This window comes from Lactuca sativa, chromosome 4, assembly GCF_002870075.4.
Source record: "Lactuca sativa cultivar Salinas chromosome 4, Lsat_Salinas_v11, whole genome shotgun sequence".
Classification (NCBI taxonomy): Eukaryota; Viridiplantae; Streptophyta; class Magnoliopsida; order Asterales; family Asteraceae; genus Lactuca; species Lactuca sativa.
In genome coordinates, this window is record NC_056626.2 from 309,427,374 (window position 1) to 309,499,462 (window position 72,089).

The following is a 72,089-nucleotide window of genomic DNA, read 5'->3' on the forward strand; positions in this document are numbered from 1 at the left end:
GAAAGGAAAGTCTAATGATTCAAAGATTGAACAGGGGCAAAGTTGGAAAAGTAACAAGGTTATGGGAAAGAACAAGGATGGGGGTGATGTTTCGGAAGTCAAAGGGTTTGTGGGGAATAGTTCTATGAGTCGGCCTGACCAGGAAGCTAAAAAATCAGAAGCAGGGGTAAATTTTAATGGTAACAGGCAGGGCTATATTCCGAAATCTGGTGCTCGATTTCAAAATCAATATTATGGCTTGCTTTTAAAATCGATTTCATTAATTTTATATAAGAAGGGTACAGCTGACCTAATTTTATATAAGAACTCTAGAACTGATACGTACCTTTCTCTTTGATAATTTCTTTTAAGATGACTATTGTTTAGGGCTATCAACAACACCGTCATCTCCGCTACCATAGTGTAATAAACAAAGCACCATTGAAGGCCCTTCATCCTCTTGGTGATTTGCATCAGTTTACCGAACATTACATTGGGAAAAAAAGGCATTTTTTTCTTGAAATGAGGCTATTGCAATGCTGTCTTGAAAAAAAGGCATGTTTTCTTCTCCAATAGAAATTGATATCACATCAGCTCCATCAGCTACTGCAGCATCAAGCCCGGTTAAGATGTCACTCTCTGGCCAATCTAGACCAAAATATACTTTATAAACCGCCAGATGAGCATAAGGTGCCATCCCAACGGCTAATATTTCACTCTCTGGGCAATCTGGACAAAAAAGTAGACCATCAGTTGATTTTTTGTGATGGAAGTTTCGTTTGAGCAATTCAACGAACAGTTGGCATGCATTGTTCGAACAAAAAAATTCAAAAAACTATAACAGGTGATAGTTACACCAAATCATCCACCATGGTTGATTAATCGATAGACCGACTCTTTATCTCAATTTATTTGTAATTACAAGGAGAGTGAAATAAAAAGGAAAGGGGGGAAGTGGTAGCATAGGAAAGAAAAAAGTTCAGAACTTTAAAATCATGTCTACGTACCTTCAAAATTGAAGCCAAAAAACTCAAAACTGTTGATTCGTGGCTTGAATCGTTGTTGTGGTGCGATGTTAGAATGGTGGAGTCCAAGAGAAAACACAAATTATGATGGGTAGCTATCGTTATTGGTAATGCATGATTCATCAAAAGCCCTAGTTCTTCGGTCAATCGTCTATTTTGTGAAAGAAGATATTACCATTGCAAATGCGTTATATCTGATTAGGGTTTGCATAGAAAAGGAGTGAAAGTCGATCGTAGAGGAAGGGGTTTGTAGAGAGAAGGAAGGGAGAGAATGAAATCGATCTAGCGGGTGTAGAGAGTACAGAGGAAGAGGAAGGAGGATGTTCAAAATTTTGGGGGAAGGAGAGACGAGAAGGTTGAGGTTTCGATTAGGAGTTGTTCAACAGGTAGCTTCAATTGACGGTTGATGAGTCGTAGTTGTCGATCAGCGCTACAATCGAAAGGAGTTGCAGTCACTGAACCATTTAACGCGAGGATCGGGTTTGAGACTAGAAGAGGCAACGAGGATTGGAGGCAATGGATGTGGGTGAGGGTGGAGATGAGGGAGAAGAAGGCGGGGGTTTAAAAAATTTGGGGATTTCATTTTCCCTCTAAGCAGAAGTGAGAAGCGCGTTTCTTAAAAAAATATAAAACGACATTCATAGACGACGCACCTTTTAGCTAAAGTGCCCTCCGTGTTTTTTATTTTTTTACATTAGACACTAATTTAAGGGCACGCAATAATGCGCGACCTAAATCCTTAAATTTTTTGAAGAGATGACACTTATTTAACGTTACTCTCCTTTGCGTAACATCTATCTCCGAGTGTCATTGTTTGCGCGTCGTAAAAGGGTCTTTTTCTTGTAGTGCTTGTTTGCTATAACAAGTTTGAGGTATGTAACCATGATTTCTAAATTTTGAAATTGCTAGGGTTCATGTCATATTTTGTTATTCAAAGTATGTTGCCTTCAAAGTGTAAGACATATAACCTTTTAGGTTGCATCTACCCTTCTTAATTGTTAAGTATTTTTTTCCACATTGTGCATATTTTTGTAACCTAATAAGCCTATTAGTGGTATCAGAGATACTTGATGTGTCTAACACTGAAATTTTGAATCGAACGAATACTTTTCGCAAAAAATGTCTTCACGATGTGACAGTGCATCTGTCACGACGTGAACTAAGCTCAGATCCAGATTTTCAGGATTTTCTTCGTAATCTTATTTTTGTGGTCATTATTTCATAATTATTTGTTTTGATTTCAGCCAAAATTCGATTTTTTGCTTATCTTAGATGATTAAATAAAAACCTTAAATATTAAGAGATAATCTTAGACAAGATAACGATTAATTAATATTATCCTAATGGATCTAATAATTATTTTAATTATAAAACTAATTAGAAGATAATTATAAATCCATGATAGGTTTAAATTTATTGATTAATTAAATGTTTAATTCAGATAATTAGTATTTAAACCTAGTATTTTGAAAAGTTATAAAGTATATCTTATATATATTTATTAAAACTTAGTTATTATATGTATTATATAACGTCATTCGAATCACTAGTAAGCCTCATTCACGAAGTCATGCTATAAAGAGGGTATAAGGAAATGGCCTATACAATGACCATTGAATGTGTTCCCTTCTCACACACCGCTCTCCTATGTGGTTGAGGGTCATTAGTTGAACGGGTTTGATAGGACATAATCGAATTAAAGGTATAATATTTAATGTACTAGAAACATCTTTTAAAATCTCACTCTAGTTACTTTAGGAAAAATATGAAGTTGTATGTTAATCCATGAAAATGCACATCGTTTCTTTATGACTCGTTAGTGGAGTGTGCGTGTTAACCGGCACACTAATGTGAAACTATAAAGTTGAAATGATGGCACAACTCGAAAATTATTGATGTTAATGGGGTGTGTATGGTTAACGGACACATCAATGTGAGATAATAATGACCTCGAGGTTATCAAGCGATTTTGCATGGTTATTAACATCTCGTTTGTGATCATCGGTATCCCAGTCACAAAAATGAGAGCATAATCCGAGATTAAACATGCCATTGATAAGATTCAATGAATCTCAAAAGATCTAGGAGTTTTATAAGATTAAAATTGGTAAAAGCCTTACCTACTTAAAATAGATTCACAATTTGATTACGACATCCCTCTTCAAAGTTCGAATCAAAAATATAAATCCTAGCCTTAATTTAATTTATGGGTTAATAATTAAAGATTAAAATTAATTAACTTGAATTCCCTCTGCTCCCAATTTTAGATGTCAAATCAAGACAGTGATGATCTTCCTCGTTTTTATGGAAATGGTTTTCCTCAATCTTCTAGAGATGGTCTTCCACTTTCAACCCAAGGTGAAAATGTCTTCCCTTCCTTAAGAAATGGTGGAACTGAACATCGTCTCTCTTCAACTCTTCCACCACCCCCTTCTGTGACCCTCCCAACATCACGTTTTCGTCAAGTTGAAAGATATGAAACTACTGAAGCCATATTGACATGTAAACATGAATATGTAAAATTTGTGTGTGTGCACGTTCTGAATATAAAGTCATACATAATGTGATGATCACATTTTGATGGTATTGCAGGATCAGAAAGAAAGAAGGAAGCTTGAGCAAAGTGAGCTAAATCTGATCATTAGAAATGGACTTTTGTTGCATGGTTCGATGATCAAAATGTGGAGTTACTACTAAGGAGTTAGGATAATTTAATAGATTCATATTACTCTATGGAGATGTCTAGAAATATAGTTTTTCATTTCCGCCTAGTTCCCGAGTTTAAACAAAGAAAAGAAAAGAAGAGAAAATAAAGTACGAAGAGAAAATAATAGAAAGAAATGTAAAATTTTTTTTTTGTGTTCCCAAGTTGCAAAGAAGTGGAAGGAAAATTAATCATTTTGTTCTTTCTTACCAAATCCTTCCAAATCGAAAGGAAAGTTAGGAGGGAAAGTGATCCTTCTATTTCTTTCCTTTAATGAAACTTGGGAACACCATTTCTTTTACTTTCTTCTCATTTTCATCCATTTCCTTTCTTTTCTCTCATTAAGTTGAACTCGGGAACATGGTGTTCATGCATTGTAAGGACAAGCTCCAATTTTGATTTTATTTCAATAAAAGCAAAGTTTTAGTTTACGTAGTTGCCTTATCTTAATTCTTTATACTGGCATTAGTGAAAGTGTTGGTTATGTTTCTAATAATAACAATATTAATTATGGATTTGATTCTTATGATATCGCTTGTGGTATTGTCATAAGTGACCAAGTGAAAAGAAATCTCATCACCAACTGGACAGATACTTGGTGTTGTACAATTCGAATTATATAATATAAGATAATACTGTTCATTGGAAAATTATGACTTAAATCATTGTTCACATGGTTATGTGAGGCAGATAAATGACAAATGGATCTAGTACATGTTGATATGGACTCTTCAAATCCACCATAAGGGACAATAAGTTTATTCGTCATGATTTATTGATGCTTCAGTAAATATGATTGTGTTTATAAGATTAAACATAATTCTGATACTTTGAAAAGATTCAAAGAGTAGCAGAATGAATTGAAGAATCAATTAAGCAGAAAGAAAAACGATTTTCTAATCTAAAAGGAAAGGAGAGTACTTACTATCCTATTTTATGATCATCTTAGTGATTGGTGAATTGTATCACAATTGATCCTCAAAGAATATATTAGTGCAGTTGTATGACTAAGAAGAGGAATCGAACATTGTTGGAAATGGTTCGATCATTGATAGTTCATGATTCATTCCTAATCAAGTTTTATAGTCATGCTCTAGTAAAACATATCTTCAAAATTTATTTCAAACTAAGAAGGATGATAATACCTAGTAATATGTGGAGTAAGAATGCTTTATCTCTCAAGAACGTTAAGAATTGGAGTTATGATGTTTTTCGGCATTCAAGAAACAAAAGATGAACTGAATCCTATTCTGAAGATTGTTATCATGTCGGGAATCTACACAAACTTTTGCATATTTTTTTTTAGCTCGTCAATGAATGTTTCTTGAGAGAAAAAATTATATGTTAAGAAGTAAGTGAGAGTCGTATTGATCTTGAGATTTTCAGGAGTCAACCGAAAATGATCCTTTTAGTTATCACTAGCATGCAACCTAAGGTTGAAAACATGTTGTGTTTATTGACACGTTCTTATTTCGGTGCACTTCCAGTTGATTTGGCAATGATTATGATTTTTATGTTCTTCATTTAAGTTCAAAAAGCTAATCACGATGGTCAGTGAAAGTACACTGATCAATATGGGTGAGTTGATAACAATATGGAAGCACTTGTGGGCGCCTTAAGCTGGAAAAAAGGTAAGAAATTTAGATTAGCGAAATTCGGTCCATGAAGGAAAACTGAATTTGAATTTGGTTTGTAGTAAACCTTGTTTTATGAATTTATGTTGGAAATGATACATTCACATAGATAAGAACGTATTCACCTTGAAATCTAACTGACAAATGTTTCACTCTAATTCATGAAAATGATTATGAGGAAACACTTTTGTTGATAGATTTTAAGGATCTGATAAAGATCAATACAGATATTGGTTGTATTAATTGCATTCTCAAATTCACAATATGATTACGCGATCCATCTTCATATTTTGAATTGTGAGGAATGGAAAAGAATTTTTTAAACTTTTAGGAGATATATTTATCATTTCTTGAAAGGGTTTGAACACATATACTATCTAGATAAAGTGAATAAGCTTAAGAAAGCTATATATAGGTTTGACGAAGCATTGCAAAATAGGAATCCGCACTTCCATGAGAAAGTCAAAGGGTATTGATTTCTAGAAGTCCAGTTGATTTCTGAGTACATGTCAAAGCTAGTAGGAGCATAATTGTTATGTTGGTATTGCATGTTGATAATACTATTCATAAAGAACATTGTCTCTGGTTTTCAAGTTGCAAGAGTTGGGAATTGTTTTCCTATAGTGGACTTAAGGGAGAGGGTACTAATATATCATTATGAACCTAAATATTTAGATCTATAGTTTAATATAACTTAGTCAAAATCATAAATAAATAGTGTGTTAAAATGTTTCTACATAGAAGATTCTCTATGAGCGGTTTTCGGGTTTAAGGATGTCGGTCATTTGTAAAACTCACCAAGCCAAAAAGAAAAACTTTGGGAGAACATGGAATAGATTTCATATTCATTGGACATGATGAACATTCCTATGTATATAGGTTCTATGTAACAGAATCTAATGATGAGGTATTAACTAACACCGTTATCGAGTCACGTGATGCAATTTTTGATGATATTCATTTTTCATCGATTCAAAGGCTTAAGTATATAACTTTTGGCACTAATGAAGTGAAAAATGTAGAAAGTTAAGATGGTATTGTTGTACCATAAACACAAGAGCTTCATATAAGCAAAAGAGGCCAAATTGCAAAAGATTTTGGCTCTAACTTCCAATTGTTTTGGTTAAAGGATCAAGGGATGAGCTTGGTATTCAATACTCTTATTTCTATAGTATTAAGTATGATCCTAAGACATATTAAGAGGCTATGGAGTCTTGATATGTTGTCTTTTGGAAGGAAGCAATTGATGATGAAATGTCATCAATTCTTGAGAACAACACTTGGGTGTTGTCTGATTTGCCTCCAGGATCTAGACCACTTGATTGCAAATGGATATTCAAAAGTAAAAATGAATGTTAATGGGACTATTTATAAGTACAAATATCAGTTGGTCATTCAAGGTTTTAGGCAAAAAAAACTCGATGTTGACTATTTTGATATGTATGATCCGCTTGCATGTATTTCTACTATTAGATTGTTGATTGCCTTGGAAATTATCCACAGCCTGATTATCTATCAAATGGATGTTAAAAAATGCTTTTTAAATGGTGAAATTCATGAATAAGTTCACATGAAACAACCCAAAGGTTACGTTATTCCTGGTAAAGAGCATATGGTATGTAAACTAGTAAAATCTTTATATAGGTTGAAACAAGCACCCAAACAGTGCCATAAAAAATTTGATGAAGTTATTTTATCCTCTGGTTTCAAGTTAAACTAATGTGACAAATGTTTTTATAGTAGATTTAATGATGCTAATGGTGTAGGAGTGATCATTTTCTTATATGTAGATGACATGTTGATCTTTGGTACCAACCAAGATCAAATAGATGAAACAAAGCAATTGTTGTCATCTAAATTCTCAATTAAAGACTTGGTAGAGGATGATGTAATTCTTGGTATAAGTATTAAGAGAGTGGACATGGGCTTATTAATGACTCAAATTCATTATGTTAAGAAAATTCTCAAACGGTTCGATTTTAGTGATTTCTCTCTTGTGAGCACTCCTATGGATTCAAGTGTGAAATTAATGCCTAACACTGGTATTCCTATTTCATAATTAGAATAATCTAATTCTATTGGTAGCCTGATGTATGCAATGACAAGTACCAGACCTGAGATTGGTTTTTCTATAGGAAAGTTGAGCAGGTACACTAGTAATCCTAGTGCTCAACATTGTGAAGCGGTTCATAGAGTGTTTAAATATCTCAAGGGAACCATGGATTATGGATCGAGTTACTTGGGAAGTATTTCGGTCTTAGAAGGTCATCCAGATGCAATTTGGATAACCAATATGGAGGATCATTCCTCAACTACTGGTTGGGTGTTCTTATTTGTGGGAGGTGTCATTTCTTAGGCTTCCAAGAAGCAATCTTGAATTACACACTCAATAATGGAATTTGAGTTTGTTGCAGTAGCAGTTGCTGGTAAACAAGTAGAGTGGCTAAGGAATTTGGTCTATGAGATTCCTTTGTAGTTAAAGCTAATAACACCCGTCTCTATCCTTTTTTATAATGGAAATGCATTAGCTAAGGCTTACAGCCATGTTTGCCATGGAAAGTCTAGACACTTAGGTGTTAGACATAGTATGATTAAAGAACTAATCATGAATGGCGTGACTTTGGTAGAGTTTTTGAAATCACGACAAAATTTGGTAGATCACTTGATTAAAGGTATAACAAGACTTAGTGCACAAGTTTGTTATTGGGATGGGATTAAAGTCAATTTAATTCTATAATGATAAGATACCCAATTCCCTTCTAATACGGCATTAGGAGTTAAATTTATTGGATTAGTGTCTAAGGCTGTTACTATATTTGGTAAGTACTTGACCCGGTTGTGCATGGTCCTTTTGGGTTGCCTTCACCATAACAACTTGACAGGGTAATTTATGGAGAGAGAGAAGATATTATGATTTATTAATATATTATAAGAATAATATATGAAAATAGAAATCATATTATTTGATTAATATTGGTCATAAATTAATTAGGAATTAATTTGGTGACTAAAAGAGATTAATTAAATAAAGGGGCATAAACTGTCAAATGTGTGATAGTTGAGTTTTGGGCTGGGAAACCTAATGGACTAAGGGGGAACGAAATTATGATGAAGGATCACCATATTTTCGTCCAAGGCCCTATTCAAGAAGGTTCCATGGGCTGGTTGGTGATTAAGTTGTCCATTAGGGTTTTTGGCAGAAACCCTAGCAGCCTACAGTATAAATAGAGAGCTCCACTTGCAATTTTCGGCTACACTTGAGCTCAAGAGAAACCCTAGAGCCGATTTTAGCATTCCCTCCTCTCTCTCATAATTGCCTTCTTGCTATTTGGTGTTTGTAAGCCATTAGAGGAGTTACACTTGTGACTCTAAGCTCCAAGACAAGAAGAATCAAGAAGGAATCAAGCAATTAACAAAAGGTAATCATCTAGATCTGATTTGTTATGTTATATTTCGAATTCATGCTATTAGATCTTGGGTTTTCAAGTCTTGGATTCATTGCATGTACAATAGAGAAACCTAGATCCAAGCATTAGGGTTTACATGAGCACATAGGATGTTTATTTGTGTCAAAACCCATCAAAATTCAATGTGGAAAGCTCACACTTATAGAGTGGAACACATAAAGTATATATCCTTGGTATATATTCAGTTCTGCAGTTAACCAGGTTGAAGTTTAGCTTCTTAATAGTTCCTTTGATAAAATGTATGTGCAGATAAATGAAGTAAAGGAATTACCTATGTGATTGTGAAGAGTGGCCACATTTAAATTTGTTGGGGACTTGGCATTCATACAATCATGAGAGGATTAGGACATACGAATTTATAATAGTATCAAGTTGAATTTTGCTAGAAAGTTCAATAAACTAGTATGCATTTTACTTTCAGGGATTAAATTGGGTTTAAGGGTTCAATTATTATAACACCCTGGTTCTCGAGTATTTGAATCGTTTGATACTAAAATGGGAATTCAATCATTTCGACATTTTTATTTATGTACTGGTTTGGTTTGTTTAGATAATCTTATGTTAGTTCATGGGTTACACTAAAATGGGGGAGGATTGTTGGTGATATTAGTGTCACCATGTATTTTGAGTAATTGGAATTTGGAACTTACATATGGGCTAAGGGGCTTATTATTTGTACTTTATATTATATGTTTGATGAAAGCGGAGTGCATACATATATAAGATCATATTATAAGTCATTACGACAGAATGGCGAGGGTCAAGGAGAGCGCTCCCCTTTGCAAGGGACCTAGGGGCAGCGCCCCTAGCGGAGTCCAAAGGACAGAGCCCCTTCTGAGTTTGTTAACAAATCTAGTCAGTTTTGGAAACTATTAAGTAAGCCATTAAATTCAAGATTCTCCTAACTAATTTAGAAGATAAAAACCCTAATCTATCAAAGTATAAAAACGACTCTTTTTTTGAGTCGTTATGAGAACCTTTCTCGGCTCTTCTTCTTCTACAACAAACTCAAAATTCTATAGCGATTTGGATTACGTTCTTATTCCCAGATTTGTGAGTGTCATTTTGGATTATCCTAGACTGGATTTCCTATAACCCGGGCATATGGTGGAAATATCAAATCGGAAAGTGACCTTACATGATCCATTAGGAATCCATTTCTCCACCAGCACACTACTATTCTCCCAATATACCATAGGGAGTGGGAGATGCTAAGGGAGTTGTTAAGGGATACTAAGAGTGCTACACACCACCTCTTACCAAATGTTAAGCAATTCGCTAAGAAGGATGTGATAGGCTGGTAGCGAGAGGAGAGAGAAAGTGGAAATGAGTGTTGTGATTAGGTGTTGTAATTAATTATTTTTTCTTAATTTTTTCGCTAAAATCAAACCTATTAAATTGACATACTACCACTCCCTACTTGGATAAATATGGTAATTATAAATAAAATTGATATTAATAATCAAAAGATATCGTATCAATTTTCTATGCAAAAGGAGTGTGTACTGGCATACTATATTCCTTCTGAAAATGAAACATATGAAAACATATATCACTCCATAGTCTTTATCTAATAATCTCTTTCATATAGTCAAAAAAAGAAAGCAATAAGACTTTTTTCTTCTTCTCCATTCTCATTTCTCTAAGTCATACAAAAGCAAAAGAAGAACTGGTTTACAATGGTGGTCCATCATGAGTAGCAACGACGTAATGCCTACATATTTTAGGGTTTTGTTTGAGATGATTAAGTTATTAAGTGGTAAATGAGGTATTTAGATTAGTTTTTGGTTTCTTTATGGAATTAATTAGTTTCCTTAATGGAGTTTTGTTGTTTCAGTTTGTCAAGGGATTAGATCGAGTATTATACTAGTGTCTAGTACTAAGAAGCCAAGAAAGCAGAGGAGTCATGGCCCCTCCTGGCCCCTATTGAGTTTCCCCCCCCCCCCCTGCTTGGTGGTTTTGTTTTAAAATTATCTTAAAATAATAGTTATTTTAAAATTGCTACCGTTGCCGTTTTTAAGTAAAAAGTATTGTTTTTAGCTATCAAAACCCATCAGAATCTTATATCAACAATAAGCAACACCCGCATTTAAGTTAGACTATTCATTACAAAATCATACATACTCTAATTAGAAGAGATGTGTTACATGTACTCATAAACAAATCCAAATGTGTTACACATTGGGCACTCCCAAGTCTTGCTCTCCTCAATGTTGAAACTCTCGATAACATTTGATTCAACGCTACAAGGATATTTTCCACATATAACATAAAACCAGTGTTGCCCCTTTTGAATCATTGTGATGTTCCCGACCAGCACCAACTTGGTTTCCTAAGAATAGAAAAACACTTTAATAATGATAATCATATGTAAATAATATCATATAGTATAATTTCAAGACATCCTTTAAGTCCATAAGAGCAATTTAAAATATCTTTTGGCAAACCATGGTCACAATAGTCCAAGGTGAGATCAAATTTACAACTTCCATACTTACAAACTTCTCCGATTTAACAATCATTGAATGGATCTCAAATGCACTAGAAAATACTATTGCATAAAATAATGATTATAGTTTGATGGTGCAGAATAAGAAGGGTTTCATTTTGGTTTTAGTTGTAGAAATGGAAACAAACAAAAGATACAGAGAGAGAGAGAGAGAATGAAAATGATGGAAAGAGAGACGAGAGAAGAGAGACAAGATGGGAATAAAGAATAGAGAGATTAGTACCTGGCGAGAAGGTTTTCAGATAATGAGCTAATAGGGTGGAGGAGTGTACAACGGGAGTCAGTGGAGGGGAAGCGTGAAAAGCTTATTAGGATTAGGGCGTGTTCGGCAAAATTAGTGGGTAGCTTGTAGCTTGTAACGTTTTGTTAAATGCTACATGAAGTAGCATTTGGATTTGGAGTGTTGTGTTTAAACTAAACGCTAGAAGCTTGTAGTGCCGAACGATACTTTCTGTTCAAAACGGAGCGTTTTGTCTAACACTAAAAGCTAGAAGCTCTCAAACGCTCTGTGTCGAACACACCCTTAGTGTTACAGATTGTCTTCCAAGTTTAGAAACTATTTTTACATTTGTAAAAAAAAAGTCAAACAAACACTTGATTGTCTTTAGTTTTCTAAAAAACAAACAGTCTCTTCTTTTCTCTTCTCTTGTTGTAATGTCGGTCTGTCCGCACATATTAAAGGACTAAATTTATTTTCTAAAAAAACACACTACTTAATTACGCAAACTTTCAGATTTAAACAATTTCAAGTTTTACTTGAAATTTATGGCGTCCATAAAAATTTATGTATCAGTTGAAATATGTCCAAGACGTACATCTTGTTACTTGAACTCCACACTTGTAATTTCATCTCAAGTTTTCTTGGTTCCCAACTAATTAAGAATTCATTGTAGAAAGGTGTCAACCGATTAGTGAAAAAGGAGAAACCTGTTTGATATACCCGATTTTGCTTATGTAGCCATATATTTGTCACATGAATGTGACCTCAATAAAATTTGTTAACTAAACTTCTAAAACCTACTAACTAGTTTTATCAAGTCAAATTGTTTTTTTTTCTTAAAAAATTATTCATATAGTGGCTTTTCTAAAAGCGTTTATAAATATAAATGAGTTTTTCTATAAAAATAAGATAATAAGGAAATTGGTTATTACACAATAATTTTTCAATACATAACAATTTATATTTAAAATATTACACTAAAGAACTATATAAAATATAAATTATTATATATAATTTTTTTATATACAATTTTCTCAAGCCTCAATTTATTACATAACTCATTAATTCAGAAAAAAGAAAAAGTCAATTCCGTGGTTATTTGTAAACACAAATGAGAAAGTCGACATACCGTCATTTTCCTCTTCTCCCGGAAAATGTGGAAAATTATTTAAAAAAAAAAAAAAAAAAAAAAAAAAAAAAAACTGCTTTCTGCTTTCTGCTTTCGTGTTCATATTCATGAGTCATGACACAGACAGACGGCAGAAAAGACTCGCTACTTTTTTTCGCTTATACTCGTAGCAACTCTCTCTTTCTCTCTCCCTAAAACTATATACATACATGATTCATATACACATACAGATACTTACATGTCACCTTTAAAAGATATATTCTGTTTCTAGTTTTTCATACTTCGGTTAAAAGAGAATTTCCAATTTCCATCTGGGTGTTCTCTTTTTTCCTTTTCGTTTATGCGATTAACTCCCTCGAAATTCTCTTGATTATTTGAAATGGGTTTTGGGTCTAATTTGATTTTGGTATTCGTTGGATTGATTTTTGTGGGTTCAAGATTAATTCATGGTTTTGGGACCTTTGGATTCGATATACATCATAGATACTCTGATCCAGTGAAGGGTATTTTGGATATTGATGATCGTCACCTACCTCAGATGGGTTCAGTCGATTATTACTCAGCTATGGCCCACCGTGACCGTCTCTTCCATCGCCGCCGTCTCGCCGGCGCCGGCGACGCTACCGTCGAATCCTCTCTAGCGTTTGTTGACGGCAATGAAACTTATCAGCTTCCTTCTCTCGGATTGTATGGCTTCTCTTCTGTTTATCTTTACTTATTGACTTCATATTTCCCTTCGATTCTGTTTCCGTTTTCACCATAGATTGAAATTGAATACAATAATTGAATTCTTTCAATGTCGATGACAAATTATCCCTACTTTATTGACTTTAATTTGGGGAATTCCGTCATCGGAGATGTAATCAGATTAAATTCGAATTGGGTATTTGTTAAATTAGCGAACAAAATCCAAGAACAACCAAATTCTTGATTGTTTATACTTCATACACATAATTCTTGAAATCTTGTGGGAAATTTTGCAGCTTGCATTATGCAAACGTATCTGTTGGAACTCCAAGTTTATGGTTTCTTGTCGCACTCGACACAGGAAGCGACTTGTTTTGGATACCTTGTGATTGTCGAAGCTGTGTCAAAGGATTAGTCACAAGATCAGGAAGAGTACGTATTTCATCACCATTTTTATCGTATCAGTAACAATAAAAGTAAAAGTAAACAAAAGGTGATGATTGTGTATTCTCTTAGCAGCTTGATTTCAATATATACAGCCCAAATACGTCTTCAACAAGTACAAGAGTTCCTTGTGATAGTAGTTCGTGTAGATTAAGAAAACAATGTTCAGCAAGACCCGAAATTTGTCCATATCAAGTGAATTATCTTTCAAGTAACACCTCATCAACTGGAATCTTGATAGAAGACACTTTACATTTAACAACAGAAGACACTTCATTGAAAGCCGTTGATGCAAAGATCAAGTTTGGGTACATATCTATGTGCTTACTAGGACTATTCTTTATAATCAAGATGAGCATGAGGAGGGTATTTATGTCTTTTGCTATTTTAATTTGTAGGTGTGGAATGATCCAAACGGGGTCATTTTTAGATGGGGCAGCTCCAAATGGGCTATTTGGGCTTGGAATGGAGAACATGTCGGTTCCTAGTATTTTAGCAAGTAATGGTCTTACTGCTAATTCATTCTCTATGTGTTTTGGTTCTGATGGAGCTGGAAGAATCAATTTTGGAGATACAGGAAGTTTGGATCAAGGAGAAACACCATTGAATCTTGATACACCTCAGTAAGTTAGTTTACTTGTGTATTATTTACAACATTCTACTTTCAAGTTTTTTCTTATTAAGACATTTATTTTAAACCCTAATCCATGAAATTTTTATCCACTAGTCGAACGTATAACATTAGCATGACACAAACAGTTGTGGGAGACAATGTTACAAATGTTGATTTCAACGCGATATTCGACACTGGCACTTCATTCACTTATTTGAATGATCCCGCATACTCGATTATTAGTGAAAGCGTAAGTATCATTACTTTAAATTTCTTTCTATTATAGCATTGTACTTTAAAAAAAAAAAAAAATCCGACTTATTCGAATGATTTGTTTTATGTTTTTGCAGTTTGCTTCACAGACAGAAGAGACTCGGAGTCAACCAAGTGACCTTCCTTTCGAGTATTGCTACGGCATAAGGTCAGTACAGAAAGAACGACTTAATAGAGAAAGCCAGAAAGCTAGAGAAACGAGGCTTTCCCGATTAAGTCATGCCTAATTACAAATTTGCCATTGTTCATTATTTACTTTCATTTCCCGAAGTTTGTTGTTATTTTCTTAAATATCATTTATCCAGACAACACTTGTTTTGTGCAGTCCGGGGCAACAGACGTTTGAAGCGCCACCGTTGAATCTAACAATGAAAGGAGGAGACCAGTTTTCCATCACCAATCCATTTGTTAATGTTCCTCTTGAAGTAAGACCCAATTTTTTTTTTGAATATATTTTCTTTACTTGTATCTATTTTAACTGGTTTAAAATTTAAACTTATCGGGTTATTGTGGTTATTTAGGATGGTGGATCCGTGCTTTGTTTGGGTATCGTGAAAAGCGAGGACATAAATATCATTGGACGTAAGTAACCTAACCCTCGTGATCCACTTCCATTTATTTTAGTACAGTTGTAAGATTTACAACTGTACTAAACAATCATTCTGAGTGACAAATTCACACAGAATGATCGCTCCTATAGATATAATATAAAGATTACATTGTTTTTTTTTATTATTATTCAGAAAACTTTATGACGGGGTATCGAGTAGTATTCGATCGCGAGAAGAATATTTTGGGTTGGAAACCTTCTAATTGTGAGTAAATCTTAACCAACACTTATCATATGACTGTTTTACTTTTACCCATTATGTTAAATGATTAACCTCATGATGGTTTTTATCTTTAGGTTACAATGCTATAGAATCAAATACATTACCAATAAGTCCACGGGCCTCACCCAAGGGTTCACCGTCTATGTCTGTGGGACCCGAGGCCACGGCTAGGAACGGTTCACCGAGCTCGAGTCAGATGCAGCCAGGAAATGGTGCATATGGGTTGATGACATCATCATATACATATTTCATAGTTATTGTTGCCAATTTTTTCATGGTTTTGTTGTAATTTTTTTTTCCATTTGTAGAGTTACATTGGTATATCATGCTATGATACACGGTATAGAGTATAGAATCATATCACATACATATAGAGATACATTTCCATTCTTATTTAGTTTTGGTGTATATATATAGTTTTGATTGTTGAGATGGATTCTGGTTTACATCTACTAATAAAATATGATGTCTTTCTGCTATGGTTTCCAAGTTCATGCAATTGTAGCATCCTACTTTTATTTATGTACAATGACATCTTACTCTTTTCCATATTACCAACATTGTGCTTTTAGTTTATTTTTTTCATATCCCTTCTCTCCTACTTAAAACACTTTTAGATTTTTCAAAATATAATATTATAATCCACGACCACTAGTATTCAAATCATTTTACTCTAAAATTCTACCCGATATCACATTGTACTTTCAATTTGTTTTTTATCAACGCCTTGAAATAACTAAATGGATTTTTTAAAATATAATGTTGTAATAAGAAGAAACAAAAGTAGAATGCTATAATAAATATTATGTTTCTATCTTTTTTTGCAATTAACCTCTCTAAAAATGAATCCAAAACAAACAAATATGGTAAGGAATACAAAACTTTATAACCATAACATTAAAATTAAAGGATAAAAAAAACAAAATTGAACACCGATCTCACACGAACAATAATCCCATCAAAATTTATGCCTTTATTTCCCTTTCCTCTTGGATTTCTTAGCATCGGAAGAAGGTAACAACGGGAGTTGTTTTGATTTCATTTTAACAGACTTGAGAAGCATTGACATCTCATATTTATCTTTCTTTGAATCAATTTTATCATCCACTTTTGAAGCCTGAATTTGTTCATACGAGTCATTATTATGTTCTCTCTCCTCCTCCCTCTCCATATCCCCCTTATGTTGCTTGTGTGCAACCTGACGCACATAAGCCGCACTCCTGTAACACCAATAGCATAAGGGGCAATTTCGTAAAAAACCATAACTTTTTGAAATATATATTTTTTAAATAAAAATGTACCTTTTGAATTGAGGATCCATGGGGTCCAAAGCGTAATCGGGTCGGGTAAAAAGAGATGAAAACCGTGGATCGTCATAATCAATGGTGGGTATCTTCTCCTCATCCATACCTTCTTTTTTCCCTTTTTGCCCCTTACTCTTTTTCCGTTTCAAATTATACCCTTTAACATTCCCATCATCATCACCAAGTAGTAATTCAAGTTCTTCTTTACTCGCTTCACCTTCTTTATCCAAATTTTTACCTTTTTTATCCTTTTTATCATTTTTATTATCTGCATCTCCGGCGAAAAAGTCGCCGGATTCCTCCACGGGTTCCCGGTCGGAATCATAACTGTCATCGGAATCCATGGATTTGCTTTTTCGAGCTTTCTTTTTTTCTTGTTTCTTGCGGAGATGAGCCTCCCAAACGGTTTCGGATTTTCTGTCTTTTTTCTCGAGGATTTTTTTGCTCAGATCTTCTAATCCGGTGTTGAAGGTGACTTCCATTTCCATTCCAGTGTCGTCTTTGTCGGAGTCGGAATCAGAACCGGATTGGAGTAGAGCACGGTATTTGTCTGTTTTTTGTCTCTTTCCGGAGTTTTTATTGTTTTCATCTTCTTCGGATTCGGATTCACTTTCACTTGAAGCAATGAATTCCTTTAATTGTTCTTCATCCTTAAAATACTCCGATTCCTTCACAGTATTATGAATCATTAATTACATATCATTTTAAAAAAATGAATAGGGGAAATTACATTTTCACCCCTGCGGTTAGTTGATTTTTACAGATACCATCTTTTTCGTTCCTGAAAAGTATTTTTCTCATGCTTTTTCGTCCTTGAATGGTTGAACTTAACGGTTGGACTTTGTTAATGTAAAATGACGAATATGCCCTCGTCTTTCGTCCCCTTCATCTTTATGTTCCAACAAAACCAAACCAAAAACTATGGGCTCGCCTAATTTCTTTGTTTTGATTCGAGTTATGGCTATGATTTTGAATTTTGTTTTTTTAATGTAAAATGACGAATATGCCCTCATCTCTCAAGAAACCCTGGATTTTGAAATCAAATGTGAAGCTAAAACTTTTAACTTCACATTTGATTTCAAAATCCAGGGTTTCTTGAACATAACATAAAGATGAGGGCTGAGAGATGAAGAACATGAGGGCATATTCGTCATTTTACATGGACGTAACAATTAAGTTAAGCGGCTCATGGACAAAAAAACGTTACTTTTCAGGACAAAAGGTTAAAAATGAAAAAATGGACCATTTCTATAAATACCAACTAACTACAAGGGAAAAAAATGTAATATACCCAAAAAGAAAAGATAAAATTAAACAAATTTTACACACCTTATCAATATTAATTTTCCTTTTAAGCTTCTTGGTACGTTGGGGTTCATTTTCATCCCAAGTAAGATCAATTTTACTTTGTTGCAATGCTCGAGTTTGAAAATCTACACCTTCATAATTTGCTGGAGCCTGAAACAAAAATATTTGGGAATGAATTGGGAGCATTAAAAGATTATAAAATTTCATTTATTTGTGTATAATATATCATCTAACTTTCATCTCTTTCTATTACAACATTCTACTTTCAGTTTTTTTCTCATCTCCAATTGGAACTTTTTTATGACTTATTACTATTAACTTTTTTTTAATAAGCACTCAATCCCATTTAAGGGATCAATGTACTTTCATGTTTTTATATTTTACGCCTCATCTTCTAATCATACTTCATTTTACCCCTTAAATATATTTTAGCTTTGAATATTTTTTTATTTATTTACTAGTTAATTATTTCTATCAAATATTTAATGACATCTTATTTATGAGATATAAACTTATAACGGTTATATAATATTTTAAACTTTTTTTATAACAATAACATTCATTTTTTTGTATTTTACGTTTATAAAATAAAAACCAGGTGTAATTATTTCTATTTTCGTTTGGTTTTGGCATTCAATGTCTATAAAATATGTTGTGTGTTTAAAAAATGACTTAGGATTTAAATAGAGAAGGATTGTGCTATGAACTGACTTAGGATTTAGAAATCAAACAAACAAGAACCCAAAACTAGTCACTGTATTGATTTAAAAACACTAAACAATATCCAAATGATTACCAAAAAAAGATAGTTTGGCAAATTCAAGAAGCCACTCTCAGGGAATGAAATACCAGATTTCTCACAAAAGATGATGATCCACTCTCCTACCCCACTACCCTCTTATACTATCTGACACAACAAACTACATTAGTAAAAATACCTAATTTACCCCTCCACTAAAAGATGCTCTTTCTACTTGGATGTAACTCCTTTCTTGCTCCTATAGAATAAGTGAGAGTAAATAGAGGTGTAGCAGATTGATTAGTTATAACTAAAAAAAATAAATAAATAAAACTATTTGAAAAGGTTAACCATTTGAGAGGTCATTTAACTAGAGGTTAAAGTTAATAAAATGATGAGGTGACAATAATTTTAAGTCATAGTATAAATTTACATAGCTACAATTGAATAAAATTTTCAAAGTACAATGGTGTAATAGGAAGAAATGACAATACCTCGGTTGCAACATCACGTGGAGGATGTTTAAACTCCATAGAGTCTGGAATAAACCTCAAATCCAGCATATTTGATGACCTTTCAAACTCGATTCCATCACAGGTTCTATAAATGTAATCAGCTGTAGCAACTGAATCACATACCACCACTGCAAAATAGTACCTGACAAGAAAAAAAAAACAACAAAAAATAAGTTGAGAAAGTGTTCCTTCTTCAAATATAGCATCCTACTTTCATTTTTTCTACAAATTAGAAGTGAATAATGCTCTATGATTGAGTAGGATTTTATTAATGAAATGCTCTAATAAGAAGAAATTTATTAGAAGAAATGAAAGTATGAGGCTATGCTATTTCTTGCATTTAACCCTTTTATAAAGCTTTTATTTTAATAAACAAGATTCAATTACCTTAATCTACTTAGTTCATAAGCCCTCAACTTGTCATTGTCTATCTCATTGTCATCATCACTGTTGTCACTATCACTTTTCCCATCATCATCAAATAAACCAACTGGGCCCCGCACTGCCTCCTCTTCCATACGCTTGAGTCCAAAATCAGATGGGTATACAGAAACAGACAAAATCTGCCCTGTTTTTGGCAGAAATGAGCTTAACACAACGTACAAGTCAACTGCCTAAAGAAGAAGAAGAAAAAAAAAGTGCAATGTTTAGGGACTGCACAACAGATAAAGAAAGCAAAGGATAGCTTAATCATTAATAGAACAAGTAAGTCCAAAACAGAAATTATCAATAAGATTATCATTCTTTAACTTTAACCTCATGTAGTCATGTGTCCATGTCAAAATTATAAAGTGGAATGATTAATTGTATTCTACTTAAAGATTTTAGCCTTATCATTGTTATGAATTTTGAGATGGCCACAAAATCCTGCATCACCATGTATTCTTGGTCAATAATTGAAGGATAAAGAAGTAACACCCTGCTGCACCCTCAGAAAATCACATTTTCTTCCTAGTAGACCAATAATAAAGAAGCTATATCTTGTACCAAGGCTAAATTTGCATAAAACAAGCCAAAAAAAACATAGCAGTAAGAATATATGATAATAGTAGATTCAATCTTTTAGGAAATACATGCACAAAGTTGACCACATTGAAAGATTATATAGCTATAAAGGAAATGATCGAGACAACTAAACCATGTCTACATATATGAACAGAGAATACAGCTCCAAGAAAAGCCATAATCATTTACATGTTCATGACTTCATGTACTTCAAAAGTGTTCTGAATAGATAGAGTGAAACTATAATCCAAATTGACGTTTAGAAACCAATTATGTATAATTCCACTCTTTTACCAAAAAAGTTTTATCTTTACTCTCATCATTAGTATGTCAGATGTAGGCTAAAACTAATGTAGTTTGTCTTCAAAATTGCAAAGTGGTCCTTTTTTGCCAGAGTAAGTAAACTTTAACAAATAACCAATTACACCAAATAGCTTGTCCCTGTGGCACCCTAGTGCTTCTGTATAAACATTCACCAGTTGTTGATTCCACACAAAGTAAATGCAAAAGAACAAAGAATCTCACTCACCCGAACTTGATTCCAATCCAAATTAACAATTGCGAGCCTGTGAGTTTCTTTGTCAATTTCAGGTACATTCTCCTCCAGCTATCTCCATTTAAGTTTCAAAATTTTCAATAGAAACCACAACAGAAAATTAGTATAATCATTTTTTGGAAAAATGATCGCACAGAATATTATAAATGAAATTCACCTGCAAACCAGTAGTTTCCTCTTCTAGATAAGCTTCATCGTCTTCATCTGTATCCGTTGTAGTATCATCATCCATTAAATCATCTTCACCTTTTTCTTTCTCTTCCTCTTCCTCTTCCTCTTCTTCCGAGGATTCCGTTCCCAATTCCGGCGCTGATTTGAATTTAGACGATGTTTGCTTAACAGCCTTCAAAATTTCGGCGTCATCACTCTCAGATTCCTCCTTCTCTTCGTCGCTTTCCACGTCGTCATCGTCATCCGATTCCTCAGGTTGTTTTTTCTGTTTCTTTTCTTCAGCATCCATTCGATAATAGTGTTTAAGAGCACTTTGAGATGAGTCTCCATCTTGTTTAGCTCTGCCTCGCTTATCTACACGAGCAGAGGAAGTAGAGAAGTTCTTATCAGTGAACATACGACTAAAACGCGAATCAATCGCCACCTTTGTTTTGTGCTTCGGCACATCCTGAAACCTAGGATCCTTCTGCGACAGAGCAAACCTGTCGTCTGTGATTGCTTTGTTGCCGCCGCCGAACACGCGGTTTCCGGTGACTTCTACAGCCTTGTTAGCATCTGGATTTTTCTTTGCCCCATTTTTGTTCTTGCTTTTGCTTTTGGAACCCATTGAAATCGTTCAGTAGACAAAACAGTGAGGAGTAGGAGGAGGTTTATGACCAGCAAAATAAAACATAAACCCTAGATACTAACGGGTCAAGATAATGAGATGAAAACGGGTTACAATTCAAGTCGAGTGGATTTGGATCGAACCGATTTATTTCGAAAATAAAATAGCCCTAGTAGTCAACGGCGTTTACAAATGGGTTATGAAAAAATAAAAATAAATAAATAATCATTGTTAAAAACGGATTCTATAGGGTCATGAGAAAACAAATATATAAAAAATTATATTATATATGTTTCTACAATTCTAAATAGTAAATACATGACAAATATGTAAGGAAAAAATGAAAAAAAAAAATAGTGTGTTAGAGCAGAAAATCTTTAAAATATACAAAATAGTTGTAAAAGTATAATTTTTCTAAATATGAATTAGTAAAATAATTTTCTAAATATGAATTAGTAAAAGTATATTTGTAAAAAATGATATAACAAAAAGTTGTAAAATAATACTTTTCTAAAAAAACTAAGTCTAAAAAAACATATAAAAACAAAGTTGAAAATAAAAGTTTAGAAAAAATAATATAAGAAATTGTACCAAACGTATAAAAATAAAAAAAATAATAATCTTTTGGTTAAAATTATTATTAAAAAAAAAAGGTTGCATGTACCGAACTTGGGTTAGACTGTTGTGTATAGGTCACACTTATACCCACTCACAAGGATGCCACATCATCATCTTCTCTCCATAACATCTAAAAGGGATGGTGTTCATTTTATTGAAACGGTGTTGATGAAGAATAAAAGCATAAAAAAGTGAAAAACATAGGAATGAAGAAGGAAAAAACAGATGTTAAGGGGTGTTACGTTGGCCATGGGAAGCAGCGAGAAACCAAGGGGGGCGGTGTTGGTAGCATTATATTGGCGTTGAGGTGCCTCCACGTAGGGAAAAACTCCCATTAACTCATACCTTGCAATCTTAGGGATTTCGGACAGACAAGTGAGTTAGCCGTGACTCGCAAATAAAAATAAGGGGAAAGATGATCGAATGACAATGGAAAAACACCTTAGCCACTAAGCTATTTTCAAATATCATCACAAAAATATCTTTTTGGCATTAGTTAAAATTATTAATATAAATTAAAATTGTTGTTTCTTTATAATATCCTAAAATATTAGTTAAATTTATTAAAATAAATTAAAATTATTTGTGTTTATAATATCCTAAAAATTTATAGTTGACTATATCTATAGATAGCCTTGGCCTAAGCAAGTAAGGTTGGCAATTCTCAACACGATCCGCGATGCAATTCGCGACACGACACAAAATAAATGAGTTTGGGTTGAATATTTCAATCCGCCAACCCGCGAACCTGCCAACCCGTTTATTAAACGGGTCATATATGGGTTTCTCAAAAAATAAACGAGTTCACCTGCCAAACTGTTTATATTTTTAATAAAAAAAATTATTTTATTTTTAAATGTATTTTTGTATCAAGTAATAAGTATTAATATTTAATAAGTATTATATAATATATACCTCTGATTCATAGACCATTTGACTGTTTTGACATTTTGATTCGTGGTGGATGGCCTAAGGTTGTAAGTCGTAACATGTAAGGAAAAGTCTGTAACCATTTTAACCATTTGCTCTAAATAATCAAATCGCGTATGAGCGGATCTCCTTCTTCGACTCTCCTAGACTTCCAGTCTCTCGATCTCTCCCGATCTCCCACAGTACCACTCTCCCCTCTGTTACTCTGTGATCAAAATCAGGTATCAAAATCAAATCGTGTATAGAAATCACAAACGACGTGAACGCCTAAAGGCTGAAGTGGTGAAGCCCTGAACGTGAGTCGCCAATATAATCTTCTGGTATGTTTCAAACCCGCCAACCCGTTTAAATAAATGGGTCGTCGGGTCATATATGAGTTTATGTTCCAAACCCACCAACTCATGACCTGTATATTTAAATGGGTCGTGTTTGGATTGATATATTTTAACCCGTCAACCCACCAATCCGTGACACGCCAACCCGAACACAATACGATTGTCAGGCCTATAAGCAAGTATGAAAGAGTTTCAGGAACGCAATTAGGCTTTAGGCTTAGCAAATTACATCAATAGACTAAATATTGGACATTTGGGCTCAGTGTAGTGAAATACTAAGAGTCTAACACCATTTTGTTGGGCAAAGATTATTTAAATAGCCCAAAACTTTTATTAAATGGAATTTAAATTAGTGAAAAATAACTTATTAGCTATTTATTTAAAATAAAAAACACATCTTCAAACATTTATTGATAAAATTTTGTATAATTATTATAAGGTTTTGGAAGTGGAAAAAGAAATATAACATTGATATTTATAAATTCATTTAATTTTTTTGTTTTAAATATAACAGTGATATTTACGTTTTTTTTTTCTAAACTACGATTGGCCTAAAGGAATGTATTAAGATCATGTGGTGGTCTTTGGATTCATGGATTGGATGTAAATATGACTTGATTTTCCATATACTTTTTTTGTTAATCTTAGTGCATGTAAAAAGTTACTTTTTAACAACTTTTTTGCGACATTATAGGAAATTTCTATTACATAATTGATTATTGAACCAATAACGCGTGATTTTATTTACGGTGTCTTTTCAATATAGAAAAAGAAATGCTACATTAATTTTTTTAGTATGGAAAATGATACATGGTAATTTTATTATGTGTTCATCGGTGCAGGTTAATATATGTAAATATAATATTTCAGTTAAAGATGTTAAATGATGATTAAAAAGTCTCAACCGGTTCAAAAAAATCATAAAAAGTCTCAAGTACGAAAGTAAGTTTATCAACTCCAAGAAGTATTGATATCTTAAACGTAAAATATAAAAAACCATTTGAATTTATACAACCACAATTTTACCCATTTTTTCTTTTCTTAATGATAAAAATGTATTTCATGCCTAAAAGTAAGATGCTTTTAAAGAACATCATAAAAGTAAATATAAATAAAAAACTTTTAATAGACTGGAAAGTTCATGCAAAAAGTTTGAAAGCAAAATGCTCCAATCAAGAATAGTTTTCCTAGACCTAAAATCTCTATTTACAAATCAATTTACAACTTTGTCGGCATGCCATACAAGGATCATCAAAGTACTAAGTTGGATGATATAAATTCATCTCTGGAAAAATATCATTAAATCCATAGATGTGTTGTCATTTATTCGACAGCCTCTTACAATTGAATCGTCTTTCTTATATTTTTCGTAAAAAAAATCATGCATTATTATTTTTGTTAATATATAAAAGAAAACTAACGTGTAAACGTAGATCTTGTGTTAGATTTTGTTAAATTAAAATAGTTAAGTGCGTATTTGGATCTACAAATAGCCCATTAATTATAAACACCATGTAACTTGATTGAAAGTAGTGCTTCGATCCATGGCTTCCCTGATTATCTCACTTCTCATTTTCTCATTCTTCTTCTTTCTTGGAACGCCATTAAGCTCTAACTACTACCAGAATACATGTCCAAATGTAGAATCAATCATCAAGAAAGTTGTATCCGATGCCACAAGGAATGACAAAACAGCCCCTGCTGGACTCCTTCGAATGCACTTCCACGACTGTTTCATAAGGGTATGCATAAACTAACAACCATTCCTTATTTAATTTGGAAGCATCATATATACATACTTACATGCATCTTTTAGATGATATATGTTGTGTTTACCGGATTTTCGTGGTGTACTGAAGGGATGTGATGGTTCGGTGCTTTTGAATTCAAAGGGTAAGAACACTGCCGAAAAAGACGGACCCCCGAATGTTTCTCTACATGCATTTTATGTCATTGATAATGCGAAGAAAGCAGTCGAGTCTGTGTGTCCTGGTGTGGTTTCGTGTGCTGATATCTTAGCATTAGCTGCAAGAGATGCAATTGTGTTGGTAAGCTTAAAAAACTATTTTGTATCTAAGGTCTAATACTGTGTTTGACATTTATTGGACTATGACTGTCTGGACTGGACTGAGACTTTAATGTGACCGAAACCGATGTCAATAGACTCAAAAAGGTGAGAAACATGGGACAGAGTTTAGCATTTGAAGTGTACTCTGTGCAAAAGACATGAATGTCCTCTTGATCCTCATCATTGAAAAAACAATACATATTCAATTAGGCATTGTTTGGAATGTATAAGTTAGCTTATTGCAATTTAGTGTTTAATATCAATAAAAATAGCTTATAAGCTAACTTTCTAAAAATCTATTTGAGTTAATCTCATGGGCTTTTTGGCTTTTTCCACAAGTTTTCCAAATATACCATTACATGTTAGATTTAATTATACATCTAATTAAATATCATTTTGTGTCATAATACATTTTTTCATCTAGTTTATTAGTTAGTTTATATCAAATGTTATTTCTTTCTGTTTTTATCGTTCAGCTATGAACTACCATGTAGCTTATAGGCAAAAACTAGTTTTTCAGCTAAAAAGTATATATTTAGTAAGTCGGTCAAATAGAGCTTTAATGTGCACAAGAGAAAGTGTGTTTCTATGTTTGGAGTTATTGTAATGTAGGCTGGAGGACCATCTTGGGATGTACCTAAAGGAAGAAAAGATGGAAGAATATCTAAGGCTAGTGATACCAGCCAACTACCAGCACCTACCTTTAACATATCTCAACTTCAACAAAGTTTCTCTCAAAGAGGTCTTTCTTTGGAAGATCTAGCAGCACTTTCAGGTATTTTAACTTCAAGGGTTAAATGCATAATTATGCGATGACGTTTCATCATTTTGTTGGTTTATGCAAAGGCTGGCTTTATACGATATATGCAAGGGCATTTCATTAAGGATAAAAGGATGGATGCACTAGCTTTACCGGTTGAAACATGGCTCCAATTGTATAAATTTGGTAGAATAATCAAATATTATGGCATAAATTGGTAGAAATCTCAGACATTGTTGTATAAATTGCTAAAATGGTGTTTAATTCATTTTTTTTTTACTAAAAGCTAAGCTAAACCGAAAAAATGATTTGTAGCAAAAAAAAACCCGTCATATTTCAGTTTTTTTTTTTTTTATTTCTAGATTATACAAAATCGGTTTTTGATTTTTTAAATTTCTAGTTTTTGGGGTTCGTTTTGCATCTATATATTTAGGATAGCTATTTATGACAAATGTTTAATAAACACTAATATTAAATAAATAAATGAATTAATAATAACATATACCTATCATTTCGGTTTAATAAATAACAAAAACCATACCAATAGTTTTCAAAATAATATGGTTTTTCTGTTTTTCGTCTAAAACCAATTTATTACATAAACTAAGAAAAAATTTAATTGTTAATAAAACAAATGTCAAGTTAACCCTAATTTACATTCCTTAGGTGGACATACACTTGGGTTCTCTCATTGTTCATCATTCAACAACAGAATCCATAACTTCAACTCCACACTTGACATCGATCCTTCGCTCCAACCTTCATTTGCTTCAAGTTTAAGACGATTTTGCACAACCAAAAACAATGTAAATAATGCAGGAGTCGCAATGGATCCTTCATCTACTTCTTTTGATAACACATACTATAAACTGATATTCCAACACAAAGTTCTATTTTCATCGGATAATGCTTTGCTCAGCACCCCTAAGACCAAAAATTTGGTATCCAACTTTGCAAGCTCAAAGGATGCGTTTTTTAAAGCATTTGTAAAGTCTATGATCAAGATGAGTAGCATCAATGGTGGCCAGGAAATTAGGAAGAATTGTAGGTTTGTAAACTAAGTGTTTTCCCTATTTATGATGTATATAAAGTATTATAGGGCTCTTGGATTGTATTTAGAAACATATGTAAACTATATGCAAGTTATAGCAAGTATGCTATGTAATTTAGCCGAAATTCTAAAAGAAAATTGTGTTCGTAAATGCTACCTAAGGGCAACCATAATACATTGAACTTCATAAAGTTCAATAGATTACCACATCATCATTCTACATTCCAAAAAACTTTATCATTTTTTTCATGCAATGTCTTCAACTCTACAAAGTACAACTAGACTTATCATCTTATTCAACTCTACCATGGAACTCTTCATTATGGATGCTCTAAGTTCCACTGCTTTGTTTTGTTGAGGTAACCCATAACCCAATGTTTTTTTAAGAGGTATAATATTAATTATTTACTTTCATTTAATTTATCATTGTGAGATTTTTTGTTGTTTTTTCATTATTATGAAATTTATAATATTTTGTTGACGTAGCATTAATGTGAGTACATGATCCGAGTAATTTATTAAAATAAACTTTGTATAGCCTGTTTACAACACGCTTAATTAATGTAACATCGTGATTTTTCACCCAAAAATTTTCTTTTATTTTAACCAATTATTATCAGAAAATCATTAAGTCTTATAAAAACATCACCAATAGTTAATTTGAAAATCTTAAAAAAAAAAAAATAACCCATCAAAATCCATAGTGGTATAAACCTAAAAACACAAACACTAAAAGCAAGTGTAAATGAAACATCATAAGAAGTCTCAAACTGGTATCATCACTACTAATCAAAGGACTATAACTACCCATAAGAACCCAACCTCACCAGGCCATCAATAATCAAGCTACATGTACCAATGCAAAGCCACAACAACAGGCAAGAAACAAATGGCAGCATCAACACAGTGATTCAATCTCAAACATATAAGCATGGAAATAAAGCATACACATATGTCATGTTATGTCATGCAACACATCAATCTATGCAATATTCATCGATAACTATTAATATACACATTAATACATACATTCTTTCATCATAGTAATTATTAATTTATTTTCTTCGCTATAATTACTATTTACTATTAGTGTCCCTCGCTAAACTAGGGTCTATTGCATCACTAAAACATCCCCAAATAAAGACCATATTCACTACTAACGTGACCTGGCGACCCACTGCACCAAATTGGGCGCGACTCCCACACATAACACCGTCCCTCGTTCTCTGCCTTCGCTACTCCGACTTTACATGCACAGGCACAATGCGTTGTCATTATAGGGTGGTATCTAGTACCTCCACGAGTACACCTACACCCAAACATGATGTTTGTACATGGATTCCAAGATCACCAACATCACTCCAATCCCAGTATACCCATGTGCACCACGATCATGCCTCGAAATGGTCAAGTAGAAAACCATCTGACACCGTCTTAGCTTAAGCTCTTTTCCTTTAACGATATCCTTCCACCGTGATATCTTGTAAGGGCACGTACCTAAGTTAGGTTACTACCCTTTAACCCTACTATGTGCATTTCCCCTTTTATTTAACTAATTAGATAATTAAATAATTTTTCTTTCACATGGGTAAAACACACACCTCACCAAGTATCATTATGTAATCATGCAAGTGAATTATTATTATAATTAATTCATGGCCTACTACATCTTCCAAACACACATCCAATGTATATCAATACAAATATACTTAACAACATGTGATAGCATATGATGAGATACACCTTTCAATCAAACAACATCTAGCATGCATATCATAGTTTCATTTAAAGGTGACAAAACAGAAAATATAGCATGCGTAACATCATAATATAACCACACAAAAGTCCCCACGTCTAGCATGGACCTAGCCCTCTCAATTTGCACCAAATGTTTAATTTAAGAACGCTAGCATAAAAGGTTTCCTAAATTCAATTGCATTCATAAATAACTTTACATATCTAGGTTATATTGTCACACCCCCAAACCAGAACGGCAGAAACGTCTGGGGGCGGATGACTTCATGTACAGTATCATAACGATTGAATATGAATGAAACATAGCAACCAAACATCATACATTACAATATACCAATATTCATTGTCTTACAAATTGTACTTGTTTATCAGTTACACAAAAAATAACATAAAGCATGGTTGCTCAAAAGGTAGTAAAATAATCCCGATCCAAGGCTCGATGTAACGCCTGTGTTTCTAGGCTAGACATTAATGATGATGTAACATTCTAGGTTAACCTTTGTAAATCGTTGTGAAATAATTAAAAAAATGTATTATTTTGAGTGTTATGTGTTTTATGCTTAATTGTGTAACTTAAATGAATTAAGAACAAGAATAATCATAATAATAAAATATTAGATAAGCCCGATATCTATGAAGGAAGTTGTAGTGGTCGTGGCAAGGTTTCCGAATATATAAAGAATTTCGAAATCCAAGTTATAACGAAGAAATTATGACCTGTCGAAGTTTCGCGACAGAACCAGTACGACACTGCGTGACGTAAATAGTGAATTTACGTAAGAGCGATATTTAGCCTTAGTGATCTAAACAAAATTCGTAGAATACGTTAAACCGAGAGCGTGCATAAAAAGAACGTCTAAATCTGACTTCGTATGAGGAAGTTATGATTTTTCGAAGTTTCAACTTAGCGGTATGCAGCCCAAAGTTTGAATATGAGATCGAGTGGTTTCTATCCGAAACAATCTAAATGAGAATCAAAGATCTCGTCGATAGTAGTCCAACGGTAAAAAGACAGACGAAAACGGACGTCAGATGAAGGAGTTGTGAATTCCTAACAATGTTTTCCTGTCCCGGCCTACTAAAAATAATATAATCAAAATTAAATCAAAATTAGCCGATGGAGTCTAAATGAGAGTTGTAGAGCATAATCTCACCTATGCGTGCATATAAAGAACGTCGAAAACGGAGCTCGTATGCGAAAGATATGAATTTCTGAAATTCGGGGCACGAACCCCGACACTGTGTCAGAGTTCACGACGTGAACTCAGAGATGACGTCTCCTGGAGCCTGACAAACCCAAGTTGCGATGACGCACCTGATGAAGACTGAACTCACGACGTAAATATTTGAGATTCACGACATGAATCCAAAAAATCATCCCTATAAATAGAAATCGAAGGGGCAGCCGATTTTGGTTGCTACTTTCTTACTCTCTCACTCCCGATACCCTCTCTAGCTGTCTTGAAGCACCCTCAAAGCCTCGATATCATCCCGACACCTGAAGCAAGTCCCGAAGCACCGAAGATCCCGAGAAGAAAAGAGTTTTTGAGCCGAAGCTCTGCCCGCGAGAATCCCGGTGTGTGAAGATATCCCGGTTTCACCAAAGAATGCTGCTTTAAGAGCCGCAGTGATGTCCGATAATTTTCTTATCAAGTGAGTGTGTAGTTGCTTTCTTCAAATACATAGATATGAATTATTCTCTATAAAATACGTGTTATGTGTTTGTATATTATCTGTTATCTGGAATGATTATTGACTGGATATATTATACAGGTTTTAAGGATGTATAAGTATGTATGTATATATATATATATATATATATATATATATATATATATGTTATCTACAAAACTGTTGGGTATAACATGGGTAGATAATTGATGTGTGATGAAATAAATTGATGAGAGACCTCGATGTTGTTGTTGATCTAGTCATCTAGCGGAGTATAGATGACGACCACAGACTCTTTCTAGACTGTCCAGTGGAACACTGGCAGGTTTGTTCACCGGTGTACTCTATCCCCCTCATGGTTGCCTTTATGACATCTATTGTTGAGGAAACCCCTTTGCAGTAATGTCCATCCCGATGAAAATCCTTAGACTAGGTCCCTTGTGATAGTTGTTGTTTTAGGGACGTAAAGTGAGGATAATGAGAATGGGTAATTGGGTTATTGTTGGTTGGTGAAATTAAATATAATTATTTATTGTGGGTTGAAAACCCTATATGCTCACCAGGCTCCCAAGCCTGACTCACTCAGTTTTATTTGTAATTACAAGTAGTGGTGCGAGAGCATAAGTTGGACAACTTGTGAAGATATTTTGTTTATAGGCCAGTAGTTGTATATAACTGTTGTAAGGCTTATAATGTGTCGTTTATGCTTTTGGTCTGTATAGGAACATGACATCCCGAGTTTTGTTATATATGAAAATACATTTCTTTAAAGAAATGCTTTGATAAATTTTATCTTATCATATTTTGTTTTGGGAACAAATTCCACAACTCTTTTAATCAAAGGATTACTTTGAAATAATTTTAAAAGCATAAATTAAATCGGTCTTTTCTGGCCGTGATTTTGGGGATGTCACAGTTGGGAGCATTAGTTTAAGCGAACTAGGAATTTGTAGGATTTCTAGACTAAAACTTAGAATGCTAAGTGAAGATTGTCTGTTATATTTAAGACACGAGCACTAGTTTATTTTAGGAAAGTTGCCTAAAATGCTTTTATGTGCTAAATGCAATATGTTTGCCATATATGATATTAATTGTTCAGATCTAAGGTTTGTTGCCAACTGGATTTGAAAACCTTATGTGTTTAGGATTCTAAGCGTAGGATTACGGTATTAGAACTAGCATGTAAACGTTTCAGAGTGTTATGGACGATTTAAATATCTATCGTGAATGAGGATCTAAATTCACCTTATTCGGTGTATAGATCAAGAGTGGCAAGAACAAGAAGCGGAGTTGGAAACGTGAACGAAAACAAGAATCAACCACCTGTAATCGAGCAAATAGCTGTTGTAGCAACATCACCTAAGCCAATGACAATGGTTGGTGTACAATTGATGATTCAGACGATGTTGGATCGTCAGATGGAAGAAACTAGATGTCTGCTTTAGCAGAATCGCGAAGAACCTTCGATGCCGATTGTATAGCCCGAATTAAGTGAAGGGCAGTCGGAAGGAGGAAACTTCAGTGGGATTATTGGTCAAGCCAACCCACCGTTGGTTAGAAATAACAACCCGGATGGAGGAAATGATGGACGAGGATGCAAGTACAAAGATTTCATGGCATCCAAACCACCATGTTTATCCGGAAGCGCTACACCGGTAGAAGTTATAAACTGGATCTCCGAAATGGAGACAATGTTTAAAAGTTGCGAATACAGCAACAGGCAAAAGACCGCTCTTGCGATCCCTCTGTTAAAATCTGGAGTATTGAGTTGGTGGAAGCTATTAGTCGACTCAATTCCCAAGGAAGAATCTAGAAAGATGTATTGGGAAGACTTTGTGGAACAACTGAAACTGCAATACTGCTCAAAGCAGGACCTTCTGGAAATCAATAATGAGTTTCAGAATTTGAAGAAGGGAAAAATGAGCGTTACTGAATACGCTGCAAGTTTCACAGAAAAGATGAAGCTTATCCCATACCTAGTTCCAACAGAACTCTCAAAGGTCAACAAGTTTGCCCGTGGATTACCAGCGGACTTTGGTCCAATGGTTAAGCAAGCAACCACATTGAAAGCCGCCATCTGGGCTGCTAAGAATGTTGAGACTCAGATTAGGGAGAAGGGTCTGGAGAGGTCAGAGGTTGGTGAGAAGAGGAAGTTCAATGGACCTTCAAGATCCAATAAGAAAAATAAGTTCTCGAAATCCGGTTCGAGAGGAGGTAGAGGAGGCGAAGCGAAATGGTGCGACAAATGCAAGAAGAAGCATCATGGGAAATGTGATAGGGAAGCCACATGCTTCAAATGTGGAAAGCCAGGACACTATGCCAATGAATGCACCCTTACCAAGAAAGTCTGCTATGGGTTTGGTGAGGATGGGCACATCTCAAGGGATTGTCCGAAAAGAAGGAGGCAGCAAAACCCAACATTCCACCAAAGCTGAAGGCGAGAGCCTTTCAGATGACACTGGAAGCTGCTAAAGAAGAAGCTGATCTAGCTTCAGGTACCTTTCTCATAAACGAATTGCCTGCCCAAATTTTGTTTGACTTAGGAGCCAACTACTCCTTTATTTCGCATGAATTTGGTAGAAAACTTGATTTGCCTGTTGATAGACTAGATAATGCTTTATTAGTCGAAGTTGCTAGTGGCAAGTTTATACCTGTTAGCCATCGTATGAAAAACATCTTGATTGATTTAAATGGGAATAAGTTCCACGAGGAATTATTGCCTATTGAGTTAAATGGTTTCAACATCATGCTGGTAATGGATTGGCTTAGCGCCAATGATGCCGAAATACTGTGCAAGAAGAAGATTGTAAAAATAAACTCGTCGGGGAAAGAGTCATTTATTGTATGGGGACAAATGCAGAGTAAATTATGGGATTATTTCTCTAGTGAAATCCAGAAAGTGTTTGGCCAAAGGATGTACATCCTATTTGGCATTCGTGATTGATGCAAAGAAGGAGAAAAAGGAGATGCAGAGCATTCCTGTGGTGTGTGATTATCCAGAAGTATTTCCTGAAGATCTTCCTGGATTACCGCTTGATCGACAAGTAGAATTCCGTATTGACTTATTACCAGGAACGACGCCAATAGCAAAAGCACCTTACCGACTAGCGCCAATGGAGATGAAGGAGTTGATGATGCAACTTCAGGAGTTATTGGAAAAAGGTTTCATTAGACCTAGTTCATCATCCTGGGGAGCTCTGATGTTATTCGTAAAGAAAAAGGACGAAAGTATGAGGATGTGCATTGATTACAGAGAGCTGAATAAGGCAACGATAAAGAATAGATATCCATTGCCAAGGATCGATGACCTGTTCGATCAGCTACAAGGTTCAAGCTATTTCTCGAAGATCGATCTTAGGTCAGGATATCATCAACTGAAGGTGAGAGAGCAGGATATCGAGAAGACTGCATTCAAAACACGATATGGACACTACGAGTTTTTGGTTATATCGTCTGGACTAACCAATGCTCCAACAACATTCATGGATTTAATGAATAGGGTTTGTAATCCGTTCCTTGATGAATATATGATAGTGTTCATAGATGACATTCTGATTTACTCAAAAAGCCAAGAGGAGCATGGCAGACACTTGCGAGAAGTGTTGGAAGTCTTGAAGAAGGAGAAGTTGTATGCTAAGTTCTCCAAATGTGATTTTTGGATTCGAGAAGTCCAATTCTTGGGTCACGTGGTCAACCAAGAAGGGATAATGGTTGATCCAGCAAATATTGAAGCTGTGATGAAGTGGGAACAACCGAAAAGTCCCACGGAGATCCGAAGCTTTTTGGGATTAGCTGGATATTACCGAAGGTTTATCCAAGGCTTTTCTTCGATCGCTACTCCATTAATAACTTTGACTCACAAAGGAGCTACTTATGCTTGGAGTGATAAGCACAAAGAAGCATTCGAGTTGCTAAAATAGAAGCTATGTGAAGCACCGATTCTTTCTCTACCCGATGGATTTGAAGACTTCGCTGTCTATAGCGATGCATCTGGTGTTGGATTGGTTTGTGTGTTGACCCAAAGAGAAAAGGTGATAGCATATGCGTCTCGACAGCTGAAAGAGCATGAAAAGAACTACCCCACTCATGATTTGGAGTTGGTAGCGGTAGTATTTGCTCTAAAGATATGGAGGCATTACCTCTATGGAACGAGGTGCAAACTTTTCACTGATCATAAGAGTCTCCAATATCTCTTTAATTAGAAGGAATTAAATATGAGGCAATGACGCTGGCTAGAGTTACTCAAGGACTACGACTGTGAGATACTTTACCACCCCGGTAAGCAAATGTTGTCGCTGATGCTCTCAGTCGGAAAGTCAATCTTGAAAGAAAAAAGGCCAAGAGAGTTGAGAATAGAAGTTGTCTCGAGAATTGTGGAGAGTATAAAGAAAGCTCAAGAAGAAGCTTCACAGAAGAATGACCGAAAGGAGGAACGTTTGGGCAAAACGTTAGTGTTCGATATAAATAGTCATGGACTGAAGGTACTCCAAGATTGGATTTGGATACCTAAGTCATGAGGAGTAAGAGATCTTCTGATGGAAGAAGCTTAAAAAACCATGTACTCAATTCATCCTGGTAGCACTAAAATGTATAGGGACCTAAAACCCTATTACTGGTGGCCGACGATGAAGCTCGATATTGCAAAGTATGTGGCCGAGTGTGTGACATGTGCGAGAGTTAAGGCACAACATCAGAAACCATATGAGAGTTTAGAACCTTTATCTATACCGATGGGTAAGTGGGAACACATTGCCATGGATTTTGTCACTAAACTGCCCAAAACAAAGAATGGTCACGACATGATTTTGGTGGTCGTTGATCGCTTCACCAAGAGTGTGCACTTCATAGCAGCCAATGAGAAATGGTCTATGGATAAGCTTGCGAATTCTTACGTGAAGGAAATTGTGAGGCCTCACGGTGTTCCGTTAACGATTGTATCAGATCGTGACAGCCCTTTGACCTCAAGGTTTTGGAGAAGTCTACAAGAGGATTTAGGTACCAAGTTGTGTTTGAGTACAGATTACCATCTACAGACTGATGGGAAGAGCGAACGAACGATACAAACACTTGAAGATATGCTGAGAGCATGTACCCTGGAATTCCAAGGTAAATGGGATGAACATTTACCTTTGGTAGAATTTTCCTACAATAATAGTTTCCACTCGAGCATAAAGATGGCACCTTATCAAGCTTTGTGCGGACATAAGTGTCGTACGCCGTCTTGTTGGCTTGAGGCTGGGGAAAAGCAGTTTATGGGGCCTGAGATAGTCCGTCAAACTACTGAAAAGTTGAAAATAATTAGGGAGAGAATGTTAGCAGCTCAGGATCGTCAAAAGAGCTATGCTGACAACAAGCGAAAACCGATGACTTTTGAAGTTGTGGATTCAGTTTTGCTTAAAGTCTCACCATGGAAGGGACTTATAAGGTTTGGAAAAAGGGGAAAGTTAAGTCCAAGGTTTATTGGACCATTTAAAGTTCTTCAGAAGATTGGGAACCAAGCTTACAAGCTCGAATTACCCGAAGAACTGAATGGAATTCATAACACTTTCCATGTGTGTTATTTGAGGAAGTTCACGGGAGAAGTTCCCGATATAATTCCAATTTCTGTGTTAAGAATTGATGAGAACAAAAGGTTAACTAAAGAACCAGAGGCAATCGTTGACCGAAAGACTAAGAAGTTACAACGCAAGATGGTCGAATTAGTGCTTGTCCGTTGGAAACATACGAATGGGCCAAATCTCACCTGGGAAACGAAGAGTAACATGATGCGTCGCTATCCGCATTTTTTTGTTGATGTGTGACTCCGGGGACGAAATCATCCTAAGGGGGAGAGAATTGTAACACCCGTGTTTCTAGGCTAGGCATTAATGATGATGTAATAGTCTAGGTTAACCTTTGTAAACCATTGTGCAATAATAAAAAAATGTATTATTTTGAGTGTTATGTGTTTTATGCTTAATTGTGTAACTTAAATGAATTAAGAACAACAATAAGCATAATAATAGAATATTAGATAAGCCTGATATCTATGAAGGAAGTTGTAGTGTTCGTGGAAAGGTTTTCGAATATATAAAGAATGCCGAAATCCGAGTTATAACGAAGAAGCTATGATCTATCGAAGTTTCGCGACAGAACCGGTACGACACTGCGTCACATAAATAGTGAATTTACGATGAAAATCCCTTTGCAGTAATGTCTATCCCGATGAAAATCCTTAGACTAGGTCCCTTGTGATAGTTGTTGTTTTAGGGACGTAAAGTGAGGATAACGGGAATGGGTAATCGGGTTATTGTTTGTTGGTGAAATTAAATATAATTATTTATTGTGGGTTGAAAACCCTATATGCTCACCAGGCTCCCAAGCCCGACCCACTCAGTTTTATTTGTAATTACAAGTAGTGGCGTGAGAACATAAGTTGGACAACTTGTGAAGATATTTTGTTTATAGGCCAGTAGTTGTATATAACTGTTGTAAGGCTTATAATGTGTCGTTTATGCTTTTGGTCTGTATCGGAACATGACATCCCGAGTTTTGTTATATATGAAAATACATTTCTTTAATGAAATGCTTTGATAAATTTTATCTTATCATATTTTGTTTTGGGAACAAATTCCGCAACTCTTTTAATCAAAGGGTTACTCTGAAATTATTTTAAAAGAATAAATTAAATCGGTCTTTTCTGGCCGTGATTTTGGGGATGTCACACTCGAGTACCTGTTCACGGAGTCCCTGAGAATACAAGTCATTTTGAAAAGCGTCAACATAGAATGTTGGTGAGTTCATAAGCATGTTTGTAGGAAAAACTCTGTAATATCTTTTCTTATAATAAGTGTAAAACTTCAGAAAATCCAATATTTTCTATAAAAAGTAGTTTGTGAGTTTCGTTCCAAAACCATGTATAATTACATGCATGTCCTTTATTATCCGTTTTTTGTGGTTGAAAAGAGTGTATCCCCCAGAAAATCCTATATTTTCTGTATAGAAAGGTGTTGTGGTCTTAAAACCCTAAGACCCGAGTGGTGAAATGAGTTTACAAAGTATATGAAACATAGTTTGGTATTTTGTAAAAACTAGTAGAGTTTAAATCCTTTGTAAATCCAAATAATGTTGTTACTTTCTATGCGTCTTTTTCCTTGTAGAGTAAAAATGAATGTGTTCAAAAAATACAATATTTTTTAATAGCGAACTGTAGTCTTAAACCCTAAGAACATTATGAAAATGAATAGTATACCGACATTTTCATATATAGTTTCATTTATTTTAATAAAACTAACGAAGTAAAGCTTCCCGTAAACCAAAATTGTATTGTTAATCCCTATGTGAGTCGCTATAACTATGCTTGATATGATTGATATGCATGTCATGACGTTCTTTAGGCGTCGTTTTGGTAAGATATTTGTCACCCTAGACTGGCCTAGTCTAGCTGTAGCGAACAGCTCAAGTGTGGGATGTCAACCCCGTATAGATCTATACACAAACTGTCATTCTCCCTCCAGGAGACTCTGGTTATAACTAACAGGACTTGCATTGTATGCTAGGTAGGTACGACTAAAGGAGAGTATCACAAGAGCCTTAACAGATTTACATAAACTATGACTTCTCTTTCTTGTAAAACGACTTAAGTGTATCTAGTGTAATTAAAAATACTTATATAATCAAGTATAATAGTTCATGAAATTATCATGTCTAGGTGTTTTCAAAAGGTTACAACCTTTAAAACTTTCATCTAACCACAAGTATAATCACTTTTCGTAAGTTAAAACAATTTTCTGGTTTTTGGCTTTTTTTGTCCCTGTTTTTAGAAAAATTATAGAAAACTCTTCGTAAGTTGAAATTTGGATCTGTAAAGTCTGAGAGTTTGGAAATTGAGTCTACTTTGTTCACAATTTTCCCATGATTTTTAATGGCCTCAAACCAGTGTGAAATTGTTAATCTTCACAGACTGGTCCGAGATTATCCCTGAAATGATAAACAGTTTGTAAAAGTCGCCAAAAATTGTAGAAAAATCGTATGAATGTGTGAGAGTAGTCATTTGAAAGGTATAAACCTGAAATTTTTTCATGTAAAATAGTTTTGAAAAATATTACATTTAAGGTGGTCAAAACATTTCGTGAATGACATATAACTTTTCTATGGAAGGCTGGAAATTAAGTTTATGTTATACATGTTTGAACACAAGACTTGTTTATGTTATTTTTGGAGTGGATGGGCCCATATCTACTGCTTTCAAACAATATATGTGTTAACAACCCTTATTTCATGATTTTTATGAAGATATATATGATAAACTTCATGTTCAAGTAAAAACCCATAAGTTAAACATACAACACAATGGTTAATGCAATTATCCAATGGTTAACTGAAACTTTGACTTGTATTCCCCCCCCCCCCCCAAAAGAGTATGAAAACATGAAAAATGGTGGGGTATGAAGCTCACCTTGAGGTTTTCAAGATGTAGGTGAAGAAGGAGATGAAACTTTGAACCTAGCTTGAGTTTTTGGTGAGATCTCGAAATAGAGGTGGTTCTAAGGTCCACATTCACGAAAAAGAGAGTGTAAGGGAAAGATCTTAGCACATATTGAAGTAAAACACTTGTTTTAGTCTAGAACTTACCAAGTTATGAAGGCTTGAAGAGAAATTCTTGAAAACACACACACCATCCACGAAAATTGAAGGAAAGAATGAGGGAGTTTCTTTGAGATTGAGAGAGAGTAAGGTAATGTGATAGTGTTGAAATGAGAAGTGAGGATGATGGTGATGTATTTGGCCGATTTTTAAGGAAGGAGAGGAGAGAGGGAAGTGAAGCTTGGAAGTATGTGAGTCATTATCCTCTTGCCTAGATGTATGAAGGTTATTTCCTGTTTATTTGTGGCGTAATATTGAGGTGGCAAGCCTAATATCTTCTTAATCTTTTTCTTTTTTTTTCTTTTTTTTAATAAATGGTCCAACCTATTAGCGGGTTTCTCGGCCCAAAATGATGGGCTTCGATTTGGCTTGGTCCAAGAGAGTTTTCGGCCCACTTAAAAGGTCTTCGGCCCAATTAAAGCCCTAAATAAGGGTTCTCGGCCCAACTAAGACTCAAGTGTGGTTTTCGGTCCAAAGAGAAGATTCAATAACAAACTGTGGCCCATTAATGCTAAAATAAGGTTTTTTGGCCCATTAAAGCCTAAATGAGGGGTTATCGGCCCAATAAGGAAGTATTGGTCCAATAAGGGTTTTAGGTTGAGAATTTTTGGGTTAAGGCCCAAAGATGATTGGATTTGGCTTATTGGATCGAGTTTTTGGGTCTTCACGTAGTTGCTTCGACTTTAATGACAATGTACGCAAGTATGAACTTAATATCATTGACGTTTGAATTTCACTAAATGCATTGTTACAAAATTACACAAGGATTTTTTCTTATACAAGGGCCAACTTCCTAACCCAACTTTGCTAGTTGTGACCTATATGTAGCTCTATGCAATTAGTTTATACATCCCACAACATCAAGTGAAAAAGAACACAAATATAGATACATGCATTCCTTCCAAACTAGTGCTTAAACCACACAAGAGATGACTCACCTCTAGTCCAAGTTTTGTGAAGCTATGAGCATAAGAAAACCACCTTCTCACAAGCACTCTAATGCCCCTAAAAGAATACCCAAAGAACTGATCAAAAACCAGATCATAAAATAGAAACGATTATGTTCAGACAAGTCTCACGTCATGACCAAAGGGGTGTCACGTCATGAGCTTAGGCTCCTTCGCGATTCAGGCCCAATTCGTTCTGTCATCACGTCAAGGTACTAGGATGTCCATGTCGTGACATCAATTGACTGTTAGGGTTTGAAAAGTCAAGTCCACGTCATCATGACGTGGCAACATGGATGCTCACGTTGTGACCAAAGATCAAACACGACCCTAGATGTTCAAAGTCTCGTGGTCACGACGTGACACATGGATGTTCACGTCGTGAGAACAGCAGTTAGAGAATTCCAAAAATTGATTGATCCCTTCCTTCTGCTTAATTTGGGTCCGATTAAAACCTCCATTTGGGTGTTCTTAACCCCTCAAGACCCTTTCCATGCGATAAGGAAAAGAGTGGGACAATCAAACATACCAAAACCAAGAATTTTTCATCATTCATGGCATGTCCTTGTATGTGACTTGTAGGACAACAAAATGAGTTATAGGTAGAGGTTTTTACCTTCTAGAAATCTAGAAATGAACCACTAAGAAGATGCTAAGGAAGAAGCTCTATGAATCCCACCACAAATCCACCAATTGCACCAAAGATTTCACATTTCTTCTTCATTTCAATAGACCACCAAGGGTAAGAACCCTAGAACACTCTCTGTAGAAGATGGAGGTTTAGAGTAGGGTTTGTTAGCTGCAAATGAGAGATTAATGCTAGATTAGGGTTAAGTGTGGTATAAATATGAGTCTGTTTTTCATGTAGGTCCCTTATAGTGGTTAAAAATGGACATATGACCCATGTGCATGACTATTATTCATGTAGTTCCCTCAGAGTGGTTAAAAATGGACATATGACCCATGTGCAACATACACTCTGTCTTCCACGTGTCTAATTTAAAGAAGTGTATGTCCGATGAAACTCTTGTGATTCCACTCAACGAGATCGGGATTAACGAGAGTCTTAACTTTGTGGAAGAACCCGTAGAAATTATGGACAGGGAAGTCAAGCGAACGAAACAAAGTCGCATACCAATACTAAAGGTTCACTGGAATGCCAAGCGGGGACCTGAATTCACTTGGGAGCGAGAAGATCAGATGCAACAGAAGTACCTGCATCTTTTTCCTAGTCCATGATTGTATTCATTTTAGAATGAATTTCGGGATGAAATTCCCTCTATCGGGGGGGGGGGGGGGGGGATGATGTAACAACCCGATACTTTTGAGTCAGCAAAAGTCTAATCCGATAAATAAAATTCAAGTCTTTATTTATTTCGTTAAGTTTATAAAGATTAGAAAATAATTTAAATTATAAAGATAAAGCTTATATAAGTTTATATAAGTTTTCAGATTCAAAACACTCGAAAAACCAAGATTTTACCCTCGAAACCACAAACCTCGCGACAACAAATTGTTTGCAGCCGAAAACCCTCCTTCCGACCACAAACTCAACCGGATATATATGTTTCATCTGAAAACTTAGTCATTTCTCACATTTTTCACTCGAAATCACACTCAATTCTCTCTCAACTATCATCCAGGACACTCATATCTTCAAGATCAATCCTTTGAATCTTTATAGTTTCCACTAAGAACACCAAGAACAACCTTCATATCTTCAAGTGACCGAAAACAGCTCAGAACCGCAAACCGTTTTCGGCCGAAAACCCTTCAACATTTGTGCAGTTTTCGATAACATATCCTAACAAAAAACAAGTGTTTTCTAACACTTCAATTAATGGTTTTTACTAATTTAGATACAATTATGTGTTTAAATATTATTAGGATACCGTTAATTCAGCGTACGTCAGCTCGAGAGTCATCTTTTCAGTCCGCTATCCAGCCGGCAACACACACTAACTGTGAGTTCATATCCCTATATTTTCAACGTTTTTATTGTTTTAAAGGGGAGAATATAGGTAAAACACAATAATTGTGTTTTTATACAAACAATTTCAAACAGCTTCAAAACCTTTGCAATTGCTTCAAACATAGATTTCACTACATTTTACAAATATATTTATATAGTTGAACCCTTTTGTAACATGTCAAGCATAAGGGCATTATACTATCATACAATTAAATTGCAAATGTTTTCAGTACATTACAGAACTTTACGAATAAACTATAATTGGTATAGTTTGGAAATCTCTACACTATTTTACTAAGTACAACACGTTGAATCAAAGCATTTATTCAAACTGTAATAGATATAGTTTAGAAACACTACTCTAATACATTGTTACAAGTATACACTACTAAATAATTATTTAAATATAATTATTTTACATTACAAGTACATTACTATAAGGATATTCATACATGTTCACATACAATAAAACATTACTACACTACACTACACGTAAACTAGTTAACACAGGGTTGTGAGGCATTACTTCACTAGTATCCACCAGGGTACGGAAGTAAATCCTATACAGTATAACCAGAGTCTCCTGGAGGGAGATAGTGAGATTTGAGTATAGATCTATACGGGACTGACAATCCCGCACCTGAGCTGCTTGCAACATCTAGGCCGACAAGTCTGGGGTGACAAATGTCATAACTTTCAGACGCCTGAAGAACGTCGTAGAGGTCACTAGGTCGTATCAAGCATGGTTATATGAAACTCACAATAGTATAATTAACACATATATTTACGGGATTAACACTACTTCACTGATTTTACTTTATTTAATAAAATTACAACACTCTATGATACACTACTCTACACTATAGCTGGGGTGACCAGGCATTCATACAAGGTTTTCATTCAAATACTACAGTGATACACTACTTTACACTACAACTGGTGATATCCAGACATTTATACAAGGGTTTTCATACACATATAGTTACAATACACTATTTTCTAGTACTAAGTACACCACTACAGTATACCTTTTAAGTAACTTACATGACTACATTTCATTCACTATAGAAAATATTGGATTTTCTAAAGAAACATACTAGCATTTTCAAAGTTCAAAGACGAGTTTTCCATCACTAAAACATACTTATGAACTCACTAAATTAAATGTTCATACACTTTCAAAATCACTTGTATTCTCAGGGAATCAGTAGACAGGTACACAGACAGGATTTTGAGAAGACGAAGCCCTATAGAGTCGCGTCTTTTATACTTTTGTTATACCCTTTTTTTGTCATACAACTATGTTATGAACAGATGTAAATACAATATTTTATTAATGTAATGGTTGTGTTTGCTTTGATTACTATTATATAATTGTTGTGATACTGTAAATGACATCCTCCGCCCCTGAACGTTTATGTCGTTTCGGCTTAGGGGTGTGACAAAATACTCGGCTCTCATCCTTGTTTTTAAAAAAAAGGTGGGGGGGGGGAGATGAGCATATGCCATTCCTCACAATGAATAATTGCGCCATCTTCCCCCGTGCCCTCCAGGCAGCACTCATACCGGCTGCGACAAGGATGAATTCTTTCTAGTTTTCCCTGAGGACAGTTATGTTTTCCAGATGTTTGCCAAGAACTAGGTTGTCCCCGAATAGCTTGGGAAGACGGTCGGGAAAGTCTCGGGTTTTCCGAAACCCGTGTCCCACAAGGTTTCGGTTGACCCAGAACCATTGCCTCTGCCAATTTTTCTTTGGATTATCTTGCTTAGAGATCAGCTGACGGTTGCCCCGCCTCTTCGCTAGTGTGTGGACACCAGAGTTTGTAGACGCACAAAAGAAGTAACTGAAGACCCAATAAGTGGGTATATAATCCAGGGATTGACAGATCAGTTCGAATCCCACAATTTTATTGATGACATTTGGGGTTAGTTTGTCAACAGAAAAGCGTAATGGTACATAATCATATCGAAGAAGTCAGACGTTGGCAAGCGTAACCCCGCTTCAAACAGAGGAACGAGAACTACCACTTTCCCTCGAGGGCAATCAAAGATCGATGATCCCTTTGTTGTAATCATCACGCCATGTTTACGCAAGAAACCAAAGTTTTCTTACAATAGCCAGAATTCCTCTACGGTAGGAACTCTGCCGTAACGATCCATCATCAAAAGTGGATGGGTGATGAAAAAGAAAATCTCAAAATGACTGAGTTGCTACAACGAAAGCAAAGAAAATATGGCAATAGTGAAAGGTCTAGAGTAAAGAGGTAGATTTTAAAGGAAAAACTGGTGTCACGAACTGTCTCATGACAGATCTGACACATATCGACGACGCTATCTAAGTTTGTTGAGTGCCAGAAATAATCTCAGACATACACGTGTTGCAATACAAGCTCGAACGATGATGCTACCATGCTAACCCATACGCCTACCAGCCTAATGGACTTGTTAACGTATCCCTCAGGAGGACATTAAAAAAAAAGTCAAAATAGTGCCAGCTTTGGCCAGGGCTGAGTCTGGTCTTACCCAATCAGAGGCCAGGGTCGGGCGTCCGCCATCATAGGCTCACTGGTATGATGGCTAAGGGGTAGAACAGTGTAACCCTCCTTTCCTCAGGAGAAATACCCCAGCAAACGTGGAGCCAATTAGAGAGCTCCACCTGCTCATCTGACGACAGCTACGATCATCATTATATTGAAGATTCCCCTCTAGCCAATGAGGGGACGAGGCATAAAGACATGATAGTTAATCCTTCAATATGGATTCTACACATCTCGTCTCATGAGGGAAGGCTCAACAGATTCAATTAGGAGGTACTTGCTCCTTACTTATGTATAAAAGGACCCTCCTTCCTCACGGAGAACGAGACGGAACACTTTTCTGTCAGTGATTATCCTATCTTCTCTCCATTAATTCTAACTTGATCGTCATAGCTTCGTCCTGGGAGCCCCTCCCGGACATTGTCTAACGATCATCTCTTTTCTTTGTACTGTGATATCAGGAGAAGGAACCTATTTGACACTCACCCTCAATCTCACCCTTGTCATCTCCCACATATCACAACAATAAGCAATACATCCAAACATTCGTAAACCAAACTAATCAAATGGTTTCCCAGACCACACCTATTGAGGATTAATACAATCAATTACAATTGATGGAGATCTATTCACTAAATAGCAAGTAGTGTTGACTGCTTCCACCTAAAATTGCTCTGATAAATCAACAAATAGTCTTATATACTTAGCACAATGCATCGATGTTTGGTTCATCTATTATGCCACTCCGCTTTGTTGTAGTGTTTACCGTACAATGTGATGCCTCACTATAACTTATGTTTTGCATAAGTTCTCAAATGAAACCTTGTAGAAATCCTACCCATTATCTATTTTGGGTGGCCTAACTTGGTTCCTGATAAATTTTTCGACCATAGTCTTCCACTTCTATAATTGCCTAAACACCCCATCTTAATCTTTTGTCTTCAGGAAGGATAGCCAAACCTTCCTTAAGTAGTCATCGATAAAAGAAACAAAGTATTGACATCCACTATGAGACTTCACTGAACTGTGACCCAATAAATCTTAATGAACATACTTGAGGATCTCCATGACTGAGTTTTTAACTAAACTAAACTTCACCTTGCGTTGCATCTCTTGAATACAAGCTTCACTAGGTTTAAACTGTCCAATTACATATCTACCAAACAACCCATGCCTACCCATTTTTATACCATTATCACTCATGTGAGATATATACTGAACGTTTTTATCGATCAGATACACTTCAACTATAAAGAACAAAAGTAAACTAATCTAAGCAAACAAATAATAGAAAGTAAATAACACCAGGAGTTATCCAAATTGTCTTTCACCAAGAAAGGGTTTGTCTTCACCAAGAAGACGGTTTGTCACAAAGACGGTCACCAAGACAAACTCTACATTAAAGTTTACCCTAATGTTGATTATATACTAATCTATACAAGTATATGTTGGATTAGGTGTCTATGTCTATAACTATAATTGGTATATACCTAAATTGATAATAGCACAATCCTTTTGGGTTGCCCTCAAAACTAGCAACTGGATAGATGATTTTCAAGAATGAGGTTGATTTATTATTTGATAATAAATTAAAATAAATAATTTGTTAAAATATTATGAAAATAATATATTAATTAGAAATAGTAATATTTAATCAGAAATTAATTGGAATTAATTTTAGGATTAAAAGAATTAATTAAAATTGCAGGGACTGAATTGCAGTTATTCAATAGTTGAGAAAAAAAAAGGCAATCTAGAACCCCCCATTAGGTGGGGACGATTTCTTGGAGCCTAAGGGGTTCTAGAAAAATCCATGGTGGATAAATAGGAAAGTGGATAATTACACGGGTTAAGATAATCTTAGATTTGGGTTTATCTAGGGTTTCCTGACTGCACTATAAATAGGGTATAACCCTATGATTTTCGGCCAACTCTTTCTTTGGAAGACCTAGCCGAAACTTGTAGCTTATCTCCTCCTTCTCAATCATCTTCATTTTCTAGTGTTGGGTCTGAACCATTAGAGGCGTGACATTTGTGACGCTTGCTCTCAAGGCTTCAACAACACAAGGATTTTCATTGTTATTACTATATAACAATCAAGGTATGATTCTTATAACCCTATATGTATTTTCAAAAATGTGCTAGTGTTCTAGGGTTTCTATTTTGTTGCTCAAAGTTGTATGTTCAATTATAGAAAACATAGATCAAAATATTAAGGTTGCATGCACACATAGGAATTATATGTGTTGCATAATACCCATTAGTGGTATCAGAGCATATGTTTAGTTTTCTATTGAATTGATATAGTCGTTGAACTTGAATGAGGTGAAGCAAAACATAATCGTCATTCTGTTCCGACACCATGACGTAGTGACCTACGATTTTGTTCTGCCACGACGTGGTGGACTGTCAGATCCACAAAAATCGGATTTTTGCTTATCTCATGAATTGATTAGGATAATTACCTTAAATAATGTTTTAAATAAGTAAAACTGAATAATTATCTAAGTAATTGGATATCCTTATCTTGAATTCATGATTGGTTTATTTTAAATTAAAATTAATTTCTTAATTTTTGTTATTTAAAATATAAACCCTAGTATTTTGAAAAGTTTGAAATACATCCTTGTGGATCTTATTATTAATTTAATTAAGTGATTAATTAAAATACAATCAATAAATCCATGAAATGGTTTAAATTTAATTAAATTAAAAGTATAACTAATTAAAAGATTAAACGCTTGGAATTTTAAAATGTTTTAAAATACACCTTATACTATGTATATAATTAAAAGTTTAATATATATTACACGTATAAGAAAAGTCAGTCGAACCGCTAGTACGTCTCATTTACGAAGTCATACTATAAGGGGAGTTTAAGGAAGTGGCCTATAAATGACCGTCATTGGGTATCCATTCTTACCCACCGCTCTCTTATATGGTGGAGGGTCGTTAGCCGAACGAGTTTGACAGAACAATTAATTCTCATTAATAAGAATAATTCAATTAAAAAGTAACTAAACTATTTTCTAAAATCTCACTCTTAGTTACTTTAGAAAAATGTGAAATTGTATGTTAATCCATGAAATTGCACATTACACTTATGAGTCGTTAGTGGAGCGTGCGTGGTTAATTGACACACTAATGGGGGACTAATAAAGAGTGGTAATGGGTGTCTCGAAAATTATCGTTGATTAATGGAGTGTGTGTGGTTAACCGACACATTAAAACGAGATGATAAATGACATCGAGAGTACCAAACTAATTTGCATGGTTATTCACTTCTCGTTTGTGATCCTTGACATCCCAGTCACAAAAGTGAGAGCATAATCGAGATTAAACATGCCATTGATTAGATTCAATGAATCTCAAAAGATCTATGAGTTTCATAAGATTGAAACTGGTAAAAGCCTTACCTACCAAAAATAGATTCAAATTCGATTACGACATCCCTCTTAAAAGTTTGAATCGAAAATATGGGTCCTAGCCTTAATTTAAATTTATGGGTTAATAATTAAGGATTAGAAATCAACTAACTTGAATTCTCTTTTCTCCCTTTATAGATGTCAAGTAAAGACAACAATGGTCTTCCTCGTTCCTTGGGAAATGGTTTTTCTCTACCTTTTGAAGATGATCTTCCACATTCTAGTCAAGGTGAAAGTATGTTCCCTTCTTCAAGCAATGGTGGAAATAGATATCAAACTTCTCCAACTCTTCCTCTTCCTCCTCCAATAAATCTCCCCATGTCACAAGTTGAAAGATACGAAACTACTCAAGCCCTATTGGCATGTAAACATAAAGATGGAAATTTTATGTGTATGCATGTTCTGAAAATGAAATCGTACATTGACAAATTGGAAAGATCGGGTATCGTTTTATATAGGGAGAAAGCCATTGATTGGGTTCTCCTTTCACTTCCTGAGTCATATAGTCAGTTCGTTAAGATAACAAGTCAAGCAAAAGTCTTTGAAGGATCTGATTCCAAAGTTTCCATGGACTTTGAAAATGGTGGCAATGATTGTCCAGAAAAGGTTTCTCTTCCCAATGGAAAGGGACTGGCCAAGGTCAAACCGTTTGATCATATTGTAAAGAGAAAGGCTAGTTCTGAAATAGTTCCATGTGCTAACCCTAAAGTGTCCATATGTTTTTATTTCCAATTGAAGGGACATTGGTTGCGAAGCAGCCCAGACTACCTGAAAGATCTTAGAGATGGTAAAGTCAAGTCGTATGACTCTACTTCAGGTACATCCATTATCTAACTCCATTATTTTATTAAGTTCCTATTCATATACTCTTAATACATGATGTGATGATCACATTTTGATGGTATTGCAGGATCTAAGAGAAACAAGGAAACTTAAGAAGAGTGAGTTGAATCTGATCGTGAGATATGGATTTCGGTCGCATGGTTCGATGATCAGATTATTGAAGCTACTACTTAGGAGTCATGATAATTTAATAGATTGCTTAGGAAATGTCTAGAAACATTGTTTTTATTTATGCATTGTCAAGTTCCAATTTTTCGTTTATTATCAATAAAAGTTAGATTTTGGTTTATATAGTTGGTTTACTTTATATTTCCTAGCAATGGCATCTATGAAAGTGTTGGTTACATTTCTTTTATTAACAATATTAATTATGGATTTGATTCTTATTATTTCACTTGTGGTATATGTCATAATTCACTAAGTGATAAAGAATTCTCATCACCAAGTTCCAATTGGATAAAAACTTGGAGTCATACAATTCGAATTGTGTCATGTATGAGAATCTTGATCATTGGAAGATTATGACTAATTCATTGATCACATGTTTATGTGAGTCAAAGTGAAGGACTAAATGACTAATGGATCTGCTCCATTGATATGGACTAATCAGATCTACCACAAAGAATGAAAAACTCTATTCATCACGATTTACAGATGCTTCAATAAATGTGGTTGTGCTTATAAGATTAAGCATGATTTTGATATTTTGGAAAAGTTTTCAAAGAGTGGAAGATCGAATAAGAATCTGTTAGGCAGAAAGAAAAAGGTTTCTCCAATCTAAAAGGAAAGGAGAGTACTTTAGTATCGTGTTTTGTGATCATCTTAATGATTGTGGAACTATGTCACAATTCATCCTCGTAGAACATCTTAGTGCAATTGTTTGACTAAGAGGAGGAATAAGATATTGTTGAAATGGTTCAATCAAGAGATGAGTCATACTTCGTTTATAATCAAGTTTTAGAGTCTTCTCTAGTTATTAAACATCATATTTTGAAAACTTATTTCATACTAAGTAGGTTTATAACACCTCATGAAATGTGGAGTAATAGTGTTTTCTTACTCTAGCACAACTGGAATTGGTAGTTGTGATGTTTTTGGTTAAAATAAAGGATGAACTAAGGTAAATTCCATGAAGTGTTTCTTGTCGAGAATTCACACTAACTTTTGAGTATTTGTTTTTGCTCGTCAAGGAATGTTCCTTGAGAGAGAAACTTATATGTCAAGAAGTCAGTGGGGGTCATATTGATCTTGAAGAGTTTCAGGAGTCAAAGGAGAATAAACCTTTTAGTTATCACTAGCACACGACCTGAGGTTGATAACCTATCGTGTTAAGTTGACACATTCTTGTTTCTATGCATCTTCTAGTTGGGTTGGCAATGTTTATGAGTCCTATGGTTTCTCATTTGACTGCAAAAGTCAAAGCACGTTGGTCAGTGAATGCACATTGATCAATATGGGTGAGCTGCTTAACAACATGGAAGTACTGGTAGGCCCTTGTGATACCAAAGGGCAAGAAATTAAGAATAAGCGAAGTTCAGTCCACGAAAGGGAAGCTAAATTTGAATTTTTCATAAACCTTATCTTATGATTGTTGGTTGGAAATGATAGATTCATATAGGTGGGAACACATACACCATAAAATCTAGGTAGCAAAAGGTTTCGCTCTAATTCATGAGAATCATTATGAGGAAATAGTTTTGTTGGTAGATTTTAAAGACCTGATAAGTATCATTAAGGTTAGTAGTTGTGATAATTGCATTCTCAAATTCGCAATATGATCACGGAATCCATTTTCATAGTTCGAATTGTAAGAATTGGCAAGGAACTATTTTGAACGTTCAGGACATATGGCTATATGTAACGCTCTAAAAATTCCAACCAATTTAAGCTTTTCAAAAACAACTCAATTTCATTAAGTTATTACAAAAAGGTTTTCAATACATTTGTTATCAGAGTATTCCCAGAACCATATCATAAAACATAAACACGAGGAGTGGTACGATCACGCCTTTGCCTTGCCACGGTCTCCTGAAGTACCTGAAACGTTAAACCACAACTGTAAGCCTGAAAGCTTAGTGAGATACCCCCAAAATACCAACCACATAACATATCATAACATAACAGAACAGAGCAGCCATGCACTTCGGGTCTACTGTGTGACTGGTCTGCCGCACCGAGCCTTCAGTCCACCTGGTCCACCCTCCGAGTCTAGCCGTATACATCGAGTCTGTAGTATGGATGGTCCGCCCGCACCAGGCCTTCAACCCACCTGGTCCACTCTCTGAGTCTACAGTATGACTGGTCCGCCCGCACCGGGCCTTCAGTCGGTATGGTCCACTCTCCGAGCCTCGGCACGTCTGGTCCACCCTCGCGGGGCCTACAGCCTATCCGGACCACTCGTTGGGCCTTCGGAATATCCGGTCCGCCCTGGGTATGTTGGCCTACAGCACAAAGCAGGACCTGCCTCAACCCAACCCCAGTCCAACAACCATGTGCACATAAACATATAATCATATAACACCTCACAACTAATCAAACCGATCCAGCATATCACATAACATAGCAACATCCTAACCAGGATACCGACCTAACCGGTCACTAGCATAGCATCATCCTATATACCAGGATACCGACCTTAACTAGGTCTCTAACGCATACCATCCTAACTACCAGGATGCAAACATAGCTAAGCAATAACATAACAAACAATACCCGGATTTCCATCCGATGAAGGGTCGGCCTTGGTGTCGTAGACCCTGTCAGTATAGTGAGGATAACTCACCTTGCAACTGCTGACTGAAAAGATAAGATCACGCTGCTCCAACCTCCGATACGAACTCCACCACTGATCAATACCAAAAGACTGAACTCAATAAATACCAATAATTACCAAAATACCCCTGGAAGTCAACTGGTCAACTCTTGGTCGAAGTCAAAGTCCTCAGTCAAAGTCAACCTTCCTGACTGACTCTACTTGTCGAGTCAACCCACTGACTCCTCGAGTCGCTATACTCAGAAACTCCCAATCCACGACTCAACTCGCTGAGTCGCCCCAAGACTCGCCAAGTCCAATAAAATATGAGTCCTTTCTTGCTCAACTCACCGAGTCGTCCCTCGACTCACCGATTCACAGCTCAACCAAAAAGGTTAGGTCTTCATGACCAGACTCGTCGAGTCCAAGAACAGACTCGTCGAGTCCAAGGCAACATTCAACATACTCGCCGAGTTGTTCTTCCAACTCTTCGAGTTCTTGCCTATCTTCATCCAACTCGCTGAGTCTACCCATGCGACTCGCTGAGTATCTCCAGCTCTTAACCCATGCAGTGGTTTTCTAAGCCATGCTGGGGCTCAAATCCATAGATCTATCATTCTTCAAGCTATCCCTCACATAAAGTTGCAAACTTTACGTGATATCAAGGAGATATAAACTCAAAACACACTAGGGATTGGGCTTTAGACCAAAGGGGCTTTACTAATCATCCAAGGATTGAAACTTTATGCACTTAGGACTTAAAAGAGGTTCAGATCTGAAGTTTCAGCTTCAGATCTAGCTTGACCTTGCTCGATGTTCCTGGAAATCCTTCGGACCATGACAGGCAAGACTCGGTCCACTGATCCTCCTTCGCTTATGTGGTAGAAGCTTCGGTCTCCATTGAAAGGTAAGGGCTGACCCTGCTCATTGCTCCATCGGTTCAAGGTTGTTGCCCACATGGGAGTGGGACCTTGAAATGCCGGACGAGGGTTGGGGTTTGGAGCTACAAGGGGGTAGGTTGTTAACTTCTGGCTCGAAACTGGAGCTATCCGAAAAGCCTTCTGCATGGTGATCCTCCAAAGGGATGGGGTGATCATCTTCTGTCTCCTCATTGAGCCATCCTCCATTGCCTTGGTTTGGATAATACGGATCGCCGGGATGGTGGAAGCCAGCCATGCTATCTACGCGAGAATGGGGAAAGAAAGGTTAATAGAGGTACTAATCTAGGATACTTATAAGATGATCATTATTAGTCGACCCAATACTTGCATAGTGCATACCAATTACATGTAAGCGAAGCTAGATAGTCCTTCGAATAAGCGACCCTAACTCCAGATCCCCAATCAAACAAGAACAGGAAATGAAGCAAAGGTCACAGATTCTAAGTCTATAGCGCCCTAGTCACATGTAACTGTGGTGTATCCACTTAGCAACTATTGCCCTACTAGTAACGACCCTTTTGGTTATCACATATGTAGTTAGTAGAATACAGAATACTCCTATAGTATTCTTGTTCTAATGTTCTTGTGGTAGTGTTGGTAAGTTTTTAGACTTGTTGCACCACCACAATCACTCTTAGGCACATGTTAGTCACTCCTAGAAAGATGTAGTTGATCAGGCTACATCCACCCAGATGTGACTATATGTCTTTAAGCTTAATTGTGTTATTCAACAATCTTAATACTTTTGTTCTGTTCTAGTATGATACTGACCCTTTGTATTGGTGAATATATATATATATATATATATATATATATATATATATATATATATATACTTAATTAAATATTTTAGTATTTAAAAGTGTATATTCTTGGTCAGAGTGTTTTAGTCCCGAAGTGTTTATAGTTCGTATATCTTTTATGGGTTGATATACTTGATTCACTATAAACAATTCTCTGATACCAATCTGTCACACCCCAAAACCGAGAACGGCGGAATACGTTCTGGGGTGGAGGACATCATGTACAGTATCATAACAATTGCATAATAGTAAAAACAAGCGACAACAACCATTTCATTAATATAGTGATTATAAATACAAGCGTGTTCTGCACAGTTAATAGACACCAAAAGTATAAACGAAAATAAAAGATGAGTCTTGTATACGCTCCATCTTCTCAAAAGCTGCACCAGTACCTGTCTATCTTTGACCTGAGGATATAGGTTATTTTGAAAACGAGTATCAGCATAAAGCTGGTGAGTTCATAAGAATTTAGTGTCGTTGTTTGTATAAAAGTGTTTACAATCATGTAATGTAAAAGCTGTACTTATTGTTTGAGTATGGAAGAAATCCCTAGAAAATCCTATATTTTCCAAAATTGAGCATTTGTAAGTTAAATCCTTCGTGTGTGTAAAAGTATTTTCCATTGAAACTTTCAGTTATAAAAATAAGGTAATAAATTTCATTCATGAGGAAAAGTATTGCTGGTTGGTTGTAGTAGTGTTGCAAACTTCAATATATTTTTATTTACTTCAGTAAGTTAGCTTAGACTTTAAGTCTTAGTGTGTTAAATTGGATATGGATGTGATCTCTCATGTAACCAAACTGAGTAATAATAGAGGGTCCGATGACCTTCTCGGTCATATGTAGTGTAGTGATGTAGTGCCACCCCTGGGCCTAGTCGGCTCGGACTGTAGTTAACAGTCGGGATGAAATAGCGTCCGTCCAGTATAGATCTATACGTGTAGTGTTTCTTTCCTTCCGGGAAGCTCTGGTTACATGGTATTTGTGCAGTAGAGTGTCGTATAAAGGGATAGTGTGTTATATTCTGGATTAGTGTATTCTCTTGTATTATAGTATAGTAAACTTTTAGTATAGTATATAGAGTGTTCTCTTTAACGTGCATTAACTTGTAATAGTAGTAATTACAGTGAGTATCATAGTAATAGAGGTAACGAGCAGTAGTCTTAACTATACCTATTATAGTTAAATAGTGTGTGGGATTGCAAGCCTTTGATTTACAAAGATATTTTATAAGATGAAGACTTTCATATCTAACACAAATATATATGATATATAAATAAGAATTCAATGACAGTCGGACGGATAACAGTATACCCTAAGACCACAATCAAACAAGAACAGGAAATAAGGCGAGTTATCGGTCCTAAGCCCTTCAAGTCTTACTTATATAAGTATATTGGTGTAGATATAGTTTAAAAGCAAAGTAATTTAAAAGCAGTTTGAAAATAATTTAATGATAATTTAACATAGAAAATGCATTTGATAATTATCTAAAACAGTTTTATTAACAAGTAGCTAAAAGTATAGAAAATCCTTTTTGGTTGCAAGTTATAAATCACATATGATTTTATACTAAAACATGTTGCATTTAACTTGTATCCCCCCTAAAACATGTAAAAACGTTTGAAAAGGTTAATTAAGGAGTATGAACTCACCTGTAGCGAGTAGATCGGGTGGAAGTGTCGGATGAGCATTTGGTGTCAAGTAAAGACTTGAACACACTCTATGACCCTAGTAACATATGAAGACATATGTTTACAAGTAATTAGTGATTAAGACACTAATTAAACACATATAGACGTCCTAATGCGAAGAAAAACTCTTTGGTCAAAGGCTAGAAGGTTATTGGGTTGCAAGGAAGGAGTGTTAGGCCTCACTATGTAGTTTAGTCCTCAAATACTCACCCTGGGTGAGTTTACGGCTAAGGGACCACTTCCCCCATGATTTTACGGCCGTAAACTCATGGGAGGAGTGTATTTGTGTGTTTTCAAGTCTCTTGCATTACTAGGAAGGGTTCCAAGGTAATTTCCAAGGCTTGAAGGGTGTTTAGGGTTCAAAAGGGCACTCCCTTGGAGTTTGCGGTCCTAGGACCACTCCTTGGGAGTTTAAGGTCGTGAACCCCATGGTTTACGGCCGTAAACCCTTGAACACACCTTATACTTCGATTTTGAGGTCCTTAGCTCACTCCTACATGTTTCTAGGTGAAGGTATAAGGCTAAATAGGGGGTTTAGGGCTTGATTTGCATAGTTTGAGAGAGTTTACGGCCTAAGAATGTTCTTGGGCCGTAAACCCTCTTTCAAGCCTCCAAACTTGGTGTTTAATGTCTAAAACACTTCAAGGGTAAGTTCTAAGCTAGTCTCTAAGCCTAAGGAAGAGATTTGGGGCCATTTTAGCACACTTTTAGGGGTTTACGGCCTAAGAAGGTTCTTGGGCCGTAAACTCCTTGTTCTTGGCCTCCATGGATGATTTTCAAGCTATGTAAACATGTAATGAGCTTTAGAACAATCTAGGGTAAGAGAACTTACAATTTGGGGTCGAAAACTTGACGATTCTGGGATGAAATCGTGTTTTTAGAGAGAGAGAGGGTAGAGTGAGAGAATGGAAAGTGTGTAAATGAAGACTAATAAATCCTTATATAGGGTGAGTTTGTTGTACAAGAGTTTACCACCCGGAGTTTACTGTCGGGTTTACTACCGAGTTTACTGTCGGGTTTACTACCGAGTTTACTGTCGGGTTTACTACCCCGTGTTTACTGCCGAGTTTACTACCCGGAGTTTACTGCCGTTAACCCCATGTTTACGGCCATAAACTACATCTTATGGAGGTTACGGCATGATTTTTGGTGTTAGGGATTTAGTGGTTGTTTTCTAAGACTTGATCCTTAAGTGTGAAAGTCTCGGAATACTAAAACGGACTTTAATTTGTGCTAAAAGATGACGAAAAATGAATTTGACTTCCAAATGAAATGTTTGACTGAAGAAATTATATATATGAAATATTCGTGTTGTCACACTTTAACATTTCCCTTAACCAAGGAAATCCCTAGCCTCCACATATGAATGATCCTAGAAATCCTTGATGGTTTCCTCTTGCTCTTCGAGTCTCCTCCACCAAATTCACTTCTCAAAGCTCCAAACACTCTCCAAGCTCTCACTCACGGCTATTAGGGTTTCTGGGACTCAAAGGGAATGTAGAGACGCTGAAGAGAGGGTGTTATGTTCTTTATATATGGCACAAACTCCAGATTAGGGTTTTTCTCATTCCAGCACTAACTCGCCGAGTCTAGCCTCCGACTCACCGAGTTGGTCACTTAACGCGTGACCAGAATCGCGACTCGACTCGCCGAGTCTATCCATCAACTCGCCGAGTCAGCCTTCCTCATTTACACTAAGAACCCTGAATTTGCACTTCTGAAGTCGGGGTGTTACACTATAAGTTCTGAAAGGGTTTAAACACACACACATATGCTATCTAATGAAGGTGTATAAGCTTGAGAAGTCTGCTTGAAGACTTATCAAAGTACCACGTATCAAAAATCTGAACTTTAGTAAGAAAGTCAAGAGCATTGATTTCTGGAAGTCTAGTTGATTTTTGGGTACATGTCAAAGCTAGTGGAAGCATAATTGTTATGCAGATAGAAGCATAATTGTTATGCGAGTAGGAGCATGATTGTTATGCTAAGTGTTGCGAGTTAGCAATACTAGTTGTAGCAAAAAAAGTTTGGTAATTGTTTCGCTATAGAAAGATTTAAGGGAGAATGAACTTATACTTCTTTTATATCTAAAAGTTTAGATTGAAGGATTTAATGGAACTTAGTGTTGGACATATATGAATATCATGTTGAAATGATTCAACATAGGAAATTCAATATATGGAAATATTATAGTAAGAGACTGAACGAATATCAAGTCTTTGTGTAAGACATAATGAATCGAGTCTCATATACTTTGGATATATGATCGTTTTCATATGCTATAATATTCACTTGTTCTGATTTTTCTAAATGCCTTGGGCATTGAGAGGAAAAAATGACTTGAACTTTGTGTGACTAAAGTTAAACAACTGTTAAGAACATTCTAAGGTTATACTAAAGGATTGGTTGCTTGTGGACAGTTGGAAGTATAGTATTACTTGGAAGGACCATAGTGACTTGTTTTAGATTGGAATGATTCTTAATCAGAATTGACAGTCATATGGGAATATGGAAATGTTTCCTTAGAGGGAGTTGATGATTAAAATCTACATGTGAGTTCGAAACTTTAATGCATGGAAGGTGTTCAAGGAATGTATCTTGAATTTGAGACTTCATTGCCATGGAATTGTTTTTAGTAACAAAGCTCCAATGGAACATTTTGTAGTATCGTTGGCTAAGTCTATGTGACTTTGAAGCCTCGACATCACAGAAGGACAATGCATGTAAGGTTGGAATTCTAACACATTTAGTATTGACAAGAATTTGAAATTGTGAAATGAGTATCATAGGAATAGTGTCCAGTCGATCTGTTCACAAAGGAAAGACCATAGAGAGACATAATATGCATGTTTATAATTCTCGCCCACTTAAATTAGGCTTCGTCCTTGAAGCCTGCTACAGCACACAATTCCCGATAATATCTCCACAATGCACCTCCTGGTATCAACCGACCCAAGTTCCTCCGATCGCTGCTATCGAACCTCTATAAAGTCCAACTCTTCTCTCCTAGAGTTTCGAAAACTAATTCAAGCCGGCCATTGGCTTCTTTCTCTGATAACAACTCTCATTAACCAATGATCGCCCGATGATACTTCCATTTCCCCAAATCACAATAATCACTTGACCCTTACAAAGCTAGACATCACCCTGGACCACCGGGTCCTGATCCGGTACCAAGCTGCTATCCCTTTCCTCGACTGGCATATCCTTTATCAAATTCACTTTTGGAACTCATCCCGCTTTCCTTTCCGAAACCAACTCGTTTCTTTCCGAGCTGACAGGATGGCACTGTTGGATAAGGTGTCTAAGTCCATAACTTATTTGGTATATACTTGAACCGACCCGGCATGGTCCATTTGGGTTGCACTTCACCCGAACTATTTATGGATAATTTTATGAGAGTTATACACATAAGTTTATTAATATATTATAAGTTATAATATATTAATATGAAGTTATATTATTTAATTAGTCTTAGTCTTAAATTAATTATGAATTAATTTAGAGATTAAAAGGAAAACTAATTAGATTGTGGGCTATTGGTTTTATATGGTGTGGGATAACACTCATTTGTTAATGGGCTAGGCTTATATGGAAGTCCATGGATGATCCATGGAGCTTTTAACCCATGGATCCTTGGAAAAGGAAAGGTCATGGGTTATTAGGGTTTCACCCTAACCATGCACACTATATAAGCATGCTTATGTTGCATGAAATAGCCACTAGTGTGTGTGTTTGTGTGTGGCCGAAATTCTAAGTGTGTATACACTCTCTCAAGTTTTCCAAGTGTTTGTAGTGATTTGTGATTTCCATTTGAGGCATTCACACTATTGGTGCTTGGCTCTCAAACTCCAAGGAATCAAACTCATCGAAAGGTATGTAATCTTATCTAATTCTTTTATGTTTAAAAGTACCCCATGCCATGTTAGATAGGTTATGAACCTTGGAAAATTATTATTTTGCATGTATTTAGACAAACATAGATCCAAGGTTTATTAGGGTTGCATGCACACTTAGGAAGTGTTAGATTGCTCAAAACCCAACAGTGGTATCAGAGCCTAGGCTTGTTTGTTTGATACTTGATGCAAAATAGTGAAAAAAGTTGAAATTGTTGTTTTCTGGCTGATGGACTCGCCGAGTCCATGGGGGGACTCGCCGAGTTCAAGGCAAAATTCATCCTACTCGCCGAGTAGGTTCGTGCACTCGGCGAGTAGAAGGTTCAAAATGCAGAATTTCGACTTTTGCTGCTGGAAATGGAGTAGAAACATTACCCTAAACTGTTTTGGTGTTTTAAAACTTGTTTTAGTTGGTGTAATGGTTGTTCTAATCCATTTACAATGGGATATATCAAAATTTCATGCTTTGTATGTGTTCATATAATTCTTGAAACTTTGATAATCATGTTCATGTTCTTATGAATTTAGAAGATGATAGGAATTATTTGCTGAATTGTTTAGGATTAATTCTTGATCATTTATGTGTTTTAATGGAGTCCCTAATTTGTCCTCAAGTTATGGATATCCAAAGGTCACTTTGATTTAACACACATTTAAAACACATAAGTTACATGAAAATGAAGAATCTTCATTTTATGAGCCGTTAATTCATAAGTTATGAAATGAAAAGTTTTGGATAGTTACAAAACTTGCCCTTAAGTTTTGGAATTTGTAAAGTTTCACACACTTTAATAAACTTTAATTCCAACCCTTAGAGTTTTAATAGTTAAAATTCAACACTTATACTATTTATTACATTAATGGTTAATTATTATATATATGTATAATAATAAGTCGTTCTACCGTTAGTAGGCCTCATTCATGAAGCCGGTCTATAAGGGGGTATAAGGTTGTTGCCTATAAAATGGCAGCTTAATGGGTGTCCACTCTCACCCACCGCTTCCTTGATCGGTGGAGGGTCGTTAGCCGAACGGGTAGGACAATGACTTTAAATCCTCATTAAAAGTATAATGATTATTATAAAGAAACTTAACCCTTTTAATTCCCAATCTTAGTTACTTTAGGAAAATGTGAACATGGTGCTAGTCCATGGAATTCACACTTTGTACCTTACCAAGTCGTTGGTGGAGCGTGTGTGGTTAACCGGCACACTAACTTGGACTAGTAAGGATCACGAAGGGTGAATTAATGTTTGTCATAGATCAATGGAGTGTGTGTGGTTAACCGACACATTGATTAGGTGATAATGTTAAGGGTACCAAGTGAATTAGCATGGTTATTCACACCTTGTTTTGTGATCCTCGGCATCCCTGTCACAAAACTTGAAGGGCACAATCGAGATGGAAACATGCCATTGAAAAGTTCAATGAATCTCAAAAGAATCTAGGAATTTCAAATCCAATTAAAACCTAATAATTCATTTTGTTTTCATGGTGGAAATTGGTGAATCGTCATTCACCTACCTTTCAAATATATTATTACTTAGATTACGACATCCCTCTTCTAAGTATAATATATTGTGATTGGATCCTAGCCTTAATATTACATTTGGGTGTCTTATTAAGGATTCTATATATCTAATCTAAACTTGCTTTCTTCTTTCAGATGTCTTCCAACACTAATGCTTCGGGCTCTAACCCACCTAGTTCTTTCTCTCTCATAAATCTTTGTGGGAGAGTCATCTTTGATGGTTCCAACTTCATGGACTGGATCAGGAACATCAGGATGGTTACTAGTTATGAGGACAAGGAATATATCCTCGATAAGGAGTTAAAAGAGCTTGATGAGTCTACTGCTACTCCTGAGGAGATCGCTAAATTCAGGACACATGAGAGAGATGCTACTAAGGTGGCATGCATCATGTTGGCCACGATGACAGCCGAGCTCCAAAAGTCCTATGAAGACTTCTACCCTTTTGAGATGCACTAAGACCTGATGGAAAGGTACCATCAGAGTGCTCATCAGGAGCAGTATGAAATAATCTCCTCCATAATAACAACCCGCATGAAGGGCGGTGAATCCGTCACGGCCCACATGCAAAAGATGCAAAGGTATGTGGACCGTTTGCTGAAGTTGAATGTGAACTTCCCTGAGGAGTTGGCAATTGACATCATTTTGCACTCCTTACCTTCTTGTTATGACCATTTTCGTATGACATATCATATGAACAAGGAGGAAGTTACCCTTAGCAAACTTCAAGGACTCTTCAAGACCGCTGAAACCGGTCTTAAGGGCAAGGCGGTTGTTGCCTCTACTACTCCTACTCCAACATCTACCCCCGTTTTGGCTATCGGGCAAGGCAAAGGGAAAAAGAGGAAGTACCCTTCGAAGGGTACCAAGGGAAAGTCTCTTGAAGGCTCCTCATCGAAGACCAAGAGCGGTTCTGTCACTCCTTCTGCCATTCCCAAGGATGCTGATTGCTACTATTGCCTGGACAAGGGGCACTGGAAGCGAAACTGCCCTAAGTACTTGCAGGATCTTAAGGATGGGAAAGTGAAACCCACCCATGTAGGTATTTACACAATATTGTCTAATTACTCATCATATTCTAACTCTTGGGTGCGTGATACAGGATGTGGTATTCACATATGTTCTGATTTGCAGGGCCTAAGAAGAAGTGAGGATGTGGAGCACGGGAAGATAAACTTGATCATGGGGAATAGGAAGGCTTCACCTGTTTCCAAGATTGGAGTTTATACTTTGTTGCTGAATAATGGGTTAAAATTAGATTTGAATAAATATGTGTACTCGTCTGAAATGGCGAGGAATATTATTTCTTTTCATGCTTTGTACAAACAAGGTTTTACCTTTTCGTTTGATAATGAATGTGGTGGTATTAATGCTTTCTTTAAAAATGTGTTTTATTTTAAAGCATTACCTTGTGATGGTGTGTATGAAACTGTGTCGATTGTAGACAACTTAGGAAATAATGTGTTGTATATTGATTCTTCTACTAGCCTAGATAAAGCATCATTGTGGCATTGTCGTCTTGGACATGTAAACAAGAAACACATAGGCCAACTCCAAAAGAGTGGAGTCTTGGAGTCATTCGACCTTAAATCGGATGATAGTTGTGAATATTGTCTACTTGGAAAGATGACAAAATCACCCTTCACTGGAACTTGTGAAAAGGGTGAGGGTTTGTTGGACCTAATACATACTGATGTATATGGACCATTCAAAACCGCCACAAGGGATGCTAATCGGTATTATGTGACTTTTATTGATGATTTTAGTAGATATGGGTATGTCTACTTAATCAAACATAAGTCAGAAACCTTTGAAAGGTTTAAGGAATTCAAATAGGAAGTAGAAAATCAATTGGGCAGGAACATTAAGATGCTTCGATCCGATCGAAGTGGTGAGTATCTTAGTACCGAGTTCCTTGACTATCTTAAGGAGTGTGAGATTGTCTCACAATTGACTCCTCCCAGGACACCACAGCTAAATGGTGTAGCTGAGAGGCGTAATCGAACCTTTTTAGACATGGTTCGCTCTATGATGAGTCGAGCTTCGCTACCAATCTCTTTTTGGGGGTATGCCTTAGAGACTGCCGCCCATATCCTTAATCTAGTCCCTACAAAGAAGGTTACCAAAACACCTCATGAGATGTGGACTGGGAAGGTTCCCAATTTAGACCACATCAAGATTTGGGGTTGCGAAGCTTTCGTGAGGCGTGAAACTCATGATAAGCTCGAACCCCGAAGTGAAAGGTGTATTTTCATCGGCTACCCACAAAAATCCTTCGGTTACCTCTTCTACAGACCCAGTGAGAATGTGGTCTTTGTAGCAAGAAGAGGGGTCTTTCGTGAGAAAGAATTTATAAGCCAAGGAGACAGTGGGAGGCAAATTGATCTTGAAGAAATTCAAGAAGCAATTGGTGAAGGAACCTCAGACACTAGCAATCAACCTGAGGAGGAAACTCCTGTTGAGCAAGCTGACAAGTCTGTACCTCCGAGGCGTTCCACACGGGTTAGGAACACACCTTCGTTTTATTATGGCTTTCATATTACTACGGAAGGTGATACGTTTATCAACGATAGTACACTGTTAAATTTGGATGAACCTAGCAGTGTTAAGGAAGCCATGGCAGGCCCGGAGTCTGCTAAATGGAAGGAGGCTATGGACAGCAAGATACAGTCCATGTATGACAATCAAGTTTGGAACTTGGTTGAAATGTACCAGGCCGTAAAACAGTCGGGTGCAAATGGATCTTCAAGAAGAAGACCAACATGGAAGGAAAAGTGCATACTTATAAGGCTCGACTAGTTGCGAAGGGTTTTACTCAGACTCAAGGTATTGATTATGATGAAACCTTCTCGCCGGTAGCAAAGATTAAGTCTATTAGGGTTATGCTAGCCATTGTTGCATTTCATGATTATGAAATATGGCAAATGGATGTCAAAACTGCTTTTCTTAATGGAAAGTTGGCTGAGGATGTGTACATGAATCAGCCAGAGGGTTTTGTCAGTGCAGAGTACCCTAAGAGAGTATGCAAGCTTGAGAAATCCATTTATGGATTAAAACAAGCATCTCGTAGCTGGAATCTTTGTTTCGATGAGAAGGTCAAAGAGTTTGGCTTCTCGAGAAGTGAAGATGAGTCTTGCGTGTATATCAGAGCTAGTGGGAGTATAGTTAGCTTCTTGGTACTGTATGTAGATGACATACTACTTATAGGAAATGACATCCCAACCTTGCAGGAGGTTAAGTCCTGGCTTGAGAAGTGTTTTGCTATGAAGGACCTAGGGGAAGCTGCCTATATCCTAGGGATAAGGATATTAAGAGAAAGGAGTAAAAGACTAATTGGGCTTAGTCAGAGTACCTACTTGGATAAGGTGTTGAAAAGGTTCAACATGCAAAATTCCAAGAAAGGAGATTTACCGATCCAAAGCAATGCCAAACTGAGTAAGACTCAGAGTCCGAGTACAGAGGCAGAGATAGCTGAGATGAGCCAATTACCGTATGCTTCCGCTGTTGGCTCGATCATGTACGCTATAGCTTGTACCCGCCCTGATGTGGCCTTTGCTTTGAGCATGGTCAGCAGGTATCAGGGGAACCCTGGCAAGGCTCATTGGACCGCAGGATTGGATCCTTACCCTTGGTGGGAGTGATGACTTGAGAGTATTAGGGTATAGTGATACTAGTTTTCAGACTGATAGGGATAACTTTCGCTCTCAGTCGGGCTGGGTCTTTACCTTAAATGGAGGGGCAATCTCTTGGAAGAGTTCCAAGCAGGAGACGGTGGCTGATTCGACTTGTGAATCAGAGTATATAGCAGCGAGTGAAGCAGCGAAGGAGGTGATATGGCTGAAGAACTTCATCGGAGACCTTGGAGTTGTGCCAGCTATTAAGGAGCCTATGGAGATTTTCTGTGACAGCAATAGTGCGGTTGCCTTAGCCAAGGAACCAAGAGATCATGGCAGATCCCGACACATTGACAGAAAATATCACTTCATAAGACACAAGATTGAAGAAGGACTCCTCGTGGCAAAGAGGGTATCGTCAGATGAGAATCCTGCAGATCCCCTTACGAAGGGACTGACGAGGCTTAAGCATTTGCAGCATGCGAGACGCATCGGGCTGAGGGATGATATTAGTTTTATAGATTAGATAGCCTTTTCTGAAACTTGTAAAATGTAATCGACGTTTGATGATGAATAAAATTTGTGATTTATTTATGAGTAAAGTGTTACTATCATTGTCAATTATTTACTATTGTTTCAGTTTTGCATGTTTTGACTTCCAGAATAATTAATTTATTCAAACCTCCACAATCGGTCATACGTCGGAAGTAGGTATGAATCAACATTGTCATGAATTGGGTTTGTAGATGGCTAAAGGTGTTTAGACATGGCAATGGTTGCTAAAACGTTCATGAGTACTCATAAGTTATGAGTATTGGAATAAACCCACGCTCACTTGTATCACTTCATGGAATTTATCTCGAGTGATCGTGAGACGATAATATCATATAAGTCTTCAAACCTAGAGATATGAGTTGTTACCTATGAGTTGGTTGTGCATTGATTGCACGTAAACGCATCAGTAACTTGATGTTATAAAACGTACCTTTGTGTACAATTCAACAAGTAGTAGAACAAGCATATGAGTCGAAGTTTATCTGTTCCTTCTAGAAATAGAAGCGATATCTGGGCCCCTCGATGATATTGTGTTGACCCATGTGTCGGGCCCGGTCAGAACTAAATTGATGTGTTCAGTTAAGTTCTTTGTCAAACAAATCGGAAATCGAGAAACAACTGCCAGACAATAAGCAAGACATAGTTCCATGTGTTTGTCCGGCTGATATCATGAGAACAAAGGATTATATGATCACTTGTCTTAAAATGGCGCTTCATAGTTCAACAGAGTTTTCGAGAGCTACGATTGTTGGTTGGTTCCTGAAGTTATATAGGCAAATACAGTTATTAGACTTATCCAAGTGAGAGTCTGTTGGATAAGGTGTCTAAGTCCATAACTTATTTGGTATATATTTGACCCGACCCGGCATGGTCCATTTGGGTTGCACTTCACCCGAACTATTTATGGATAATTTTATGAGAGTTATACACATATGTTTATTAATATATTATAAGTTATAATATATTAATATGAAGTTATATTATTTAATTAGTCTTAGTCTTAAATTAATTATGAATTAATTTAGAGATTAAAAGGAAAACTAATTAGATTGTGGGCTATTGGTTTTATATGGTGTGGGCTAACACTCATTTGTTAATGAGCTAGGCTTATATGGAAGTCCATGGATGATCCATGGAGCTTTTGACCCATGGATCCTTGGAAAAGGAAAGGTCATGGGTTATTAGGGTTTCACCCTAACCATGCACACTATATAAGCATGCTTATGTTGCATGAAATAGCCACTAGTGTGTGTGTTTGTGTGTGGCTGAAATTCTAAGTGTGTATACACTCTCTCAAAGTTTTCCAAGTGTTTATGGTGATTTGTGATTTCCATTTGAGGCATTCACACTATTGGTGCTTGGCTCTCAAACTCCAAGGAATCAAACTCATCGAAAGGTATGTAATCTTATCTAATTCTTTTATGTTTAAAAGTACCCCATGCCATGTTAGATAGGTTATGAACCTTGGAAAATTATTATTTTGCATGTATTTAGACAAACATAGATCCAAGGTTTATTAGGGTTGCATGCACACTTAGGAAGTGTTAGATTGCTCAAAACCCAACAGGCACATCCTTCAGCTCCTGAGCAACTCCCATGAGCTCTCCCTTGCAGACACATACGCATGTCGAACCTGCTCTAACATCCTCGGGCTGGAAACCCGGCACACTGACGATACTTTCACATATCCCCATGAAGAATTACTGCTACATACATAACTTCCTGATTACAACTGTACTAGAAAATCCAAGGCTCCATCCTTGCATCCCTTCTGAACTCTTCTGATTCTACACTACCGGAAATCCTTCTGCAACCTCAACAGACACCCAACCCGGATGTCTTCCCATACCACTCGTACCATCCCAGTACTTACTACCAATAGTTGAAGTACTGCCGATAATCCACTTACTCCACTTCCTCCTCTATTGGAGTACCCATGCTCCTTCCGAAACTACATGCCTTTCCTTTCCAGGAAATCCACTCAACAACCCTTACTGCACCTGCACGTGCCACTGAGCTAAACTGCACTCTACATTATCCATGTAGAGGAACTGCTATTCTCGCATTTCCATAAACTCTGATTCTGCTTGCAAGGACTCTCAGGTCCATGCACTGCCTTTCACTAACATGATCAATACTTGGGGCCAGACCATATCAATTATCATCCCATGGTGACGCCTTTTCTCACTCTCCTCGAACCGATCCACTAACACATATAGAGTCTTCAGCATGGCTGGACCGCCTTACCAGGCCTTCAGCCTATCTGGACCACTCTCGGAACCTTCAGCATGTCCGGACCGCCCTCCTGGGCCTTCAGCCTGTCTGGACCGTTCCTCGAGCCTTCGGCCTGACTGGTACGCCCACAAGCCTTCAGTCTGTCCGGACCGCTCGAAACTGTCTTACGTCACCCTAAACCATTCCTTCCGAAAATCTCTCCCGTACATACTGTTCTAGCCTACTTGGGGTTCCGAACTCTAATTCCATTCCTTATACTCGAATCCCGGCCTATCCCTACGCCCAACCTTGGTCTGTATCCCGCCCCACTCGTCTGCCACTTACTCATGCCAGCCCACACTCTTGGTTGACTGAAACACTGCTGAATCTCAAACAGCTAATCAACCTCAAATACTTGTCGATCCTCCTGAGAATATTCCAATTCTCCCCACTTAGAGCACTGACTACCAACCACCGGTGACCCAACTGGTATCACTTACTCAACAAATTCTCTTATACTTGAACTGGTTCTAAACGAGCAACCTCCACAAAACCACGTTCTGACATCGCGCATCTCAAACTCTAAGGGAGTTCGACTCCCCGCTAAACACTTCTCAAAACACAATTGCTATACCTGACAACAAGACCATACAACCAAATTATGACCATCAATTCCTTGGATGCTAACTGATTCCAATCCCCTCACTACTGACCCTTCAATAATACCATAAACCCGAAAGACCGAACGAATACAATACCATGAATTAAGAGAACAAGACTAGCAGATATAATACTCCATAACAACCATAAGATAACAGGATATCAAGAAGGAAACGTACCAGCAGCTGAATTCGGCTCTGCCCTGACCTCCTCTGCTATAAGCTGAAAAACACGCCCCTGAGCCCTCGGGGTCTCTGCTCCACCCTGACCTCCACCCGTAATCCTCAAAGTGGTCGGTGCTGGAGCCTGCACCGGTCCCGTAGTAAGTTGTGGACAGTTGGCTCTCATGTGACCAACCTGATGGCACTGATAACAAATCCTGATATCCTGAACCGGGCCTAACTGACGACAATCCCTCGCATAATGCCCCTCTCTCCTGCACTTGCGGCACGCACCACCGGACCTACAAACTCCGGTGTGACCCTTCCCGCACTTCCCACAAGTGCAGCTGCTCTGATCTCCCAACCTATAATCAACGGTCTTGGACCGTTTCGGCGCCGGTTGCGACTGCGTCGGGGCCTGCCTCTACTCTCTCAACTGCAACTCAATCTCCAACTCACACCGCCGAGCGGCCTCCTGCAACTCCAGCAAGGTCTCGTACCTCTGCGTAGACACAAACTGCCTGATATCCCTCTTGAGCATACTCAGATATCGGGACATCTGAGCCTGCTCCGAAGCAAACTCCGAGCAAAGCATCGCCCTCTCAGTGAACATCCTGGTGATCTCCGTCACCGACTCTGAATCCTGCTTTAGCTCCAGCAACTCCTGAGCCAACCTCTCTCTCAACTCGTGGAACATAGCGAGTGCTGAACATCTCCCGAAACTGATCCCAAGAAACCGCAGCCTGCTGCGCATCCGAATATGACCCCGTAGTCAACCTCCACCAATCCTTCGCCCCGAGCCTCAACAGGTTCAGAGCACACCTCACCCTCTGATCAGCAGGGCATGAACATGTGAAGAAACATCCCTCCACATCTGACAACCATCGCATAGCAACAATCGGATCCTGAACTCCATCAAAAGTAGGGGGATTCGTATTATCGAAATCCCGATACTAAAAACCTCTACTGGCTCTTCCCCCTACTGCTGCTACAACCGCTGTAGCCGCCGCGGCAGCCGTCTCTGTAAGAACTGCGTAGCGCTCATCAAAATACTCGACCATGGCGGTCTTGATGTTGGGTTTTGAGCATTCAAACACTCCTATGGTGCACATGCAACCCTATAAACCTTGGATCTATGTTTTCTCTATTATACATGCAAATAAGAACTTTCCAAGTCTTTAATCCAAACTAGCATATTAAGAAGCTCTTATACTACAAAGTACTAGTTAGATGACATACCTTTTGATGTAGCTTGATGTCTTCAAGCTTTAAGAGCTTAGCCCCGATAGTGTGGAAGCCTCAAGTGGAATCACAAATCACCAAAACACCTTGGAAGACTTTGAGAATAAGAATACTTTGGTTCTCTCTAGTGAAATCGGCTAGCCCTCTTAGTGTACCCACACTAGTGCTAATTTCACCAACCAAGGACATCTTTATATAGTGTGGAGACTAGGGTTAAACCCATGACCTTTCATTTCATATGATCCATGGGTTACACACTCCATGGACTATCCATGAAAGCTTAGCCCAAGCTAAATGAACTTGGCCCATTCCATATATATAAGAGTCCATATTTAATTAGTTCATTTTGATCACTTAATTAATTCTAAATTAAGTCTTGATCAATACTAATTAAATAATATGATTCCATATTAATATAGTAGAACTTATAATATATTAATATAAATCATAAATATACTATTCTCAAAAGACAATCCATATAAATTGTGTCGGTGAAGTGCAACCCAAATGGACCATGCCGGGTCGGGTCAAGTACATACCAAATATAGTTATGGACTTAGACATTAATCTAAAAGTCTCCCACTTGGATAAGTCTAAACTATTATTGAGTATGACTTCAAAACCTAACTGGAAATCGTAGCTCTTAAAGTCGCTGTCGAACTCTGATATTTGTTAATGACTTGTCCATTAGATAAGGGATCATATATTCCTCCATTCTAGATATCATATGGACTGAGACATGGATTATAATCATTCTCTCAGTCCATTTGTTGTTTCCCGATTTCCGATTCATGATGACTGACTGATTGAACAAATCAAATCAGTCCTGGCTTGGCCAAGCACTCACATGTGTCATCGCTAAATCATTGAGGGGCCCATAGATATCGCTTTTATCCCGAAGGTAAAAGGAATGGATAAACTTCGACTCATATGGCTTGTTCTACTACTTGTTGAATCATACACAAAGGCACATTTTATAACATCGAGTTATTGAATGCGATTTCATGCAATCAATGTACAACCAACTCATAGTAATAACTCATATCTCTAGGTTTGAAGAATATAAGATATTATCGTCTCATGATCACTCATGATAAAATCCATGAAGTGATTTAAATGAGCGCGGGTTGAATCCAATACTCAGAACTTATGAGTACTCATGAGTGTTGTAGCACAACTTTGTCCACCAACTTGGACCTCTACAAGCCAACCCATGACAGTCTTGATTCATATCTACTTCCAACATATGACCGACTGTGGATGGTTTGAATAACTTAGTCATTCCAGAAGAATAACCTAGTTATTATGGAAGTCAAAACATGCAAAGTGAAACACAAGAATAAACGAATCAAAATATGGTATCAAACCCTATGAATATAAATAGACCACTTTTATTAATCACCATACTGATTACTCATTATTCATTGTTTCAGTTTTATCAACTTATACTTGAATTAAAAACACTAGGTGTCCCATGCTCCAAGCATGTACACTATGTTTTCTAAACAATAGTTTTGCCATACACCAAGTATGAAATCTATGTTTGTCTATGACCCTTTTCTTTGTGAACTAGATCAATTGAACATAATTTCAATGATTCTCTTTTCACACTCCCAAATCCTTGTCTTAAATGTAAGAATTCCAAATTACTATCATTTATCGAACTTTGTTTAGATTTTAAACTAATATGCACTATTCCTCTTGTAATGATTATGGACAAAGCCACAAAGACTTGGCAACAATCATTACAGAGTATTCCAATGGAGAGCAATTCCATGGAAACGATGTATCAGATTCAAAGCGCATTGCTTTGAACATGCTTCTTGCATTAAGTTTATTTAACCTTACACAGATTGCTTCCACCTATGAAGACAACTCTATATTCCCATTTGGACTCCCATTTCTAAACAAGAGTTGTCTCTTTTCAGACTATGTCAATATGGTCCTTCCAATATTAACAGTATACTTCCAACTGTCCTTGAGCAACCAATCTTTGGTAAACCTTAGATTGTCCTCGACAATTGCTTAATCACTTTAGTCATATCCAATTCTAGACATTTTCCTCCTCAATGCCCCAAGGCATTTGGAAAATTCAGAAAGGATAAATATTATAGCACATGTAATTGATCTTGTACCCAAAGTAAATGGGACACGATTCATGATGTTTCACATAAAGACATGGTTCTAGACTAGTCTTTTGCCATAATAATTTTTTGTTTGCCATATTCTCAAAATTTGACTACGAAAAGGGATACTGTAATCATAATCGAATTTTGAGAACGCAATATATAGAATTTTCTTAAGTTGAACCAATCCAACATGAAATTTATATATATATATATATATATATATATATATATATATATATATATATTCTTGACTAAAGGTGATTAAAATCTCAATATAAACTCTTTAGAATGATTATAAACTCAATCTAAGCTTTTCATAATTGAAATGAAGTATACTTTCCTCTCCCTTAATTATAGCAAAACAGCTTTTTCAACCCCTGCAACCTCACGAATTGAAACTTTTGTTTTCTGTAATTAACATTGCTAACTTGCAATACTTATCATAATTATCATGCTCCCACTAACATGATGATTATTAGCATCATACTTATGCTCCCACTAGCTTTGACATGTACTCAGCAATTAGCTAGACTTCTAGAAATCAATACTTTATTGACTTTCTTACCAAAGTTTAGAATTCTGATATGAGATTGCTTTGATAAGACATTATCAGACTCATATACTTTATGTTAGATA

At 36.3% G+C, this 72,089-nt stretch overlaps 3 protein-coding genes across 4 annotated transcripts; 2 read left to right on the plus strand and 1 right to left on the minus strand.

Annotated features, from left to right (window-relative positions):
* The first annotated feature begins 12,735 nt into the window (after nucleotides 1-12,735).
* LOC111892157 (aspartyl protease family protein 1) lies at nucleotides 12,736-15,996 on the plus strand. Of its 2 annotated transcripts, none has more exons than XM_023888222.3 (10): nucleotides 12,736-13,354; nucleotides 13,651-13,786; nucleotides 13,871-14,106; nucleotides 14,197-14,421; nucleotides 14,526-14,661; nucleotides 14,762-14,832; nucleotides 15,010-15,109; nucleotides 15,206-15,266; nucleotides 15,428-15,499; nucleotides 15,592-15,996. In XM_023888222.3, exons 1-10 carry the CDS (start codon nucleotides 13,047-13,049, stop codon nucleotides 15,804-15,806), a joined length of 1,560 nt encoding a protein of 519 aa, XP_023743990.1. In that variant the 5' UTR covers nucleotides 12,736-13,046; the 3' UTR covers nucleotides 15,807-15,996. The 2 variants fall into 2 exon arrangements, with proteins under 2 accessions (XP_023743990.1, XP_023743991.1); XM_023888223.3 differs by having other exon boundaries at nucleotides 12,739-13,354; nucleotides 13,874-14,106.
* Nucleotides 15,997-16,306: 310 nt separating this feature from the next.
* On the minus strand, nucleotides 16,307-21,791 carry LOC111892154 (pre-rRNA-processing protein esf1). Its single transcript, XM_023888220.3, has 7 exons — nucleotides 21,102-21,791; nucleotides 20,918-20,995; nucleotides 19,771-19,997; nucleotides 19,363-19,525; nucleotides 18,151-18,279; nucleotides 16,819-17,489; nucleotides 16,307-16,737 (listed from the first exon to the last, which is right to left on the minus strand). Exons 1-7 carry the CDS (start codon nucleotides 21,720-21,722, stop codon nucleotides 16,491-16,493), a joined length of 2,136 nt encoding a protein of 711 aa, XP_023743988.1. The 5' UTR covers nucleotides 21,723-21,791; the 3' UTR covers nucleotides 16,307-16,490.
* Nucleotides 21,792-24,940: 3,149 nt separating this feature from the next.
* Nucleotides 24,941-27,635, plus strand: LOC111892158 (peroxidase 64). The gene is made up of 4 exons (XM_023888224.3): nucleotides 24,941-25,347; nucleotides 25,465-25,653; nucleotides 26,286-26,448; nucleotides 27,100-27,635. Exons 1-4 carry the CDS (start codon nucleotides 25,150-25,152, stop codon nucleotides 27,492-27,494), a joined length of 945 nt encoding a protein of 314 aa, XP_023743992.1. The 5' UTR covers nucleotides 24,941-25,149; the 3' UTR covers nucleotides 27,495-27,635.
* Nucleotides 27,636-72,089: the final 44,454 nt, after the last annotated feature.

Coding starts and splice junctions, on each gene's coding strand:
- LOC111892157 (XM_023888222.3), top strand. CDS start 13,047: ATGGGTTTTGGGTCTAATTTGATTTTGGTATTCGTTGGATTGATTTTT. Junction 13,787..13,870: donor TAGTCACAAGATCAGGAAGA/GTACGTATTTCA, acceptor GTATTCTCTTAG/CAGCTTGATTTCAATATATA. Junction 14,422..14,525: donor TTGAATCTTGATACACCTCA/GTAAGTTAGTTT, acceptor TTTATCCACTAG/TCGAACGTATAACATTAGCA.
- LOC111892154 (XM_023888220.3), bottom strand. CDS start 21,722: ATGGGTTCCAAAAGCAAAAGCAAGAACAAAAATGGGGCAAAGAAAAAT. Junction 19,998..20,917: donor TGGATTGGAATCAAGTTCGG/GTGAGTGAGATT, acceptor CTTCTTCTTTAG/GCAGTTGACTTGTACGTTGT. Junction 17,490..18,150: donor GGAAAATTAATATTGATAAG/GTGTGTAAAATT, acceptor AATACTGTGAAG/GAATCGGAGTATTTTAAGGA.
- LOC111892158 (XM_023888224.3), top strand. CDS start 25,150: ATGGCTTCCCTGATTATCTCACTTCTCATTTTCTCATTCTTCTTCTTT. Junction 25,348..25,464: donor TCCACGACTGTTTCATAAGG/GTATGCATAAAC, acceptor GGTGTACTGAAG/GGATGTGATGGTTCGGTGCT. Junction 26,449..27,099: donor AGATCTAGCAGCACTTTCAG/GTATTTTAACTT, acceptor TACATTCCTTAG/GTGGACATACACTTGGGTTC.